The 60,948-nt window shown below is 38.2% G+C and overlaps 3 protein-coding genes across 12 annotated transcripts in view; all 3 read left to right on the plus strand.

The window, feature by feature from the left end:
• Window positions 1–3,035, plus strand: part of PAIP1 (poly(A) binding protein interacting protein 1) — a 31,019-nt gene extending 27,984 nt beyond the window's left edge. For all 4 annotated transcript variants that reach the window (XM_011286290.4, XM_023260866.2, XM_023260868.2 and 1 more), the window contains exon 11: window positions 1,827–3,035. In XM_011286290.4, the coding sequence (XP_011284592.1) occupies window positions 1,827–1,920 (94 nt within the window). In that variant the 3' untranslated portion in view covers window positions 1,921–3,035. The remainder of the gene's footprint in view (window positions 1–1,826) is intronic.
• A 3,705-nt stretch (window positions 3,036–6,740) lies between these two features.
• Window positions 6,741–40,425, plus strand: CA1H5orf34 (chromosome A1 C5orf34 homolog). Of its 4 annotated transcripts, XM_045037414.1 has the most exons (14): window positions 6,741–8,164; window positions 11,613–11,846; window positions 12,006–12,095; window positions 15,788–16,434; window positions 18,160–18,258; window positions 19,365–19,488; window positions 25,252–25,343; window positions 26,238–26,307; window positions 27,668–27,838; window positions 28,231–28,325; window positions 30,021–30,119; window positions 34,678–34,718; window positions 39,009–39,246; window positions 40,298–40,425. In XM_045037414.1, the coding sequence occupies exons 2-13, from the start codon at window positions 11,652–11,654 to the stop codon at window positions 39,200–39,202; spliced, it is 1,917 nt and encodes a 638-aa protein (XP_044893349.1). In that variant the 5' UTR covers window positions 6,741–8,164; window positions 11,613–11,651; the 3' UTR covers window positions 39,203–39,246; window positions 40,298–40,425. The 4 variants fall into 4 exon arrangements, with proteins under 4 accessions (XP_044893349.1, XP_044893352.1, XP_044893344.1 ...); XM_045037417.1 differs by lacking the exon at window positions 40,298–40,425 and having other exon boundaries at window positions 6,741–8,250; window positions 39,009–39,392; XM_045037409.1 differs by lacking the exon at window positions 40,298–40,425 and having other exon boundaries at window positions 6,742–8,164; window positions 39,009–39,392.
• Window positions 40,426–40,559: 134 nt separating this feature from the next.
• Window positions 40,560–60,679, plus strand: TMEM267 (transmembrane protein 267). Of its 4 annotated transcripts, none has more exons than XM_006928025.4 (3): window positions 40,560–41,740; window positions 53,398–53,786; window positions 58,565–60,679. In XM_006928025.4, exons 2-3 carry the CDS (start codon window positions 53,475–53,477, stop codon window positions 58,898–58,900), a joined length of 648 nt encoding a protein of 215 aa, XP_006928087.1. In that variant the 5' UTR covers window positions 40,560–41,740; window positions 53,398–53,474; the 3' UTR covers window positions 58,901–60,679. The 4 variants fall into 4 exon arrangements, with proteins under 4 accessions (XP_006928087.1, XP_003981477.1, XP_006928086.1 ...); XM_003981428.5 differs by having other exon boundaries at window positions 40,560–41,666; XM_006928024.5 differs by having other exon boundaries at window positions 40,560–41,253.
• The last annotated feature ends 269 nt before the right edge of the window (window positions 60,680–60,948 follow it).

The following is a 60,948-nucleotide window of genomic DNA, read 5'->3' on the forward strand; positions in this document are numbered from 1 at the left end:
AGAACCACCTCCTGGCACACAGTAAAAAGCTCAGATCTCAGCTGTTAAAGGATAAATTAAGATTAAGGAGAACACCGATAATGACATAATAGTGTTTGGACTAAAGGGAAGGTGTGAGATATTCACATATCTCTATCTCTCTCCCTGCTATTATTTGTAATAAAAGAAACTTTTGTCACACCCTTACCATCAGATTGCATTGTGTTTGGTTACAGAAGAACCAAGAACTTGAGAGGTTTAGTTCTAGCTCTTAATAGTTTATACGAATTTGGACAAGTTACTCAAGTTCTCTTCCTAAGTGGAGGAATGAATGAACTAAATCTGACTTAATTTTTCTTATCTCCTCTTTCATGTGTGCTGTAGGTTTTAAAGTGAACCACCTTTATTTTCTCTGCTATCTAGTGAAATCTTAAGTCCATTTGAGATCTTCTAATATTACCATACTTTTACATAGTAGTTCATTAAAAAAAATAATAATAATAACAGGGATGTAAGGACTCCAAAACCGTTAAGAAGGTTCACCCCTGCTGGGTATACCACTGTAAGTTCAAATTGTTCTTGGCCTTGAATTTCAGGTTGTCCTGTGAAGTTTTGCTTGGTCAGTATTACATGCTCTGACACTAACACACTGGTGGCCATTTCAGCACATGGCCTTGTACTGGAAATGGAGGAACAAAATGAAAAAGTTGATAGAACTGGCAAGATAGTTTCGTCACACATGTAGTGCAAGGGGTTTTTGCGAGGTGGGGAGACACATAGATAGCATGTTGTTGTAGAGGAAAAGTATAGAAAAGGGAAAATATTTCTGGCTGTGCCACACACTTACCCAAATCTTACAGTATTTACTTAACCTCCCAAAGTCTTTTTTCTTTTATCTCTAAAATGGAGATGGTAAGGGTGCCTGGCTGCTGAGTCCATAGAACATGTGACTCTTGATCTCGAGGTTGTGAGTTCAAGCCCCACATTGAGCATAGAGATTACTTTAAAAAAAAAAATGGAGATGAGAAATATGGAAATGATAGTAGTACCTGTCTTTTTAAGATGGCTGTGGGTTTTCAGTAAGAATGTATATTATTAAATCAATAATCATTTTAAACTTTCCACCCATACTTAACCATGGAAAGCTTTGTTTTCCATCATTTTAAACTACCTAATAGTTGAAAAAATTCTGAGATAGATGATCTCGAAAGTAGCTTATTATGAAAGTGATTCCAAATAAATGGGAACGTGACTAAATTATTTCAGGAATACCATTCTGATAAGTAGACATAAAATGTATCATTAGAGATAAATGGTACATCTGAAATTATGTTCTAATTATAGTGTGATTGTTAATAAGATAAATTTATGAAAATGCTAATCTTGAGCCCCCAAATTTATAGTTCAAGCATTTAAATTAACTTTTAGGTTAGGTTAAGAATTTAACATGTGTCACAGTGCCTGGCTGGCTCAGTCGGTAGTGCATGAGACTCTTGATCTCAGGGTTGTGAGTTCGAGCACCACTTGGGGTGTAGAGATTACTTAGGTTAAATTTTTAAGTTTTAATTTATGTCTAAAAGTATGACAGAAGCTTAACTTCAAACACAAGAGACTCAGAATCCGGTGTAAAATTGAATTTCCCAGATAAGGCATTTAGTTGTCTAAGGGCTGACATGTATGTGATTCAGGAAAGTACATGCATTCTCTAACAGTCTAAGATAGTTACAGTACCATACTGTGTGTGTGTGTGTGTGTGTGTGTGTGTGTGTGTGTGTGTGGTTTAGCATTTTAGATATTTCTGAATTGAAAAACATTAAACTTATGAATCATCTTTACTTCTTTCATAGATACTTGGATGATATTGATGATGAGATGGACCCAGAGATAGAAGAAGCTTATGAAAAGTTTTGTTTGGAATCAGAGCGTAAGCGAAAACAGTAAAGCTAAATTTCAACATATCAGTTTTATAAAGCAGTTTAGGTTATGGCGATTTAGCAGAACACAGGAAAGCAGGAAAATGTGTCACACTTATACCAAATTAAGGATGTTGAGTTATGTTACTAATGTATGCAACTTTAATTTTGTTTAACACTATCTGCCAAAATAAACTTTATTCCCTATAACTTAAAATGTGTATATATATATAATAGTTTATTATGTACAGTTAATTCCACTGTTTTGGCTGCAATAAAATCGATTTTGAAATAAATGAAATGTTGAAAGTAAATTTTGCTAGTTGGTTAGAAGCTTATCCTTTAAATTCTACTTTTCTTGAGGGAAAAAGTTTTAGGCTGGAAATACATATTATTGCAAAATGTAGCATCCTTTTTTAGATGAGTATATAGCTTTCATTTAGTTTTACATGGTCTCAATGAATGGGTTTCAGATATGAATCACAACCATGAAAATCTTTAGCACTAAAGTCTTAGAATATATCATTAAGCGATATACATATCCAAATGCTGTTTGATACCAAGGGCTTTTAACATGTCAAAAAAAACCCCACAAAAACTTAAAACTCCCAACTAAACAACCAGGATTCTTCATTGAGCATTTATTGCGATTCTAGAATTGAGTTTTTTTGTTGTTGTTGTTTTTTGTTTGTTTTCTAACTTCATTGCCCTAAAGCCAACAACATTCTGCTTTATTTATATGGCTTTCATTTTTATTTTGTAGCATGAGTTGCATTGACTTTTTTACTAGAGAATTTTACTAGATCTTTGTCATTCAGGTTTTCATCTGCTTTATAATTGATACACCTTGAGGATCACTTTTCTAATACTTTTACTATAATGTAGTACCACCTCAGCCCTATTTAAAAATATTTTTACCTAACGTCAAGTCTTTTTCCAACTAACTATAAAAGTAAAACTTCTGTACAAAAGGATTGCTTGTAAATAATGCATGTAAATAGTTCTGTTAATAACCCACTGTTTTACATTTGGTACATCTGTGTCTGCTAATACAGTTAGGTTTCTCACTTTTCTGCTTGTTTGTTCAGTCTGGATTAAAATTAGACTTTGAAAATAAAATTTAAATAGTTTTGTTTCCTCTAAGTTTTTGGAGTGATATCCTGATATTAAAGAATATCTGTTGAACTTTTATGTGACATTGTAAAAGGGTTTGAAATCAAACTATACTAGGAGAGGAGATATTCTGTTCAGTGTGTGTGTTATTTAGTTCAATAACAAGTCTGCTTGGGAAAATTAACAAATGTAAAATACTTTTTAGATTCCTTATTGTAAAAGGGAAGTATATACATAGTTGGGGTTTTTGGAACTTGTAGTAGGATTCTCTTTTTCAGAATGGCTGGCTCCTGCGACATGGTAGATAATTACCTTCATCTGCAGTTCTCCAAGGACTGTACTCAGTGTAAATCTTGGGGGTGGGGAAAAGGGTGTAAGGAAGGGGCAGTACATTAGACCAGGGACCAAGTACATCATAGCTGAGTATGCTATAAACTTCTAGCAGTTGCTCTGTGAATAACCGTCCAGCTTTGTCCACTAGCTCATTGTCACTCACCACTGCTATACTCAACAGGTACCAATAGGCCCTGGTTCACTTCCAGTGTGTTCCAGTTAACTAGTGCTGCCTAAAAAACCACCCAAACTTAGTGTCTTCAAACAATAAGCATCTTAGGAGTTCTTTGGTTCAGTGATTTGGATGGTGCACAATAGGGATAGTTGTGGGTTTGTGTCTTGTTTTTCTATTCTGCAATGTTTGAGGCCTCAACCAGGAAAACTGCTGGAGGCAGTTCCAACAGCCGGGGGCTGTAATCATCTTGAGTCTTCTTCACTCACATGGCTGATGACTGGGCTGAGATGAGTTGAAGATATTACTTGGCCAGACCCATCTACACATGGCCTGTCCATGTGGCCTGGACTTTTCACAAACATGGCAGCTGGATTTTGAGAGGGGGCATTGTAGAAGACCTAGGAAGAAGCTGCATCTGGAAGGTGCACACAGCATTTTTTCCATTAGAGTCTTGGTTCTAAGTGAGTCATTAAAGCCATATCAGATAGGAGGCCATTAAGAAATATGCGGACCTGTTTTAAACTGCAACAGTATATCATGAAGAGATGGCCAGTGCTGTAATTGTTGGCCTTTAGAATTGCTGTATCTTCAACAGAAATATGGGTCCTAAGATCTTGTAGGTCTCCAGTGAGCAAGGACACAAAAGTGCTAATGAATGTCCTAGGCTTCTGTTCTGGTAACAAAGCACAAGTATTGGTTTGTACCAGCAAAATCTGGCTCTTGTGTCGTCAACTCTGACCTTATGTCTTTGTTTTCAGTGCCCTTCCAGCCAAAGACTGCCAGGAACACACATGTATCTGAACAGGTTGGATTTAGTACTTTTGCAGTAAAGCAGAATACACACCAAGGGGAACTGTAGGGTGTGTCAGTGAGAGAGTGTTTAGAACCCATCATGGGGTTTGGGCTTTGGTTGAATAATTTGGGAGAGGGCCTAAGAAACTGGAGTTTCACTCTAGATTGGAGATGGTCAGAAAGGGGCAATTCAATGACTAGGTATTTCATGAACTATAGGACAGGTGGATATGGAGGAGGTTCTCATTTAAGAAAAAAAATCACACTTAGCAAGAGAAGATGATACTTAGTATGAAAGAGTAAAAAGTTGTTCAGGACTGAAGGACTGAAAATCTGCTCTCACTGAAATAAAAGTACCCTTGCTGTTAATCAGTCTGGGAGGACAGACACAGATAAAGCCAGCTGCAAAGTTAACAGGACACATTTTCCCCGAAGTCATGCAATTTTAACTGCCACCGTGACCCTTTGCATGGCCACTGCTTTGTTACCAATGCTGTCTTCAGACCTGCTTTGCTATCCCACCCATCTATTCCTGGGGACACCCAATTGCTAAATAGTCCTCCCCTCATGACAGCACCACATCCCTAATTAATCCCTGCTTCTAATCCTGCTTCAGAAACAACATCCAACACAGAACCAGTATCCCTTCCCTCAGAACTTGCTCAGAATCCTTCAGCAGGAGTCCACATCTTACCAGTCGGTGCCCTCTTCCCCCTGGTGTAGCACGCCGTTTGTTTTTTCTCTGGAGTTTGCTCCCTTGCTTACAAGTCCCTATTTTAAGAGCCTGCTGGCTTGAGCCTGGTGATCTTTGGCTGACTAGACTTTGGTATACGTAAATAATTTGAGGTCACGTATACTGCTACTGTGTTGTCAGCCTGGCAAAGCACCAACCCTGGATGGACCTGCTTCACCCAGGCAGCTGGAGGCCATGTTTTCTGGTAGGTTAGTGCCAGTGTAAATTCATAACCGCCACCTAGGCTGTCAGCACTGCCAGCGATCTGTGTTTATTACCTTGTTTATCTCAAATTCTCCACTCTATTTGCTCCTCATCCCCTAAGGACTTGCTTCACAGAAGAAATTGGGCAGATGTATACAAATGCATCTGCGTTCACTTCATTTTTCCTCTTGTACAGGATGTATCCCTCCTCTTAAAGGCCAAGTATTCCACATGTGCCCAAAACCTGTGCCCTCTGACTCATGAGCTCTCTTGTTACTTAGTCTGTATTTTTTCTTTTTTTTAACCTCTTTGCATGAGCTGTCAAACATGTCATTCTTCTTGAGAGAAATCTGGCCCTTAACATTTCTCTCCCAACTACAGTTCTATGCTTTCTAGTGAGATTTTTCAAATATCCCATTTTCTTCTACTTCCTATTTGCCCTTCAAACACATAGCTTCTGCTGCCACTACATACAACAGCCCTTGCTGATTACATTTATGCCACTAAAGTAGATACTTGATTCTTTAGCTTGTTCTCTAGGCAATATCCGACACAAGTGACACCAAAATTGAAAACCTCTAGGCACCTGGAATAGAATAGCCTTTCTGGCTTTATGTGGTTCCCCAGTGTTTGTGGGATTCTCTTCCCTTAGCTAATCTATTGAGTATTGGTGTTCCTCAAAGCCCACTCCTAAACATTTTCTTCTGTCACTGTATCTTTGGGCTATTTAATCCTCTCCTAAAGCTTCAGTTAGCAGCTATCAACACTGACTTCCGGATTGGTTTGTTTCTACACTTTTTGCTAACTTGCCATTTCCACTAGGATGACTCACAAACTTTAAGTCATGCTATTCCCTAAACTTTGTTTTCTTGCATCCCTCTTACTGATGGCACTGCTACCTATCCACTTGCTCCAACAGAACTGCTGGAACTGTTTTCAATGCCTGTTCAGTCATCCCCAAGACTATAGAATTGATCTAAGTATTTCTTGGAGCTGTGCTCTCCAGACTCACGGTCTAATCTTGAGTCTGAAATGCCATCTTTCCTGTTGCTTTTTCAGACTATTGGGCTCCCCACATCTGTTCCTACATCCTACAATCCATTCTCTACCCAGCTATTCCAGGTATCTTTCTAAAGTACAAATAGCATCATAAAAACCCCCTTGTAGTAGACGGTTAACAAATAGGAGGTTCTTAGTCATTAGAGGGGGAAAAAGGTGGGAACAGGATAGGACCTAAGTACTGTGTGATACAAATTGATGTTACTGGTCAATGAAAACATGGTATCTGAAGGTCCCCTTATTATACTTTACATAAGCTTGAAGTCAATTTGCTTATCAGACTTTCAAAAATGGAGATGAATGTAAGGAGTTAGATTTCTCCCCATTCCTTGCTGTTGCCACTTTTGCTTAAAGCCCTTGTAATAGTTTACCATTGCCTTTTTTTTTTTTTTTTTTTTTTTTAATGTCTATTTCTGAGAGGGAGAGAGAGAATCCCAAGCAGGCCCCACACTGCCAGTGCAGAGTCAGACTTGGGGCTCAAACCACAAACCATAAGAGTCGGACCCTTAACTAAGGCATTCAGGCACCCCTACCATTGCCTTTAAGATAGAATCCATAATTCATAAAACCATAATGATCTAGCCCTTACTTATCTCTATCACCCCCTTCAGGCTTTCTCTCCCCTAAAAGCCTCTCTCTATAACCGTTCTTAAACCAAACTAGCTTTTTAAGGGTCAAGATCTTTCCTTTGGACCTCAGGGTCCTGTGTTACCTCTGTTTGAAACAGTTTCACCCCCACAGTACCTGGCTAAACCTACCTACCCTTTGGATTTCATTGGAAATACTTCCTCAGCCTCAGGTCTGTCCACTACATGCTCTCACAGACCTCTGTATTCTATTTTAGGAACACTTACTACAACTGTGATCAAATTACTTTCTACTCCTTTCTTTCCAGTTCATCTCTGGTCCTCATCTTCTACCCTGGGTCTCACTCCCTGCCTTATTTCTAAGGTGCCCAGCACATAGTAGGTTCTCCATAAATACTTAATGACAATAAATTTATCGGACACATCTACTTGCTACTTAGGAAAAAAGCGCAGATACATAGTTGAAAGATATTTTCTGACACCAAATTAGAAAAAGAAGAGGTCTCTTTGACCCAAGTTTTTTCGGTTTTGTTTTTTGTTTTTTACAGCTTTATTAAGGTATCATTTTTGTTTAGATTAAACAAGCGTTAGTCCACTAAAATCCACCCATGTGGTTAGCTCTTGGCTGAGCTATCAGATGTTGGTCCTCACGGGAGGAGTCACAACCAGGTGGGGCGGGTACCAACCTTTGAGTATCGGAAGTAAAGATCAAAGAGGAAGCAACCACATTCAGGACTGGGAACGCCCACCTCCCCTACTTCCGGTCCCGTCCTTTGCTGGGCGCTCGACGGATTGGCCCCCGGAACAGAGGGCGTGCTTGGGCGGGACTTCCTGTCTTTTGGAGAGGAAAGACGCTTCCGCGGGTTGAGGGAAGATTTGAACTGCTGATTTCCTGTGTTTATTTTGCGGGGAGGTGGTTGGCGTTTCAGCTTCTCTCCCGCTACTGACTAGACGAACGTCTCGGCTAAAAATATTCTCCCTGTGGCCTTATTCCTCTGCGCTTGTCACTGTTTTCTCTCATCAAGAAACATAACTTGTTGGTAATTTGTCAGATTCATGAAATATCCATCGAGAAGCAGTCGTGGGCAGACTTCAAGCATTTTGGCAAATTAAAGCACAGGGGCCGTTGATTGGCCTTATTTCCGCGACTTTTCATCTCAGAATTGCCGTGTTGAATCCAAGACGTTGGTGGTTGTTTTGGTGAGGCTTTTTCTGTAACTACATATTGCCATTTTGAAAAATGAGGTCCAATTGATGTCAAGTACAGACTTGTCAAGTACGGAGATTGTTAAATATACTGTGACGTAATGTACTGGGTGGTGAAAACAAACAGGAATAAGATGGTAAAGATGAAGCTGAAATGTGGGTTGGAGCCGGATTATGTTTTTTTATGATAGGCTGGGAACTTTAAATATTCCACTGTTTCTTGTGTATGCTTGTTATTTAAGTAAATAACAACTATATCTCTAACTTTTTTTTTTTAATTAAAAACTTGGCCAAACAGAGATCTTTTCCCATTCGGCAATTTTTATTTTTTTCTGAAATAGCATCTGATATATATATATATATATATATATATATATATATATATATACACACACACACACACACACACACACACACATATATTTCTATTTTTTTCTTAAATAGCAAGTAGACATCTGAGATATATATTTCTATTTATATGTATTAACTATATTTCTCTATATATGTTTACATATATGCAGTATAAATACATGTATTGTTATGAATATTGCTCGCTAAACGAACAAGTATGTAATCAAGTGTTGTAAAATGGTTGGTATGGTCTGGATAGTGGAAAGTTTCCTATAACAGCAATACTGGAAATGGATTGGAGAGGGAAGAAACTGGAAGAAGGTTCCAGATAGTTGCAGAAATGAAGGGGAAAGTTGATGAACTGAAATGGAAAAGGAGCCGGGTTCATAAAAGAAACCTACCAAATCAACAAGACATGTTACAGGGCTGTGGAGAGAAATATTGCTAACATTGAGATGCCATTAACTTAAATTGCAAATTCAGGAGGAACAAGAATTTTGAAATTCACTTGCTTATTCTTTCATCATTAAATAAATATTTATTGCACCCTTAGTATTTGCCAACTATTGTTTTAAATGCCAGGGATACAATGGTGAGTAAGACAGATGAGGCCTGGTTTGATTGAGTTTATACCCTGGTGGGCAAAGTCAAAAAGCGATCAAATGAATAGAATCAGTTTTGATAGTGATAGATGCTATGAGTAAGAAAGATGAAATGGATAAAAAGTGATTGGGAGATGACTGGGAACAATAAAGTCAGGCCTTTGAGGAAGTGATATTTAAGCTTAAAAGACAAAGAGCCAGCCATGTGATAAGCCAGGGGAAGGACAGGCTAAGCCGAAAACAGTGCAAAGGTTCTGATATAGGAAACATCCTGTTTTAAAAACATTAAAAAGGCCAGTGTAGCTAAAGTGTCCTGAGCAAGGAGAGAGTTATGAGATGACATTTGGAGAGGAAGATGGGGCCACGTTATGTGGCTGTTATTGGCCATGGTTAGGAATGTCATGTAAGTGCAGAATGGTAGATTGTGAGCCAGCATGTGATAGATCTCATTTTTATTTTAAAAGATCTCTGTGGCTATTGTATGTAGCCTGGACTTGAGGGAGGTAAGAATGAAAGTGAAATTAGGGGACGTTGCAGAAGTTGCTTTGGTGGGAGTGATTATGTTCCATTTTGGTCATGTGGATTGAGTGGAACATGAAGAGAGGTCTATCAGGCAGCTGGAAGCACTGGGAGGGATCTGGTGGATTTGGAAGTTCTCTAGAGAGAAGAAATAAAATTGTGTGGCTCTCCTCAGGAGAGACCATATGGTTTAATGTTTACTTATATTCTGACATATTCTACAGAAGATTATAGGCCAGTCATATGTAGCCGATTACATACATTGAAAGGGGGTAAGACTCTTTTAAATAAAAATTTTTTTTAACGTTTATTTATTTTCGAGACAGAGAGAGAGCATGAATGGGGGAGGGTCAGAGAGAGAGGGAGACACAGAATCTGAAACAAGCTCCAGGCTCTGAGCTGTCAGCACAGAGCCCGACGCGGGGCTCGAACTCTTGGACCGCGAGATCATGACCTGAGCCGAAGTCGGCTGCTTAACCGACTGAGCCACCCAGGCGCCCCAAGACTCTTTTAAAAACCAAGGGTGGATGTAAAAGCAACACGGGTGTATATAGTAAGAAGAGATGAAATGGGAACTGAGGTCAGGTCTCGAATCCTTGATTTAAGAGAATGGTGAAAAGGAATGATTAAACTAAGAACAGAGGTAGGGGTGCCTGGTTGCCTCAGTCAGTAGAGCATGTGACTCTTGACCTCAGGATCATGAGTTCAAGCCCCACGTCAGGTGGGGAGCCTACTTAAAACAAAAAAAATCAAAAACAGGTAGATGTGGTGGGGTAAACCATGGCACTCCCCCCCCCCCCCGCTTTTTTTAAAAAAGTAAAAAGGCAGAGGAACACAATTCGGTGCAGAGAAAGGTAGATAACACTATCACAGTGACCAGTTTAGTAGGATGAAGACTGAAGTTACTGGGTGCAGGGAGACATCGGTGACAGTTCTGAATCAGTGCAACAATTCCAGCACGAAGGTGGAAGGAAACTGGATTGCAATGGATTGAAGATGGATGGGAGTGAAAGTAGATAATGAGTGGATACTTTACTTGAGTTTTTTGGTAGGAAAAAGGTAAACTGAGGAACGTTACTTTTTTCTGTCAGGTGAAAGCTGATCACCTGAGTGGCAAAAGATAATGTTCTAGAAGGGGTTGGGTTAGTGTTTAGAAAGGAAAGTCTTAAAAAGGATGATGTCCTAGAGGGAGGTGGGTAAGTGTCAGAGAGGATGGGGTTGGTGTTAGAAAGGAATCATAAGATTTATTGAACTCGACATTGCAATACTGGGACTGGCAAATGTGTTCCCTTGTTTAATCCTTGCAACAATCCTGTTACTGTCCCTCATGTTACAAATAAGGGAAACAGACAACTTGAGGCATTTAACTAGTCTAGTAAATTGTAGAGTATGAATGGAAGGAACCCAACCCTCTAATTCCCCTTCAGTCCTCCCTATATGGAAAGCATAGGTGATGACACATTCTAAAGGTAGGGAAAAAGAAATTGAATTCAGTGAAGTAAGAATGAGTCTAAGACACTCTATGATTAATTAACTTGCTCAGTAGTGACATGGAACTTCTTCCTTAATGTCAGACTAGGGACAAAAATCCAGGTATTGGGATTTCTTTTTCAGTACTCTTTTTTCTTAGGCCTGATAGTTTTGGCCTGCCTTTTGCATGCATTACAAATGATTTGCTGTATTCTTATGCAAAGGTGGAATTTCCTTTTATTTGAAATTATTACTGAGCATAGAATTTACAGAATTTAAGCTTCAGGAGAACTAAAGCTATTGAAATTGTAAAGGCAGTTATAACTAGGTGGGCTTTCTTCTCCCTCTAGGTTATCTTCCCACCCTGGAGTAAAGCTCTAGGGGGTAAGGCATTCTGTTAAGGTTGTTAATTTCAGATCATTTAAAAGTATGTAGTAAAGTAATCACTTTTCCCCCCCAAAAAATAAATGCAACGAAAATATGTTTTGTTTATGTTCTTAGAAAATGCATTCACTTTTTATGATAGAACTTTTGTACATTAAGGGAACAATTTGTGCTACCCTGTTTCCTATTCAGTCTTCTCCTTGGAAGGACATTTTATCCGTAGTCATAGTAATGGCAGCTGAAGTGCGAATGGTACTTTATGAAGATGATTCCGTGCAAGTGCAATATGCTGATGGTTCCAGACTACAGCTTTCTCCTTGTGGCTCTGAATTTTTATTTGAAAAGGCACCTCCTGTTTCAGCACATCCTTTAGAACGACCAGAAAGAATTCGTCAAAGGACACATTTTGTTATCAGCACTTACCGAGTAAGTAATGGCTTAAAAACAACTCTTTTTGGTACCAGAATATTGGTGAGGTAGCTAGAATATGGAAAGTAATTAGTATTCTAGATTACTGTCACTCTGAATTGATTTTCAAATTATTTTACATTTTTTGAAGGTTATGTTTTGTATTTCTTTCTGTAGGAGCAACTACAGCGAGCCCTAGATTTTCGAAATTCTTTTGCTACTTGCCCTTTTTTATCTGAAAGCATCATACCTTCTGAAAGAAAAAAGGTAATTTTTTAAAGCTTTTTTATAAGTAATATTTGAGGACAAGTAATTAGAAACAGGTAGTTTAATTTTTTTCTTCATGACACTTGGGAATACACACTGCTGTAGAATGCGTAGGCCTATATTGTTCACCAGACTACGATGTTCTGATATGATATATATATATATATATATATATATATATATATATATATATTCTTTTTTTTTTTTTTTTAAATAAAGTTTATTTACTTAGAGCATGAGTAGGAGAGGGGCAGAGAGAAAGGGAGAGAATCCCAAGCAGGCTTCATGTGTCAGCACAGAGCCTGATGCAGGGCTTGAATTCACGAACCGTGAGACCATGACCTGAGCCAAAATCAAGAGTCGGATGCCCAACCACTGAGCCACCCAGGCACCCTGATATGTTATGTACTGATTGAGACCCAGAAGATGCATAGTTCATCTTCCTGACCTTTTCTTTGTAGCCAAAGATTATACTCAGAATTTTTCAGATTAATGACTTTTTATTTTATATTCATATTTTTCTGTTACTAGCAAGGATTTTAGCCTTCTTCCTTTCACATCTGGGTATGAATTAATTTACCGGAACACTGGACGTTTTATTTTTATTTTTTATTTAAGGAAACTCTACACCCAGCATAGGGCTCAAACTCACAACCCCAAGCTCAAGAGTTGCATGCTCTACTGACTGAGCCAGCCAGACACCTCCAGGTTGATGACTTTTTGATTCTCAGAGGTGTCAAAATTAAGAAATTATGTGGCTGTTTTCAGTAGTTTATGTGCAGTTCATGTGTAATAGAGATGTGTATATTTGTAGGTATACATATTTTATTTTTTTGCTTATGTTCTATTTTGAACTTTTTTTAATGTTTATTTATTTTTGAGAGAGAGACAGAGAGACAGAGCTTGAGCAGGGGAGGGGCAGAGAGAGAGAGGTAGACACAGAATCTGAAGCGGGCTCCAGGCTCTGCGCTGTCAGCACAGAGCCCAACGTGGGGGTCAAACTCACAAATCACGAGATTGTGACCTGAGCCGAAGTTGGACACTTAACCAACTGAGCCACCCAGGTGCCCCTGAACTTTTACGAATAATAATAATGATAGCTGTCATTTATTGAGGATTTACTATGTGCAAAGAAATAGGAATGATGTTAAAAATATTTAATAACACCAGTATGGCATGGGTCTCTGATAAGCAAAGTGGGTATTTAGCCAGTCAGAATAGGTATATTGGCTGGATATTATCCCCTTTATATAGCTGAGGGAACTAAATCTCAGAGAGTTTACCTAACCTTGTTCATGGACATTTTCTAAGAGGTAGTCAGGATTTGAATCCAGTCTGTTTGAAGACTGTCTTCTTTTTTTTTTTTTTTTTTTAAGACTATATCTTTTAATTACTTTCCACTACTCGATAATGACAAAGGAGCCAAGAAAAATCGTAAGCTGTAATTTAGTGTATAAGGCTATTTTTCCACTATCTTTTGAGTAACTTTATTTGTTGAAACTGCAGTTTGCTGCTGATAGGGTTATTAGATAATCTAATTCTAGAAGAGAGAACTCTCTTAACTGACCACCCTTACAAGCCAGTTTTGCCATCAGTGAATACTGTACTAACATCTGTACATATAAATAGCACTGTAGGTTTAAGAGGCTTTCTTTTCTAAATTTAAAGTTTTATATAAATGAAAGCTGAAATGTTTACCTGTTCGCAAAATTAATTGGCTGAAAGACCGTTATGTGACACTGGCTGGTTTTATCTTATATGGAGAGATGCCATAGTTACTGGCACCTGTCATGAGTCTGTGCTATTGGTCAGGATCAGTTTACTTTTGAGTAATTCAGTTTTTTAAAATGTTGCTTTTTTTAGGGGCACCTGGCTCAGTTAAGCGTCTGACTTCAGCTCAGGTCGTGATCTCACAGTCCGTGGGTTTGAGTCCCGCGTCAGGCTCTTTGCTGACAGTTCAGAGCCTGGAGCCTGCTTTGGATTCTGTGTCTCCCCTCTCTCTGCCCCTCCCATGCTCATGCTCTCTCTCTGTCTCTCAATAATAAATAAACGTTAAAAAAAATGTTGCTTTTTAAACAACCTAGAATTTTTTATTTAACTTAATTATTATTATTTTTTTAATGTTTATTTATTTATTTTGAGAGATAACAAGCTGGAGAGAGGCAGAGAGAGGCAGAGTGAGAAGAATCCCAAGCAGGCTTCATGCTGTCAGCCCAGAGCCTGACATGGGGCTCTAACTCACAAACTATGAGATCATGACCTGAGCCAAAATCAAGAGTTAGACACTTAACCAACTGAGCCACCCATGTGCCCCACTACCTAGAATTTATTTTAGCGTATGGTATGCTAGGTGCTATCTAGGATAGATAGTCTTATTTAGTGTATTTGCTAACCCTTTGAGAGTACCATTTATTTTTGTTTTTTTAAGTTTATTTATTTGAGGGAGAGAGAGAAGGAGGGAGCTTGTGCATGCTTTGGGGAGAGGCAGAGAGAGAATCCCAGCAATCTTTGTGCTGTCAGAGCAGAGCCTGAAGTGGGGCTTGAACTTATGAACCATGAGATCATGACCTGAGCCGAAATTAAGAGTCAGACGCTTAACTGACTGAGCCACCCAGGTCCTCTCTAGTACCATTTATTAAATAAACCATTCTCCCTTTCCCTCCTTGTTCTGAAAGGTTATGTTATTACATGTAGCATCTTAAGATGTGGTTGATTCTGTTTCCATATTACCTGAGTTGCTCTGTCAGTGATTTCTATACTAGTTCCATACTAATCATTTAAGTTATGATTGCTTTTAATATAGTATCGTTTGTAGTGTTGTTTGTACATGGTAGTTAGTGCTGGTCTTCCCTCAGTATTCTTTTTCTGAGTAAGGCATTTGAGAAGGGTTGAAAATATTTTTATCTCTGATTCATTGAACATTTTAAACAAAAATGTCTAACGCTAAATATAGTCAGGATAACTTTTTTATTTTTCTTCTCATTCTTTTTAAAAAATATCGATCGATTGATTGATTGATTGATTGAGAGAAAGAGTGCACACACGTGAGCATGGGAGGGACAGAGAGGGAGAGAGAGAATCCCAAGCAGGCTCCGCAAACCCATTGTAGGGCTCTAGCTCACAAACTGTGAGATCATGACCTGAGCTGAAATCGAGAGTTAGATGCTTAACTGACCAAGCCACTGACAGGCACTCCTTTTCTCTCGCTCTCTCTCTGTTTTTTTAATATTTATTTTTAGAGAGAGAGAGAGAGAATGAGAGAGAGAGAGAGAGAATGAGTAGGGGAGAGGTAGAGAGAGGGAGACAGAATCCAAAGCAGGCTCCAGGCTCCAGGCTCTGAGCTATCAGCACAGAGCCTGACACTGGGCTCAAACCCATGAAGCGTGAGATATGACCTGAGCCGAAGTCAGACGCTTAACCAAATGAGCCACTCAGGCATCCCTTCTCTCTCATTCTTTGTGTGTGTGTGTTTTACATCTCTCTCTGTAAGAGAGAGAATCTTAATATCAAATATTCTTTAGAAAACCATATATATAGACCAACACCTGGCTCTCCATTTTCATTCTCTCTAGATAGTAAAACACAAACAAAACTTTTAAGAGCTTTCTTATACAATATGTAAGCATCGAATGTGTGGAAACACTGGACTGCTGACAAAATACTCCCCATCTCTCTTTGTCTCCTCAACTCAGCGTATCTTCATTGACTTCTCAGAAGTCAGATGGCCCAGTCCTGATACTGATGATGGCATGCTGTGTATGCAGAGCGGCACCGTGAAGATATCATCATTAGATGGGCATGCATACCTTTGTCTGCCGAGATCGCAGCTTGAATTTACAGTACATTTTTTGTGTAAAGTAAGCCAGAAGCCAGACTCATCTATAGTATTGTCAGAAAAGAAGATTCAAGCCAGAAAGGACAAACTAGATGAAACAGCAGGCAAAATCTGTACATATGGAAGTTTATCAAGACAGAGACTGAAGAATAAAGAAAACGAACTTTACTATCAGACCATGAAATCCAAGGAACCTTTAGAGAAAAAGAGCTGTGTAAATGGAGCCGAAGGGAGTGGCGAGCCACCTCTGCCTGGTACAAAACACACGTGTGTATACACGTGGGTGAAACAATGGTGGCCTGTGGCCTCCTGTCCAGAGGAATGGAAATATCCCTTGTCTTTAGCACTGCATTTGCATGATAAAATCAGCAGTGTGTCTAGAATTGATGCAGCCATCACCCAGAATAAAACTTTGACTTCTGATATTTCAGAGGAAAGAGGAAAAGAGGTTTCTGTTCTTCCCAGGGCCCTGTTACTCAGCTGTCCTGTCCCACACCTGCACAGGTAATGGAAGAACAGCTTATTTGTCATAAAGCCCTTGTCAGAGCCAGTCTTTATCTAAAGATATTTTTTCTTTTGTAATCATCTGCTACCATTCATAAGGAAAGTTCACTCAGTGAGCCAAAACTTTGCTAATAACCGATAGTAAAGAGTTTTCCTAGCCAATGTGTTCCTTATGTGTCTTACTCTGTGTCCACGCATTGAGTGGTTATGGAAGGCTGACTATACGCTATGTACTTTGTTAAGCACAGAGACTATAGAGATGTCTAAGCTATAGTCCCTGTTTAGGAGCTTAGACTCTATTAAGGTCACTGTCACTGACAAGATGGTTAAAGTGTGATAAGTAGTGGCACAGGGCTCTGGCAGTGAGCACAGAGAAGCCTCAGCTGCACCCAGTGAAGCCCGTTACCTTGTAGCTGGAGCATGGTTCCGACTCGCTGATGAGCATGGGTTCTTTCTTTCATACCTAGTCTCAGAGGCCACCCCTGTCTTTGGTTAGCTGACTATAAATCTATTTATTGAAATTTTTTGAAAAAAGGGGTAAACGTGGAGAAGCCTCTGAACACCAGATATAAACCTTTTCTCTCCCTAAGAGGTGAATAAACTAATGGTTACAGATTTGTAACATGAACTTCCATAAGTAGTAGAGTAATAATGGTAATAGCTAACACAAAGCGCTTACGTGCCGGGCACAGCTCTACTGTAGCTATTTGATTCTCATAGTAGCTCCATGAGGAAAACACTGTCATTGCCCCGTTTTGTTGAGGAATCTGAGACACAGGAAGGTGAAATAATCTGAGCAGGGTCACGTAGCTAGTGCTTGTAGAATTGGGGTTTGAGCCCAGGTAGTCTCCCAATACGTATTTGTTATTTAAATACGTATTTTAAATATGATTTTTCAGGCTGGTCATGATTATTTGGTTAAAATTGAAAGTTCTAGTATTATAAGTACACACTGAAAGAGATTTAGGCTTCTAAATTAACAATTTTCAGTAACTTGCCACTAACTTTGGATTAAAATCCATTATCTTTAAACATGGCTTAACAGGCCTTCCATTTTCTGGTCTCTTCCTACGTCTGTGATCCTCACCACGTTTGCCCTTGCTTTTTCTACTCTTGCTAAACTGGACTTTTTACAATCTCTAGAATGCCTGTTCAAGCTTGGTTTCACCATTGCACCTACTCTTTCCTCTGCGAGGAGCACTCCTTTATCTTTCTCAGTTCGCTGACTTGTGCACGTCTTCTGGTCCCAGCACAAGCCTTTCTTCCTTAGGGTGGTTATCCCCAAGTTCCTAGACAGGATTAGGTTCTTCTACGTGTCCATAGCATCCAGTAATTCTCTTTTCTTTGTGTTTAGTGTTTACTACTTAACATCCCTGCTTGATAGGAATCTTCCCTGAGGGCAGTGACCATGTCTGCTTTTTTGGGTGTTATATCTGCAGTGTGCATAGCATAGATATTGCAGGAAATATTTGTTGTTTGGATCCTTAATTTATGTAATTGTGCTGAGATTGAATAAGAAGATTGTTAAAAATACCGAAGGAAAAAAATCCATGGAAAAATAAGATTAGTTTTCAGTTCCTTCATACACTTTTGTATTAATTTTACTTTTCTTGGATCTAACAAGTTAAGCCAGAAATAAATGTTACAGTTGCCCTATGTGGTTGATTTCTAAAGGTAATTTTGTTGAGCAACCAGAATTAATAGCTTGTGTTTTGTCCTTCACAGGTGGAATTTTTGTGATTCACTTTCACAAGGACAGTTTGATGAAGAATATTCCTATCCTGAACTAGTGAAAGTAGTTTGGTACAAAGGTGTAACTTATCGGTAAGGCACCAGTGTTGGAAGTATTTAGTGATGTCTGAGGAGATGGGACTAACCTTGCAGACAGACTCCCACAAAAGGACACAGTTTGGCAAGGGCCATCATTCTTATGTTTGGTCCTACGTTTTATAGGTCTTAAAACTTAGTTTTATTAGTGCACACAGGAGTCTTGTGACTAATTCACATTAACCATATTCACAAGATTTTTGTGACAACTCCAGAGCCAGTGAGGCTTAGTTTTGCTACTGAATGAAATACTTAGGTCAGTTATTTAGGATACCCCTTCCAAGCATCGGGGGATCTAGTTGTCTGAATTAGTCACATCAAAATGTTGCCTATTGAGCATGGAATTAGAGAAGATTAGAGGCTCCTCTGTGTCTGCACTATTCCATTGAATTATCCCTACCCCACCACAAAGTACACCTCTCTAGTGACTAGAATACTAATGTTGGCTAGATTTAGGGTTTTACTTCTATAAATAATGCTAGAATAGCATTGTAAGATTTTGTTCTTAGGGCTTTCCTTTTCTTGCATGAAAGCCCATCCCCTTCTGACAATATATTCTTCATATATTTCTCAGTAAAAACTGACTTGGCTGAAGTTTTGTACATTATATATACCCAGTACCTTGATTATACTTGGCTACTTCAAATATGATTAGTCACCTTCTCTTAGGGATGGCTCCTTTTACACATGGCTAATCTCATTCATCAGGTATAGATTCAACTAGTTTGATTATTAAAGAATTATCTTATTTTCAGGCTCTGGTGTTGTCATATTTAACCCCTTTGCAATGGGCATTTCTTTGGTGACTAGTATATGCCAGCTACTATGATTGGCAGAAGGGACACCAGGATGATAAGATGCCTGAGCTCCAGAAACTAGGCTTAGCTGTTGAAATAGATACATTAACTGATTCTGTGTGTTCTGTTTATTGTTTGCAAAAAATTTAATTTAGCCAATTGGGTGCAAAGTATGAAATTATCTGTTTTGCTGGATAGGCAGAATTCCATATAGTACTTTGCTTTATTTTTTCTTTTTTGATTGCTCTCATTTATGTTTTAATCTTAATGAGAAAAAAAAATTTAATGATTACTTTTCTTCCTTAGACTTACCCATAAAAATGTGAACTCAATAGAGATTTATCCTGGAGATGGCTCTGTTTTCAAATCTGAGGGAGCTTATTTTGGGAGCTATTTTACTTATTATTCCATTCAGGAAGGATCAGAAGAGGTAAGCTGACAATGAGTTTTCAGCTCAAGAAGGCTTTTGTATATAGCTCTTTCTAAATAATTCTGAACATACATAGGACATTTGATCTTTATATAATACTGCTTGCCTACTACTATGCAGTCTGGAGAGTTAATACAACGTTACTGCCAGCTGTGGCACAGTGATTACTAACCACCTTATGTTTATTGCATTCTCCTCCTGTATTCTGCCAGTCATTTGCCTAAGTAATTTCCATTTATTTTTTTTTTTTAAGATTTTATTTTTAAGTAATATCTACACCCAAGGTGGGGCTTGCACTTACAACCCCGAGATCAAGAGTTGCACACTGTACTGACTGATCCAGCCAGGTGCCCCAATTTGTGTTTAAATCAGAAGTTAAATTTAAATTTCTTATGTCACAGAATTCATCAATACTAAAACCAGTAGCATATCTTTGAATTAATATATGCACATTAAAAGCACATTCTTTTTTCCCCACCATGTTATTATTTGCATGTTTAAAATACCTCTTAACTCCTGAATCTTTATATACAAGTAGAAAGTTGAACAAGGTTGTTCTCTGTTGTTGAAATAGTGAAATATAACGATATATTTAATATATCAGGCCGAAATGTAATCATATGGATATATTGTCAATAGTCTAAATTTGCTTGTTCCCAATCTGACATTTGACATCCACCCTTATGTATGGATCACCATGGTATCACATGGCTTTGCTTTGCAGAATGGAACATAATATGTATGTTTTCTTTTTATATTACAGTGTGGAATTTTGAGTGATAAATTGTTTATCACTTGTTCCATCTGTACTTCCCACTGCTCCCTCCACTCCCTATTTATTTTTAAGTAAATCCCAAATATCTGCATTCATTAAAATTTTAGAATGAATATTTCATTTTATATATATGTGGGGGGGGTATGTATGTGTGTGTGTGTGTGTGTGTGTGTGTGTACACACACATACATACATACATACATACATACATACATGTATGCAGATTCCCCACTGGGTCCATTTGCAAGAAAGTATTCATTTATTCAATCAATACATCTTAACTGAACCTTCCTAGGCAGGCACTCTGTCAAGCACTGGGTGAAGAGAAAGAACTCCTTCCCTCAAGGGTTCAAAGTTTAGTAGTCAGTCAGACAGGCCAAGAAGCACATGAAATGAAAGCATGACCACTGCTGTGTGTGCGTGTGCGTGTGCGTGTGCGTGTGTGTGTGTGTGTGTGTGTGTGTGTAGTACATGAGATCATCAAGTAAACAGGCAAATAGAGGGGTGTGTGCAGTTACACTGCTGACTGGTGTGTACTGAGAGTTTGAAAAAGTACAGGATAAATACTGTACATCTTCCTGGAGCTTCAGTTTTACTCAGAGGTGTCAGGGGGAGGATGATAATTTTCATACTGAAGCAAACATATCATGGAGGAGAACATGAGCTTTGGGATAAAACAGGACTTCCAGATGACCTGTGCCTTTGTGGTAGACTGCTGAGGGCTTCACTCTCAGACCTCTGTCCACTTGAGTAAGAGATTTAGAAACAATTGGCTATCTTTTCAGGATAGAATTATTTGCTTCTTACTTTAACCCATGCTCTAAAAATAAATTCCAGATGGGTTAAAGGGCTAAATGTAAGAAACCAAAGTTTATCATTGTTAGAAGAAAATCTAGAAGAACAATGTTTATAATCTTGGGGGAGGGGAGGTCTTCTTAAATACAGTACAAAACACCAGAAGGCACAAAATAAAAGTTTGGTAACCTTGGTAAACTTACGTTAAATTTTAAATATTTAATTTTTGTTAAATTAGATAAAGCCAAAAAGTCAAAGGTCTGGAAAAAACTATTCTGTACTATAAATCAGTAATAAAAAACCAAAAAAAAATAAAAACCTCTCATAGAAAAATGAATAAACAATAAGAATGGTTAAGCCATTAGAAAAGGCAATATAAATAACTTATAATATTTGGAAACCTGTCCAACTTTACTGCTTGCATCAAAGAAATGAAAATTAAAATAACAACAACATAACATTTTTCACTCATCAAATTATCGAAAGGTTGTTAATATCTATTGCTGGCAAGGGTGCGGGGAAAAGGGTGCTTTCGTAGTACTGGGTTGGAGTGTAAATTGATTTAGCCTTCGTGAAGGACAGTTTGATAATATCAAGTTAAATTGGCTAGAAATTCTGCCTCTAGGTATCTATCATAGAAGAATATTAACACATATATATACAAAGAAATACAGCCAAGGATATGGAGTGTGGCATTGTTTGTAGGAGCGAAACACTAGAACCAATCTAAATGTTCCTCAGTAGAGAGATGGTGAAATGAGAGATGGTCAGATTACAGGGTGCTTGTGTGGTGGCTTAAAAGAATGAGGAAGACATAGATGCATAGAGGGATGGAAAGATCTTCAAGGCACTGTGAAAAAAGAAAGTTGCAGAACATGTACAACAATATCTTCTGTATAAAAAACAAAAACAAACCCCAAACCCAAATATGTTACTGTGTATAATACACATGTAAATGCACAGGGAAAGATTTGGGCAGGTAAAAACCAAACTGAAGCAGTTACTTTTGGGCGGGAGGAGCAGGGAGTGTGGGATTTTGTGAGGGAGGAAAAGTAGGGAGGGACTTAAATGTTGTATTTTCCTAACTTTCTTTTTTTCCAAAAACATAAAATAGTAATGTACTGTTACTTGCATAATTAAAATTCTAAGTAGGAAAGATTGTCAAGGGCTCATGATGTAAGTGCTCTCATAGAGATAAGAATGTGGTGCTTTGGGACCACATAAGGGGAGGGGCACCTGACCCAATTTTGGAGAAAAGTCAACTGCAGGAAGACATGGCTGAGCTAGGAGATTTTCTTTTCCTTTCCTTTTTAAGTAATATCTACATCCTGTGTGGGTTTCAGACTCACAACCCTGAGATCAAGAGTCGGATGCTGTATCGACTAAGCCAGTCAGGTGTCCCTAGGACCTATACTTTTAAAGGAGTTATACAAAAGAGGGATGAAGGTTGGAGGAATATATAACTGAGGGAACTACTTGTCCAACTCTTTGCATGTTTGGCTTCCTATCATTAAAATTTCTATTTAAATGTCATCTCCTGGGGCACCTGGGTGGCTCAGTCGGTTAAGAGTCCGACTTTGGCTCAGGTTATGATCTCACAGTTCGTGAGTTCGAGCCCTGCATCGGGCTCTGTGCTGACAGCTTAGAGCCTGGAGCCTGCTTCAAATTCTACGTCTCCCTCTCTCTCTGCTCCTCCCCTGCTCATGCTCTGTCTCTCTCTCCTTCAAAAATAAATAAAAACATTAAAAATAAATAAATAAATACATGTCATCTCCCAACTATCCAAATTAAAGGAGCTACCTTTGACACTACCATGATACCCTCCTCTTTTCTTCTTCATAGCAATTAGTGCTATGTGACATTTTCTTACTGATCAATGTTTGTTTGCTAACCCACTCTAGAAGTAAGCACTGTCTTGTTCAACGCAGTATTATTGCTAGAGCATAGAACAGGTAGATAAACTCACCTAACTGGAGGCTAGAGCCTGGGGCAAGGATGGAGTGTTGAAGGAAAAGAAAATGCTATAGATAGAGAATGCTGTAAAGAGAGTATTGAGGGGAATTTCCAGGGAAGAGACTAAACCACTAAGTTGAGCCAGCTCATAAATGGGGCATGAGAAACCATACTGCTTTTGCACAAGTGCTGAAGGATTAAAATACGGAAGTGACATCATATTTTTGTTAGGTCATTTCAGAGGAAGATAAACTGGAGTGGGAAAGAGATAGTAGACCAGTTAGAGGACATTGATAGCAGTTCAGGGAAGAAAGTATGAGGAACCAGGCAGTGGTAATGAGAATGAAAAGCTAGGAATGGACACGAATATTAAGGAAACAGAACTGATGACTGACTGGATATTGGGGATGAGGAAGGAGTTGAAAATGATGGCAAATTGTTGAATAAATCAATGAGTGGTGGTGCCAGGCTCTGTGTTAAACCAAAATTTTATCAAATCTAAATTGTTTTGATAACGGTTGCTTTTGATCTTACCAGGAGGTGTCAATAAAACATTTAAATTCTGTTATATCTCAAACTCACCTACCTGAAAGTAAGATACTCTTAAGATGCATCCAGATTTCAGAGAGGCTAAATTAGGAAAACTGAGTATCTTAGAATTGAAATAGGGTAGTGGAAAAGACAAGAACTCTCAAGGAACTCAGTATCCAATGAAGAAAGATGTAAATAGTTAAAATGCATTAGTTTGAGTGCCTATCATGTACTAAGGCACATTGCTAACAAATGCTAGGGATTCAGACAGAGGTCAGAAGAACAGATACAGCCCCTACCTTCATGAAGCCCCATTCTAGCAGGGAAGACAGACACTTAATAAAAAAAACTATGAAATTGCAATTATGATGAAAACCAAAAAGCAAGAGTGGTGGGTGTGGTGCTTGTGGACGTAAGTAGGGGATTTCACCTATTCTGGGTAATGGCTTCCTGAGAGCAAAGAAACGCAGGAGTTAGACAAAGGAAGATGATGGAGGAGAGAGCAGAGATCCAGGTAGAGAGAACACACCACAGGTAGATCTGAAGTAGAGAAGGAGAAAATGCAGATTTTGAAATGAAGGTAGTTCCATTTTTGACACGTTGAAGTTGAGATGTCTTTGTGATATTCAGTGGAGAAGCCTCATAGAGATTTAGATATTCAAGTCTATAGTCCAGGATAAAAGAGGAGGGACTATTTTTTGGGTAACTACTCTATACTGAATTCTGGCCTGGGTGCTTTATATATGTGTTACATCATTAATGCTCAAAACAATCTAGATGGTAGGTAGTATCCCCATTTCACAGGTTATAGGCACTGAGGTTTACAAAAAGTTGCATAAACCTGTCCGTCATTATAGTTAGTAAGAGGCACCTGTGATTTGAATCCAGCTTTGTCTTCAAAGCCTGTCTTCTCTCACTGATGGTAAAGTATATATGGGGACTATGTTCTCTTGTGGTTCAAATTAGATCTGTACAAGCCCTCAAGCCTTAAAGGCTTAAAAAAAAAAAAAAAAGTCTGAGAAAGGATACTCAAAAGGAATAACAAAAAATTTTTTTTAATTCAGAAAGCTGAGCTTGTAAATAATGTTGTCTTCTATAAACTGTAGTGATAGTTCTTCCATTAATAAAATATGGCAAAATTGTATATTTGTTCAATTAAAATTGTGTTTTTGTTTTTTAAAGTTTATTTATTTTGAGAGAGCGAGAGCAGGGAAGGGGCAGAGAGATAGAGAGAGGGCGAGAGAATCCCAACCAGGCTTTGCACTATCAGCACAGAGGTTAACATGGGGCTCAAATTCATGAAATGTGAGATCATAACCTGAGCCAAAATCAAGAGTTGGACACTTAACCTAATGAGCCACCTAGACGCCCCTGTTTTTGTTTTGATCTAAAGGGGAAAGGGGGCTTATAAGTTTTCTGCTAATGTGTAGGAAAATTAGTTCTGTTGCTATATTAATTTAAATATAGCCAAAACTTAAATTGGACAGTATGTTATAGGGTATTAGAATATAACTTTTGTAACTATCCATAAGGAATGCTAGACTTAAAAAAAATGGGACAATGGAAAAGCATAAAATACCTTTAAAAATATTATGGGCTTTTGGTTAAGTTAAAATAACTGCTTGCCTTGTCACAATGTAAGTACATATTTCAAGAAAAAATAATAATGGCCAACATTTATTATTGAGATATTTTAAATTAATTTTCAGAAAGAAGAGAAAACTTATTCAGTAAATAACCTTCCTCCTGATAGACCAGGAAGTCTGTTCTCTGTGTGTTCTCTAATTAAACAGGCAACCAGGTAAGTTTTTCACATTCACCTGACTGAAGTGTTGTGTCTGAGAACCCTGATACATTTTCTAGTGGTTAGGGTAAGAGTAAGAAATGGTAGGTACAGTGGAAATATGTGTCTTTGGTAAAGTCTGTCAGCTTTTCTGGTCTCTTCATCCACAAAATAAGGTAATCACATCATTGTAAGAGTACTTCTGGCTTTGAAATTTAAAGTTAAATGTGGAGAAGTATCCATATATAGCAAGCATGCACAGTTAGGAAGTAAGTGCCTTTTTTCTGGGTGAGTGCATGCTTATGGTGTCTTGGAATCAAGTTAAGGATTTGATGATACATTTAAAATTTTCATATACTTTATTATCCTCAGAGTAATAAAGATTCTGAGAGTATACAGAAGATGAAGTGCAGTTCAGTTCTTCGGTTCATATGTTTTTTTTTTAATTCTAATTAATCTGTGGCAGTCAGAAGCATGAAAGTGTATTCCTGAATTAAATTATTAATTTTTGCAAACTTATGTCTAAGCAACTTCCAAAGTAGATTTGAAGGAACAGAATTGGTAATTTGATTTTTTATGGATAGTTGATTCACCTCCCCAGCACTCTTAGACTACACTAAACCTTTCAGGTGCTGTGAAACCATCACCTCCTAGAAAGGAGCACCTGAAAATTGTCTCCATTTGGAGTCATTTCATTACTAAAAATGAGAGGAGTAACCTATGTAAGATTAACACAAAGAGAAGCAATCACCTTCTAGGGGATTAAAGACTTCTGGAAGAAAGGAGTTCCAAATGTATTTTAGTGGAAATGAATTACTTGCCTAACATGTTGTATAGCAGTAAGAATGCATTGCTAGAATTGGAAAATGTGATTATTTGCAAATGTTTAAGCAATGTTTTTCATGTTCACAGAATTCTTCAGCACTGTGCGAAGACAAGGCTTTCTTTAAGCCATAACTATCGTATATGCTGCTGGAAAATGGTATCTTAAAATTATTATTTATTTATTTATTATTTTTGAGAGAGAGAGAGTGTACATACGCAAATGCACACGGGGGAGGGGCAGAGAGAGAGGAGACAGAAGGTCCAAAGCGGGATCTGCACTGATAGCAGAAAGCCCTATGCAGGGCTCGAACTCACAAACCGCGAGATCACGAACTGAGCTGAAGTCGGACATTTACCTGACTGAGCCACCCAGGTGCTCCAAAATTATTTTTATTTATTTATTTATTTATTTGTTTGTTTGTTTGTTTGTTTGTTTATTTGTTTATTTATTTATTTTTGAGAGAGAGAGCACTCATGTGAGTGGGAGAGAGGCATAGGGAGAGGGAGACAGAATCTCAGATAGGTTCTACACCCACCGCAGGAGCCCAGCGCCAGGCTAGGTCTCATGTCCTTGAGACCATGACCTGAGCTGCAATCAAGAGTCAGATGCTCAACCAGCTGAGCTACTCAGGAATCGCCCCCCCCCCACTTTTTCTTTTTAATTTTTTTTAATGTTTATTTATTTTTGAGAAAGACAGATCGTGAGTGGTAGAGGGGCAGGGAGAGAGAGAGGGAGACACAATCTGAAGCAGGCTCCAGGCTCTGAGCTGTCAGCACAGAGCCCAATGTGGGGCTTGAACTCACAAACTGCAAGATCATGACCTGAGCTGAAGACGGATACTTAACCGACTGAGCCACCCAAGCATCCCTATTAAAATTATTTTAAAAGCAAGATTTTTAAAATAGTTTTATTGTTTACATACATACCTCTAAGTTCAAGTTACTTTCATTGAAGTCATGTGAGAAATTCTTTGTAACATTAATATTGGTTTATTCAGAGAAATATCCACTTACTAGATAAACACTGCAAAATCTGGCTCTTATATTATACTTTGCCTATAATTTGTTTTGTTTCTTTTTTCTCAGTGGAGGGGGAAAGGCAGGGAAATTGATAAGATTTGAAGTATGTCAAAATGTGGTTATTATAAACTATGATAGTACAGTATTCTACTCTATTTCTATAACTGTAAAAGTAATTTCTTTAATGTGGACTTAAAGGAAGTGATTCTCAAACTTTGAATTCTGTATCTGTACTAATTTAATTATAAACCTATATGTTGCTGTACTTCCTAAGTTTTGTCTGTGTTCTAAAATTCAGAACGTGGACTTTTCAAAGACTAGAACTTAATCTGCTTGTAATAGACTAATTTGGCTATCCACTTCTGGAAAAGTTAAGACATATATAAGGATTCTACAATATTCAACTTCTGAATAAAGTTGCCTCAGAGTTTATTAATCATTTAAGTCTTATCAATGGATAACTCTCTTTCCTGCTGTTTTTGTTTACTTGGTTTTAGGTACCTGGGATAAATGATAGCAATATACTGCCTTTACTTTTGAGAGAATCGCTCATACCCAGCGTGGGAAGATTTCTTGCATACTCTGATGACAAAGTACATGCTCTCTTTTTAAATGGCATTACTCTAACCCTAAATTGGAATTTCAGCTCTTTTACTGAAAAGAGACAGGTGATTATATTTCATACTGAAATCTACTTTTTTATCGTTTCAGTGGAAATAGAACAAAGAAAATCAAGTACCACACTATCTCAATTTTATTTTTTGAGATATAAAATCTGTCAAGAGGCTTTAGTGATCTCATTGGATTTCCTAGCAAAAATCAGAAAGGTGTGACAAATAATCATTTTTATAAAGGCAACTGATTATATAGAGAAGGACCAGAGTGGTGGTTAAACAATACCCATAATCCATGTAAAATATAATTTTTAAATTAGTCAAAATAAAGTTTTAATGATTCATCTACATATTTTTTAAATTGATGATGTAAAAGAGGCTTTTGTTGTGAGTTCTGTCTCAGTTTTAGAACGATAAAACTTGTTTTTCCCTCTTTTCTGCTTAAGGTAAATCAAGGTCTCAACTTAGCTTGGTGTAAGTTAACTTTTCCTGATGGGCAAGATCAGTTAATTCAGATTGAACACCCTGGACCATATGAAAGGTACTGAAAAGCAGTTTTAAAAACTATTTTTATGATGGTAAACAGTTTTTTGACAGAGGGGAAGCATATAAACCTATTTAAATGTTACATTTTTAGTTTTTTCAGGTAGATATTGTGCATGTATCATTTCAACAGGTTTCAGAGTTTACAGAAGTATTGGCATCTTGCATAACTAAATAAATCAGATCAGCTTTAATCATTTCCATTTGTATTCAAGTGGTTTTTCAAAATGAGTATTTTTGATACACTTGTCTTGCTGTGGAAGTTGGACTGTGGTCAGCTGTGTTAACTGATTAACTAATTAATCCCCTAATGTTTTGAAATAAGGTTTGCACAAATAACTAAAGTTATGTATATTTCTGTGACGTGGAATAAAATTAATTCAGTGATGCTTTTTCTTAAGATGGAGAAGATTCTTAAAATCCATTTTTATGAACATGCTTTTTCTCTTTTGGTTTTATGTAATTTGTTGTAATCAGTCTACTTGTGATGTTCTCAGCATGTTAGTGATTTTATTTGAGAATGTTCATGAAAGAATTACTTTTTTACCTCATGAATTTATTTTCCTGTTGGGATTTATTGCATTTTGGTGTAAATGCTCCAACATTCATTGCTAGTTTGAATAATTTGCCTCAAAAATACAGAGCATCTGGGTGGCTCAGTCAGGTAAGGGGCTGACTCTTGATCTCGGTTCAGGTCATGCCTGATCTCACAGTTTGTGAGATTGAGCCCTGCATTGGGCTGTGCACTGATGGCATGGAGCCTGCTTCGGGTCCTTTCTCTCCCCGTCTCTCTCTGCCCTTTCCCCACTCATATTCTTTCTCTCTCTCTCTCTCTCTCTCTCTCTCTCTCTCTCAACATAAATAAATAAATAAATAAATAAATAAATAAATAAATAAATAGGAAAAAATGCAGTGTCTTTGACAAACATTACTATTTGTTTCAGGCCATCACTTGAGATCATTTGTTTTATTGAACTTGGTACTTGTTTTGTATATTGAATGAATTATATATAATTATACATTTGTGTATATGTGTAGGAATTAATGGGTGTGTTCTGGTTTAAATTTTAGAAAGCAAATGCTCACTTAGTCTTAATGTGTAAAGGCATTTTCATTATAAAACATAATGAAATTTATTTCACTTTGGAGAATTTAGACATTTGAATTTGAATTTTGAATGAAATCCAAGTATCACTTTGTTCTGATTCTTAAAGCCTGTCTTTATTGGGGCACCTGGGTGGCTCAGGCTGTTAAGCATCCGGCTCTTGATTTCAGCTCAGGTCATGATCTCATGGTTGGTGAGATCGAGCCCTGTGTTGGGCTCTGTGCTAACAGTGCAAAGCCTGCTTGGGATTATTTCTCTTTCTCTCTCTCTCTCTCTCTGCCCCATCCCTACTCATGTTCTCTCTCCCTCTCAAAAATAAATTAATTTTTAAAAAGAACTTATAGAAATATCTTTACTAATCATGAATATGAGTAAATCATTTTATTCTTGATGAATAATGAAAACTTAACTTTTCCATTTGCTTTGAAAAAGACTCAAAAAATTTACCAGTAAATGCCTCACTTTGGAATTTTTTTCTTTATCATTTTTCCCCAAATTGTCTTAATGATTTTTCCTTTTTAAAAAATGTTTTTAAAAATACTATACAACTTCATTTTTCAAATATTTATTTTAATGTTTTCAATCTAGATATGTGACAGCAGTCATATCATGGTGCAGAAGCCTGACCCAGACTAATCAGAGAGAGATGCCCACACATTCTTCATCTTCTATTCTTGAAGAAAATTGGTATTTATATTTCTTTTAAACTTTATCTGTGTAAAAGAGTCACAAAAATTAAAAATGTCAAATGGTAAGCTCTGAGACTCTTTTCTGATAGCTTAAGCTTGAAAATAATTTATCTTTAATCAGATATCCAATTTATTACATTACATCATATTTCATTTTATCTGAAGTTCAGAAAACTGCATTGAAAACTTCTTACCAAAATGGGTGATTCTTTTAATATGATAAATTCATCCTGAAAACTTCATGGAAAAATTTAAAGGAGAATTTTAAAACTTTTAGTAATATTAAAAGAAGTAAAATGTTGACTAACTTTCAGAAAAAGTTGATTTTGAAATCATTTTTATCATATTAATTACCTCCCCCAAATCAACTGGCAAATCAACAAATAAAGTTTTTTAGTCCATCCTACGTGCCCTTCAGTGTGCAAGGGGACTAGAACTGGGCTTCAAAGGAATATTTAGGGAAATGAATAAGATATTTTAGGGAGGGAGCAAGGGTAGAGGTAAAAAGTATATTTTGTCCTGTGGAGACAGTGAAAAAATGTTTTTATGGAGCAGATGCTATCTGTCAGGGTGTATTGTGGGTTTTGAAGACTAAGAATAGATCTTGTGATCAATAGAAAAGCTCACACTTGATGGAATTACGAGTTCCTAGGTGGAAAAAATGACAGGAAGAAAGGCCCTTAGGAAGGTTAGTATCACTGAGAGCATACTCTGAGTATACAGGTATCCCCTACTTTTTGGAAGTTTGCACTATGCCACTTCACTTACATGAAAGACCTACATCAGCATGTCCCCATTTTTCTACAGCCATACCACCCTGGATGTGCCTGATCTTGTCTGACCTCGAAAGCTAAGCAGTGTTGGGCCTGGTTAGTTCTTGGGAGTATGTTCCTGTCTTTGCTAACCAAAAACAATTCGAGAATTATTTTCGCTTTCAAGGAAAAAGGCAAAAAGTGAAAATAGCATTCTGCATTTGTTTAGCAGCGAGCTCTTACACGGAGGCAGCTTGCACCCCCAGCAGGGAGCATGGTAGCTCTGAGCTCCTTACCTGAGAACTACACTCAGCATCTCAGCTTCAGTCTGCCATAGCTTTGAACTGTGTCTGTGAGCCTTTGTGCTTTATCCCAGTTTATTTTGTGCATCCATTAGCAAGATGGATCCTTAGGTGTCAGAAAAAGCATTAAGAGAGGTTATGTTTTGGGTGTGGGAATGATCAAAACATTTTCCATAAAAATGAATGGCAATTGTTTTTTCACTTTGTGCCATTTAAGTTTATGAAAGTTTTCATAGAACACTCTACCATTGGATAGTGGAAGAAACTGTATTGGAAAAGAGGGATACCAGGAACAATTTAGGAAGCTTTAAAGTGGTTTGTAAGTGTCTTAGCATAGCATGGTGAAAAAATACAAACATTAAGCCTAATTCTCAACACCTTTTCCTAAGTTACTTAGAGAAAGAGGTGGAAATCAAATCAGTAGATGTTATTTGAATATGTTAGGTATCCTAAGGGTTCAGCTTTCCAGATCCTCCATTCCTCAGCTACAGTCTGTTTGGGAGCAGAAAAATTGCCCGAGTAGCTAGCAAAAAACATAGTGGGATGAAAGGGAAATTATGTATGACGATAAAATTGGTCACTTCATTGCTCAGCTGACAAAGTTTGTAAGATGCTAGCCTTTTTACATGAAGACTTTGAAAAGGATAACTGTAAAGACAACTAAAAAGTGAGGGCATGAGAGAAGTGCATACTGGTGAGAGCAGCCATGGGTGGAAGCAAAAAGGAGCAGCCGAAAGACAAAGGAATTGAGGAAGAGTAGGGAGAGGAGACGCAGTCCAGTCGCAGTCGCTTACAATAGCTCCATTTCCCTTGCAAAGCCTAACACATTGATTTGTTTTCTTGTCAGAGAAGGGTTGAAGGAAGAGAAATGACTGCACAGTCAATAGCTACCTAAATTGTATTTCAGTATTTTTTTTCCCAGCTCACCTTCTATTATTAATTTACTTATTCAACTTCTTAATAGGGATGCTAGTCAAAAATAGTACAGAAGAGAGTTCATAAGAAGTTGGGTCGTCATATGAGCAACAGCACTAAAGGTAGTTTGTATTGTTGCTTACAGCCAGAAAAATGTCGTATGTGGAAAAAAAAGATGTTTTTCAGTGATGAATAATCAGCAGGCCTTGGAATAAGTCATATCGAAGTCTTTACCACAGATGCTTAAAATGTTGAAAGATCTCTTTCATCCTTCATCCATAGACTAGAGTACAACGAAAGAGTACAAATTGACAAGGAGGTGAATACATTCCACTGTAGTAAGGCCAGTAAAGCAGACAAGTTCCATGAACTGTGAAGACTTTTCTAGTGACTTGAATAGAGAGATGTTTTAGATATTAAAGTCTTCATTAATTTTACAGTGAGCTAGTTAAGTGACACTATTGTCTAGTTGTGTGCCACTGCTCACATTTCATTCTAGCTTAATGAGGAAAAAGAGAAAGGATACGCATGTCAGAGATTCTGCCCTCTACCCATTACCATTTGTCCCAGTGTCTGTTTCTGTGGAACATGGTAAGAGTTAATGTTCATAATGTTAACCCTTCTATTCAAGGAGAAGAGAATATGTAATATACTGTGTTTAAGAAAACAATGAAATGAGTAAGTAGTCTATCCCAGAAGAAACTTAATAGAAAATACTTATATTTTGACACCTAATTCAACTGTAAAAACTTGGCCCCCCAAAACCATCTGTTTCTGAAGGGTTCCATATAAATGAGGCCTTACTTATATGTGCAAAGTACAGAAGAAAAAGAAAAAAAATCCTTTCTCCTGAAAAAGACAATCTAGGTATGAAAATCAGAAGGTTAAAGAGTTCAAGAGATTACAATGAGTATATGATTAGTTCACAGTGCTATAGAAATTCAAGGAAGAAGAGAACACTTCTTTCAGAGAAGTGATAGGATTTTAGTAGGTTTTTAACTTTGACTAAACTTGGAGGAGGAAAGAAGAGGGTATACCAGGTGAGTATTAAAAAAGTTGCAGCAGGCGGGATCTGTGGTTAGATAGGTGGACAGAGGAGTGGGGCCTGGAACTCCAGCAGGATATGGCAGAGGGAGAGAAGAGTAGGAAAGAGCTTTCCAACAGAAAGCCCCGATTTTAGATGTGATATCTAGATTTTCATTCCAGTTTGTTTTTGTCTTTTCTTGTTTAGATATCAATCTTTAAACAAAATTTTTTTAATGTTTTTTTGAGAGAGAGAGCAAGCGAGCATGGGGGAAGGGGCAGAGAGAGAGAGGGAGACACAAAATTGAGGCAGGCTCCAGGCTCGTCAGCACGGAGCCCGATGTGGGGTCTTGAACTCATGAACTATGAGATCATGACCTGAGCCTAACCGACTGAGCCACCCAGGCACCCCTCGATTACCAATCTTTTAAATTCTTGCATTTCAGTAAGAAAGCTACCTTTTTATGGATGTTATAGTTTATTGACCTAATATTTGCAAATGATCTGTTTGGGCAGATAAAATTATGTAATAGTGCAGTTTCATATGAGAATTTTTTTTTCTTTTTATTTCCTTTTTTTTTTTAACTTTATAATGTCTCTCAAGTTATGGCCATGTACCTTGTGCCACTGAATTTCCAGAGTGTAGCATTTGTTTTTTATTGTACTTCAAATAGAAAAAATAGTTATATAAAAAAACTTCAAATAAATAGAAAAAATAGTTATATAAAAAAAAAGTTGGGGCGCCTGGGTGGCTCAGTTGATTAAGCATTCGACTTCAGCTCAGGTCATGATCTTATATTTCACAAGTTCGAGCCCCGTGTTGGGTTCTGTGCTGACAGCTCAGAGCCTGGAGCCTGCTTCAGACTCTATGTCTCCCTCTCTCTCTGCCCCTCCCCCGCTCGTACTCTGTTTCTCTCTCTCAAAAATAAATCAAACATCAAAAAAAAATTTGTTTTCAAGTTGTGGCAGGAATGCCCGTTACCTTCAAACATTAATACCTGATTCAAAAGTCCTTGAGGTGAGGACTTCCATTCACTTACATTATTCATTAAAAGCACTCAATAGCAGGGAGCCTGGGTGGCTCAGTCAATTGAGCGTACGACTTGGGCTCAGGTCATGATCTCATGGCTCTTGAGTTCGTGCCCTGCATCAGGCTCTGTGCTGACGGCTTGGAGCCTGGAGCCTGCTTTGGATTCTGTGTCTTCCTCTCTCTCTCTGCCCCTCCCCCGCTCATGCTCGCGCTCTCTCTCTCTCTCTCTCTCTCTCTCTCTCTCTCTCAAAAATAAATAAACATTCAAAAAAATTTTTTAATTTAAAAGTACTCAGTAGCTATCAGTTGAATTAAGTTGATTTGTTGCTAAATAAAGCCAATATAGAGAGAATTCATATGCTCTACTGGCAGAACCAGACAGGCACCCATATAAAGAGAATTCTTAACTTCTGGGTACTTCTAAAATTCAAAACTTTATGAAAAAAAAAAATCAAGTATGCTTACTTGAAATATTGTGGATATAAAAGAATCAGACAACTATCATTAACTTACTTTTTTTTTCTTTTTGCACAGGTCTGTGGCCTCTGAACTTGAAAAGATAAAGAAGTTTAACTGTATCCTTTAAACAGAATGTACTGTCCTGTATAATTACTCCCTTTAGGTTCTAGGCTTAATTCATGACTCTGTACTTTATATTAATCCATACTTACGTATTCTGGAGCTTTACTGAATAACATTTAAGATATATCTTGTCTAGGGGCACCAGGGTGGCTCAGTTGGTTAAGCATTCAACTCCTATTTTTAGCTCAGGTTATGATCTCACAGTTTCATGAGTTCAAGCCCCACGTCGGGCTGTGTGCTGACCCTGCAGAGCCTGCTTGAGATTCATTCTCTCTCTCTCTCTCTCTCTCTTTCTCTCTCTTTGCCCCTCCCCTGCTCACCCTCTGTCTCTCAAAATAAATAAACTTAAAAAACAAAGATATATCTTGTCTATAGAAGGTATATCATGTCAACATTTATACTTTTGAGTGAGTTTAAATAGGGCAGGGGACAGTGAACTAGGGTTAGGGTCTCCTATGGAGACTTTTTCACTTATATAATTCTATTCTAAATTATAACAGACCTATGTCTGACTTTTCCTTTCTTTTTTCTTAGGATATTTATTATTAAAAATTCTTTTATTTTTAATTTCTGCTTTATTGAGGTATAACTGACAAAATTGTAAGAGATTTAAGGTGTACGTTGTGGTGACTTGATACACACATACTGTGAAAGGATTACCCTGTCTTGTTAATAATGAACACCCATGTCACCTCACATATCTATATCTATATGCCCTATATCTATTCCTTCCTCTCCCCACCCTTTTTTTTGGTAAGAACCTCTGAGTTTCATTCTTCTAGCAAACCTCAACCATACAACACAAGGTTATCTACTATAGTCACCATGTTATACATTAGATCCTCAGACCTTATACAATTTAGAGCTGGAAGTTTGTCTTCTTTTACCAATCTCTATTTTATCCACCCCCACCCCCTGGAAACCATTTTTACTGTTTCTATCAGTTTGACTTTTTAAAAAAATTCCACATATAAATGACACTGCAGTATTTGTGTTTCTGTCTGGCTTATTTCATTTAGCATAATACCCTCAGAATCCTTCTGTGTTTTAAATGGCAGGATTTCCTTATTTCTCATGGCTGAGTAGTATTCCATTGTATACATATACCATCTCTCTTTTTTTTTTAATTTTTTATTTTATATTAGAGAAAGGAGAGAGACACGTGAACAGGGAAGGGGCAGAGAGACGGAGACAAAATCTGAAGCAGACTCCAAGCTCTGAGCTGTCAGCACAGAGCCCAATGCGGGGCTTGAACTCCCAAGTAGTGAGATCATGACCTGAGCTGAAGTCGGACGCTTAACCGACTGAGCCACCCAGGTGCCCCTATACCATATCTTCTTTATCCGTTCATTTGTTACTGGACACTTGGTTTGTTTCCATATCTTGGCTATTGTGAATAATGCTGCAATGAACATGGGAATGCAGATATCTCTTTGAGATCCTGATGTCATTTCCTTTGGATATATCTGCAGAATTTGAATTGCTGAATGGTATGATAGTTCTTTTTTTAATTTTTTGAGGAGCTTCCATACTGTTTTCCATAGTGTCTACACCAATTTACACTGACACCAAGGTACACAAGGGTTCTCTTTTCTCCACATCCTTACCAGCACTTGTTAACTATTGTCTTTTTGATGATAGCCATTGAAATACATATGAGGTGAGACCTTATTGTGGTTTTGATTTGCATTTCCCTGATGATTTGCGATGTTGAGCACTTTTCCATATACCTATTGACCATTTGTATGTCTTTGAAAAAGTATCTATTCAGTTTCTCTGCCCATTTTTTTATCAGATTTTTTTTTTTTTTTTTTTTTTTTTTTTTTTTTTTTTGCTATTTAGTTGTATGAGCTCTTTATGTATTTTGGATATTAACCTCTTATCAAATATATGATTTGCAAATACATTCTCTGATTTCATAGATTGTCTTTTCATTTTGTTGATGGTGCCCTTTGCTGTGCAGAAGCTTTTAAGTTTGATGTACTTCCATTTGTTTATTTTTGCTTTTGTTGCCTTTGCTTTGTTATCAAATCCAAAAAAATCACTGCCAAGACTGATGTCAAGGACCTTACCCCGTGGTTTCTTCTAGGGGTTTTATGGTTTCAGGTCTTATATTCAAGTTTTCAGCCCATTTTGAGTTGATATTTGTGTAGGGTGTAAGATAAGAGTCCAGTTTTTCCAGCACCATTTATTGAAGAGACCATCTTTTCCCCCATTGTATATTCTTGGCTCCTTGGTTGTAAATTAATTGACCATGTATTACGTGGGTTTATTTCTGGGCTCTCTATTCTGTTCCATTGATCTATGTGTCTATCCTTATCCCCATGCTATACTGTTTTGATTACTATAACTTTGTAATATAGTTTGAGATCAGGAAGCATTATGCCTCCAGCTTTGTTCTTAAGATTCGGCTCTTTGGGTTCTTTTGTGGTTCTGTGCAAATTTTAGGATTGTTTATTATGTTTCTTTGAAAAATGCTTTTGGAATTTGATAGAGATTGAATTGTATTTGTACATTGTTTTGGGTGGCATGGACATTTTAACAATTTTAATTCTTCCAATTTAGGAGTACAAAATAGCTTTCCATTTATTTGTGTCTTCTTCAGTTTCCATCATGAATGCCTTAGTATATAGATCTTTCACTTTCTTGCTTAAATATATTCCTAGGCATTTTATTCTTTTTGATATAATTATAAATGGGATTGTTTTCTTAATTTCTGATAGTTTGTTATTAGTGTATTTAATTGATTTTTTTGTACATTGATTTTACATCATGAAACTTTACTGAATTTATTGGTTCTAACAGTTTTTGGGTGGAGTCTTTAGGATCTTCTATATATAATGTCATATCATCTGCAAATAGAAACAGTTTTACTTTTTCTGACTTGAATTCCTTTTCTTTTTTGCCTAATTGCTCTGGCTAGGACATTATGTTGAATAACACTGGCGAGAGTGGGCATCCTTGTCTTATTCCTGATCTTAGAGGAAAAGCTTTCAGTTTTTCACCATTGAGTATGATGTTAGCTGTGGGCTAGTCATATGTGACCTTTATTATAATGAGGTACATTCCTTCTATACCCAGTTTGTTGACAGTTTTTCTACATCTATTGAGATAATCAGGTAATTTTTATCCTTCATTTTGTTAATGTGGTGTATCACATTGACTGATTTTCATATGTTGAAACATCCATGCATTTCTGGAATAAATCTCAGTTGATTGTGGTATATGATCATTTTAAGGTATTGTTGATTCCATTTGCTAATCTTTTGAGGATTTTTTTGCATTTATATTCATCAGGGATATTGTCCTGTAATTTTTTTTAACATTTTTTTTTCATTTATTTATTCAAAAGCAATCTCTTCACCCAATATGTGGCTTGAATCTGTGACCCTGAGATGAAGAGTCATATACTCTTCTGACTGAGCCAGCCAGGCACCCCGATAATTTTTTCTGACCAGTGTTCTTGTCTGGTTTTGGTTGTCAGGGTAATGCTGGACTTAAAGATGAGTTTGGACATACTCCCTCCACTTCTATTTTTTGGAAGAGTTTGAGAAGGATTGGTATTAATTCTTTTTCAGTGCTTGGAGGAATTCACCAGTGAAACCATCTGGCCCTGGGCTCTTATTTATTTGGAGGCTCTGGATTACTGATTCAACCTCCTTATTAGTGATTGATCTATTCAGATTCTCTCTTTCATGATTCAGTCTTGGTAGGTTGTATGTTTCTAGGAATTACCTGTTTCTTCTAGGTTGTCCAATTTGTTGACATATAACTGGGCTCATTTTCTTAAGAAACTTTTTGTTCTGTAAGTTCCCACCTCATTCATTTAAATTTATCTAATGATTTTTCTGTAATCCTATTCAAATAATAAAGTAGCTCTGCAACAGAGGACAGGTTTCTTTTCATTCTAGATCTTTTTTAAATTAAAAAATACAATGCATAGATTATTTATATTCCTGTCACTCTTTTGTTCTTTTAGTCCCATATCACTTCTTCACTTAAAGGAATGTTGAGATTTTAATTCTTTCATCTCCTATCACCAAATTTCCATCCAAATACACACACATACCTACTCTTTCCTTTCTTCTTCTCTTCTACTCTAACTAGTTTCTTTATCAATAAGGGGTAGACTTGATAAGTTCTAAAGTACCAAATCTATTATGAATCCAAGAGACCTTCCTAACAGAGAAATAATATTCTAATATGAAGACCAGGCTTTCTGAAATTAAAAGTACTTATATAATGAAAAATTTGGGGAAAAACTCCTTAACTAAGCAACTTAGTGTTACTGGAGAATAGTGGTATCCTAAACCAGATTTCCAACAAAGAAAATGAACAGTCATCTGATCATTATGAACCAAAACCTTCAGAAACCTTGCTGGAAGAAGTTAATGAAAAGAGAGTATCAGTGGCATTGAAAAAAACCTCTGAAATCCTTCAGGATATTGACTATCTTCTATTAAATTCTAAAAAGTGAATCACAAACCTTAAGGATGTTGTTTCAAGTGACTAGTATTACTAGTAAGCCAAGAAATTACATATATTACTTCTGTGCAATGATTATATGAAAAAATGACAGTTAACTTTGGGGGTTACCTAACTTGTAAATTTTAAGATATATATTTATAATGTACGTTATTAATAAAGAACTATTTTAGAATTTTGAACAATTATTTCATATTTATGAAAAAAATTTATAAAATCATAGTTGTTACTGTTTTATCTTGCAGAGAATTTACTATTAATCCTCAAAGTTGTTTTTTTTTTTTTCCTTTTTAAATATGCAGAATTTTGTGCATTTGGTCATTTGCTATTTGGTGTCTCCAAATATTTTTCAACAGAACTGCCCAAAGAGAATTAGATCTTTAAATCATACAGGCAATATTGCTTCAAGCTAAGAATTGAGCACTTCATCAGAGACCAATTTTATCTGAATTGGCTTATTAATTTCTTTTGAACATCTGAAAAAAACTGATGCTATACAAGTGTGTGCAACTAAAATGACCTCATCAAAAGCGCTGTTTATTGGAACCTTGCCAATTGGGAAATAACAAAACTACACACTAAAGAGACTTCAAGATTTGACAAATATAGCAAAAATATTCTGATTAACTTCTGATTTCTAGAAAAGACCAGCTTCTTGACATGGAAGAAAGAACATAGGAAACAAGGAGAAAAAGGAAATGAAGCAGAGCATAGATTAGGAGTGATAATGTCAGTGACCTGAATGGGCACAGTGTTCTCTTGATAGCTTCTCTCTGGACTCCTTGCCACCTTTAAATCTCAGCACCAATTATTACTTCTTCAGAAGGGCCTCCCCCATTAGTCTCTATTACATCATCCTAGTTATTTCCTTTATAGCACATACTGTAGTTGTACAACTTTTGTTTCTTTGTAGTCTAGATCCTTCACTAGAACTTGAGCTCCATAAAGTCATTCTATAGTCTGTTACTAAGCATGGTGTTCAGCATACAGAGAATTCAGTATGTATTGTAGAAATGAATCAGTGCCTTCGGGCTGTAGGCTGACTGCACAGAAAAGAACTAACCCTTTCTCTTTGTTTTGGTTGCAGGAAACCTTCCATGTTGTTCTTCTATAGCTCTAGAAAGCCTGGAGTATAAGATGTACAATGCTGCCCTAAGGGCAATGTGAAATTGTTACTACAATTGAGACAAATTGTCCTTATCATGACTAAAAGCACCCCATATTGTGGTTAATGTGTTCTTTTTGATTAGCTTTTAAACTATGTGAGTTAAATTGTGTATCGTTTTCCTCAGTTGAATCTTTTCCACTGGCTAAGGACCAAGAGTGTGGCAAGCAATGAAAAGTTCTATCACTGAGAAACTGAGTCACACTTCAGGGTTTTGTGAGAGGCCTAGGAGTTTGCTTGATATTGAAGATCTCACTTTCTACTACAGAATTCTCTTTCAGCTCTATGATTAATATAATCCCACTACTACCCTTGCTTTCCATCTGACACTTGTTCTGAGAAACTGTAGGTAGAAGAAGAAAGCAATGCCCCTCTTTGAGCCTATTCTTTTGGGCCAGTGCCTCCTAGAGCCAGTGCCAAGCTAGACATCTCGGTGCTCACTCAGGCAAAAGACAGGCTGGGACCTGACCACAGTCCCATTAAAAAGCTGCATCTTGTGAGTTTGGTTAATTAGGGTCAAGCTACGTTTTACGCAGTTTTTTCAACTCCTGTGCGTTTAGCAGTCACGATTAAGCCAGGCCTGCCACTGCTGCTACAATAAAGTGTAGCACCCACCGTCCGCCCACAAAGTGGCGAAGTATAATTATCAAGAATTCCCCAAGGGGGCGTTGGAGCGCTATGGAGGAGCGGCCGACCCGCAAAGCCGCGTGGTGTCACCGTCTCCTGAAAAACTCTCCGACGCCGCGTGGTGTCACCGTCCCCTGAAAAACTCTCCGACGCCCAACTTGAAAGCCATTTCTCTACCTCTTCGGGACCCAAGACGGCCTGTGGCTCCTAGCTCAAGCGTCTAAGCGTATGGCCTGTGCCTCCGACATTCGGTGAGGCCACTTCTGCTTTCTTAGCTTTCTGGCCGCCAGGGAGGGTGCATTATGGGTATATCGGCTAAGTCTGGGGCACGGAGCCGGCACAGCCAAGAACGAATGCTCAGGTTTGACATAGGAAACCAACAAGGCACTTTGCACTTATCCCCCCACTATCCCAAAGGTCTCCTTATGTGGTACGGCGGGAGAAAACTGCAGGAAGCCACCACCTCCACCAGCGGACCCCAGAGCTATCCGTTCCGGTCCGTTATGCATGGGGCCAGTATCCCGGCGTCCTCTCGGCGGACGTTTGGCGGGTGCTGGGGCCGCTCTGGCCGGCGTCCGGCGTCTCTATGGTGCCGGCCTAGGGGAGGGAAGAGAGGCGGGGCCGCCGTTTGTGCTGCGAAGGACTTCAACCTGAAGAGCTGAGGGTGGGTGCGGCTGAGCTCCGCGAGGGACTGGGCGGGAAGGGGACGGAATGGACGCCGCGAAACTGCGTCCTGAGGTGGGAGGCCGAAGCTCCAGAGTCTGGATGGGGTGGGCGTGCAGGGGCGGCGAGCGCGCGGGACGCGAGAGCAAGCGGGGTGTGCTGAACCCGTGGGCCGTCACTGTCTGATGGTCCCGGGATCTGCGCGAAGCCCCGGCGTCTCCCTCAGGCTTCGTCGCGCCTTCGAGATTCCATAAGCACCGGGTCCTCCCCTAGGCTTTGTACCCCGGCGTTTCCCTGGCCGAGGGCGGCGTGGCGGGGGTCTTGCCGGAGTTGCCCATTGCCCTCTTTACCAGGCACGACAGTCCTGCCCGCTCCGGATCCCTGGAGGCGTGACTGTTAAAAGTGTGACACGGTCTCTTCCGTGCACATGGAATATTTGGTAACGTTGACGCCAGGCCTTCCTGCCCCATTTTCTTAATCGGCATTTTAAGATTATTGCATCACACCAGCCTTAGGAAAGAACGCTTTGGGAATTTGCCGAGATTTGAAATATACTGAGATTTAGAATTGTATGTTTTGTTACTAATAGTGTAGGAATTAAACATTTTATGTTCAGGCTATAAAAAGTTTCTGTGAAAGTGAGGATTTGTGTTTCCTTCCTTTGCAGTTAGCTGCATTAGACTGGGCATCTGCTCTAGGTATTGTAGCATTAAAAATATATATGTATTTGGGGCGTCTGGCTGGCACACTGGGCGGAGCCTGCTACTTGATCTCTGGTTTGAGTTGGAGCCCCACCTTGGGTGTAGAGATGACTTAAAGAAATTAAAATTAAAAAAATATATATATGAACTTTTGCAGCACCAACAGTGAAAAAGACTTCTTTGTAAAACAATACTAAAGGTAGTTGTTGGATTTGGGACTACGTTTACCTCAGGTTTTTATAAATATTTGTGTGATGAGAGAGGGAAGTAGGTGACATTTACATGGGGAATTTGTTAGCTCTTTGTTTTGGCAGAAATATTTGTCCAAGATTATTAATGCATCATAGTGTATAATTAAAGTAACTGACTATGTTTGTGAGTTAAGGAAAGATTACTACTATGTATACTTTTTTTTTTCCTTCAACTTTTTTTAAATTTATTTTTGGGACAGAGAGAGACAGAGCATGAACGGGGGAGGGTCAGAGAGAGAGGGAGACACAGAATCGGAAACAGGCTCCAGGCTGTGAGCCATCAGCCCAGAGCCCGACACGGGGCTCGAACTCACGGACCGCGAGATCGTGACCTGGCTGAAGTCGGACGCTTAACCGACTGCGCCACCCAGGCGCCCCTACTACTATGTATACTTTAAAAAAAAAATGTTTTTAAAGTTTATTTTTGAGAGACAGACAACATGAGCAGAGGAGGGGCAGAGAGAGAGGGAGACATAAAATCCAAAGCAGGCTCCAGGCTCTGAGTTGTCAGCACAGAGCCCGATGCGGGGCTCGAACTCACAAGCGGTGAGATCATGACCTGAGCCCAAGTGGGACGCTTAACGGACTGAGCCACCCAGGCGCCCTACTACTATGTATGTATACTTTAAAGGCCCCATAGTTGATGACATTTTACTGTAATGGGATGGGGAATGGGGTGGGATGGGGTGTGGCAGTATTCGACAAATACTGAAATATTTGTCGAATACCTGGTGCACATTAGGTTTTATGCATGACAGGTTTAAGAGAAAATTATAGTTACTAGTCTTTTTTTTTTTTAATGTTTATTTATTTTTGAGACAGAGAGAGAGCATGAATGGGGGAGGGGCAGAGAGAGAGGGAGACACAGAATCCGAAGCAGGCTCCAGGCTCTGAGCCGGCAGCACAGAGCCTGACGCGGGGCTCGAACTCGCGGACCGCGAGATAGTGACCTGGGTTGAAGTCGGACACTTAACCGACTGAGCCACCCAGGCGCCCCTATAGTTACTACTCTTAACAGAACTGCCTAACAAAAGTGACTATGTAGAATAAATCGTTATTTTACGGTTTTTGAGGTCCATTCTACTTATAGGGAAGGGGTAGGAAGTAGAAAAAGGTATGATGAAAAATGGATACACTTGGGTGTCCTAGTCAGAGACAATAAATAAAAGGACTACATTCATTAAATTTCTTTTTCCAAAAGAAAAAAATTCTCTTTCTCATACTCAGAATCTAAGCCAGAGATGTTAAATATCTGCACTAATAATTGGAGTGGAATAGATGTCAGAATTGTATTTCTAGGACCATAATTATACTTTTAACTTTTTTTAATGTTTATTTTTGGAGAGAATGCACGACAGAGCCAGAGCATGAGTGAGAGAGGGGCAGAGAGAGAGGGAGACACAAAAGCTGAAGCAGGCTTCAGGCTCTGAGCTGTCAGCACAGAGCCTGACGCAGGTATTGAATTCATGAATCATGAGATCATGACCTGAGCCAAAGTTGGACACTCAACGGACTGAGCCACCCAGGCACTCCCATATTATACCTTTTTTAAAAAAAGGAAACAGGTCCTTGGGTGGCTCAGTCATTAAGCATCTGACTTGGGCTCAGGTCATGATCTCAGGGTTCAGGAGTTCGAATCCCACATCAGATGAGCTCAAGCCCTGCTTCCAGGCGAGCTCCTGCCCCACTTCGGGTGAGCTGAGCCCTGCTTCAGGTGAACACCAGCCCCGCTTCTCTTTCTCTCTTTCCCCCCTGCCTCTGCCCCTGGTGGGATCCCTCTCTCTCTCTCTCTCTCTCTCTCTCTCTCTCTCTGCCCTTTGCTCACTTGTGCCCTCTCTGAATGAATGAATGAATGAAACAGTATTGTGTTAGATACCTATTACTGTATAACAAATTACCCCGAAACTTAGAGGCTTAAAACATTTAACAAGTATTATCTCACTGTGTCTGTGGGTCTCGGAAAAGGCTTAGCTGGGTGATTCTGGCTCAGGGGCCCATGTACTTGCAGTCCAGAAGTTTGCAGAGCTGCAGGCATCTAAAAAACTTGACGGGCTAAGGGATCTACTTCCCTCATTAGTCTTTTGTTGTTCTCTCATCAAGCAAACTGTTTTATACTTTCCATTTATAAAATGTATTTCATGCTGCCCCGTTTTGTGTATGTGTTCCTAGTCAAACAACGATATAGTTATAAACAATAAGGTCTTCTTTTTCGGGTCACTTTAAATTTGAATCATCATTTAAATACTTGAAGTGATCTTTTGATGTTTCACTTTGCTCTTAACACTTCATTAGCTACCCTGTCTTTTTAGAATCTGAACTTATGTAAAACACAAGGTTAATAACATTTAAATATATTTTGGGATGTTAAAAATTGTTTCAAGAGTAAAAGAAGATGGGGGTACCCGGCTGGCTCAGTTAGTGGAATGTGTGACTCTTGGTCTTGGGGTTGTGAGTTCGAGCTCCATGTTGGGTGTAGAGATTACTTAAAAGTAAAATCTTAAAAAAAGAGTAAAAGAGTTTGGATGTAATGCAATTTGCAATTAAGTGGATAATGACCTTTTTTTTGTCTCCTTTCTGAGATAAGATTTGAAAATAAATTTGTAATAAATGCATATACAGTAAAACCTTGTGTTGTGAGTAACTTGTTCTGCGACTGAGTAGTACATGATGCCTAATGTCACATGATCACAAATGAGCCAATCGTTCTTTTCTCTCTCTCTCTCTCTCTCTCTCTCTCTGCGGGATGGTGGGTGATCGTCTCCCTTGCTCAGATGCTGGGCCTCATGCTGTGGTGTTTGGCAGAAATCAGTGATTTTTCAGAACATTGGAAGGTACCCAAAACTGGCGATAGTGTATTTTTTGTCACTTCAGCAGTCCTTTGCTTTTCCATACATGAGTAAGCTTAGGAATGCTTTGCTTCATTCTAGGTCAGGTTGCCTGCAGATAGAGACCCTCTCCTCTGCTGCATTATTGCCAGTTACATTAAATACAGTATATGACAAGAGTTTATTAATAATGTAGTATAGTTGACATCCATGCAAGTGTATACAATGGCCCCCATGCAGAAAAGGATTCCATTGAGCCAGTAGATAGCAGTGATTTCATTAGTGCTAGTGAAAGTCATCCTACACAATAACCCTCTCTCTTGTCTCCCTCACACCAGCCACGAAGGTTTTCAAAGGTAAGTACAGGTTAATTTATTTGTCTTTATATTTTGTATTTTCTTTATTGTTGTGTGTTCTGTTACAGTATTGTAATGATTTTTATGTGAATATTTTTGGGATGTGGAACAAGTCATCTGAGTTTCCAGTATTTCTTCCGCTTTGACATACAAGTGCTTTGGATTACAAGCATGTTTCCGGAATGAGTTATGCTCGCAAACCAAGGTTTTCCTGAATAAGCATAGTTTCAGTGGCAGCAGAACTTTTCTGTTAGGCTTTTGTGTGAGTGTGCACAGCCTTCCCTCTCACACTCATCTGCCTGAGTGGCCTTTCTCCTTCGGGCTAATTTGCAGGCCACTGCTTACTGAAGGAGGGGAATATTGCTGCCAGTGCAGCACCTCTCTGACTTGGTCATTAATTCAAATTTGTGTGTCCCAATTCCCATCTGGCTAAGTGGATACTGGCATCTAGCTTTGGTTCAAAGGGATATTTTATAAACTTTAGAATTATGTGCACTGAACCTTTAAATATGTTGACTTCTTTATCCATGCAAGTGTCAAGAGTTTATTTGTAAAGTAGAAACAAATGATTCATTTATGGGACTGTAAATCCTCGGGTTTAATTAAAGGATTCATGACCTTGGAGGTATCTTTTGCATTCTTACATTTTGGTCATATCTCTTGCTTGAAACTACTTTGAAATCATTATTTCCTCATCCTGGAAGAATCTGTAGACTCAAACCCAATCTTAGTGCTTTTCAGAACAGATTTCATTATTGCAAATGACAAGAATTTGAGGATTGTCGTAGACTCCATTATCATTTGCACAGTTGGTCTGTGCAAAGCAAGTCTTCTTCACAATATGAAAGAATTAAAGGAATCTCTATAAGTTTATTTCACCTGGAGACAGAGAAATCTTTTGTAGTGTTTGCATGTGTCAACTAATACATAAATAGGAGCAAATAATTTTTATAGTATAAATTTGGCTTATAAGAATTGTATAAAATTTTATTAAGGTTTATTTTAATTTTAATTTTTTTTTTTCTTTATTTTTGAAAGAGAGAGCAGGTGGGGTAGGGGTAGAGAGTGAGGGGAGAGAACGAATCCCAAGCAGGCTCCGCACCGTGAGTGCAGAGCCCGATGCAGGCCTTGAACTCACAAACTGTGAGATCATGACCTGAGCCAAAATCAAGAGTTGGGTGCTTAACCTGAGCCACCCAGGCACCTCTATTAATGTTTATTAATGTTATATATTCTCATATTTTTATTAATACATATTTATGATGTTATAAATATACTTCTACTTTTTAAAAATTATACTTTGAAGAGGCTGACAAGCATCATGGTCTGAGTTGTTTAATGACTTCTGACTAACTTTTCAGAGTAGCTTTAATGGTTTTGTGGTCATAATATTAAGGCATTGAAAATGTTTAGGGAATCAAACAAGGGAAAAAAAGTAATGATCATATGTAAGACCATGAGTGAGATAGGAGCCAAATGAACAGTCTTCTCTATTTTTAAGTGTATAGTATAAGTACATATTTTTAATAAAAAGTAATATTTTACATATTATCTTACAGGCTGCCTTTTAAATGTTAATATTTTGAACATCTTTTCATATCAGTAAAAATAGGAATAAGTGTTTTTTAGTGGCTGCTTAATTGTTTGAAATTAATTTCACTAGTCTTGTATTTAGGACCTTTAATTTCTAATTTTTCCTTATTATAAACAATGCCATACTGAATATCCATATATACCTCTTTGTATTTAAATCTACTTATTTTCTGTGGATAAATTTGTAGAGTTGGAAATGCTGAGTCAAAAATATTTGTTCATTTTTAAATGGTTTTTGATACATTTATTGTCAAATTGTCCCCTAAAAATTATACCAACTTACACTCCTGCTAATACTCAGTATGAGTGATCATTTCTCTACCACTACTAACAGAAAGTATTAGCAATTTTTTTGTCAATCTTACATTGAAATCTCATTGTTTTAATTAATTTATTAATGCTTATTTATTTTTGAGAGAGAGAGAGCGCATGAGCAGGGATGGGGCAGAGAGAGAGGGAGACAGAGGATCCGAAGCAGGCTCCCCACTGACAGCAGCAAGCCTGATGCAGGGCTCGAACTCATGGACAGTGAGATCATGATGTGAGCCAAAGTTGGATGCTTAACCAACTGAGCCACCCAGGCACCCCTTATTGTTTTAATTTAAATTCAATTGATTACTAATAAAGTTGAAATCTTCTAGTAATTTTTGATATTTGTATTTCTTCCTTTTCAAAATTGCCTTTCCATAGACATTGCCCACTTTATTACTGGGGTACTTGTTTTTCCTTCTTAATTTTAAGTGCCCTTAATAAAGTAAAACTTTAAATCTTTCTCCATCATAAAGGTTCTAAATTTCCTCCATTTGTCTTTAACTTTGCCATGCACAAGTTTTACATTCTTATGTAGTCATGTCTATCAATATTTTTAAAATAATTTTGAGCTCCCCTCTAAAAGTCTACCTGGCTGAACTATGTAGAAGTCTGTTTACAAATTCATGTAAATACCCCAAACTTGATAATCAAACTGATTACAAAAGCTATCTAATCATAGAAATTTTCCAAGCAGCTAGTCAACAAAACAGATTCCCTTTCTTAATTTAACCAGGGAAATGGTCTATTATATTGCAAAACTGTAATCCATTTGAATGTTGTTTGATTTAACAGCTTTAAAACCTAGAGTTGATTTCACAGCTTTACTGTGTAGAACTGTGCATTGCACAGATTGAAAGCAGATGACCCAGTCTCAGGTTTCGTCTGATGATTGACTCTCTCCAGTACTACTTAGCACTTAACAGACTGACAACCAGTGTGGACTGCTCACTTCCTGTCCAGATAGTATATTTGTCAGATTGCTCTTCTAATGCAACTGGAAGAAACAAAGAGCACTCTTTCTACAATACATGCTGAAAAGGCTAAGTACTGTCTTTTCCAACCTCCCTTGCAGCAAAGGTCTGGTCATGTAACGTAGAGCCAGCCAATCAGACACATACCCTGCCCTACTCCAAATTTTGTATTGAGATTAAAAAAAACAAACAAATACTGCCAAGAATCTTTCATGGCCGCAGCAGACAGTGCAGCTTTGACACCAATGCCAGTGGTAACATCTGGTGACAGGGGTTGGGCAGTGTAAGCTGGGGTCAGTGGTAGGGAGATCATCACCAGACCAGTTGTCTGGTGTCATTTTCACTGAGGTACTTGAGGCATAGATTTGAGGCCTGGTTCTTAAAACCTGGCAAGTCTGTGATTTCCAATATCCTTTTAATAAGTTTTGTGTTTTGCATTTACTTCTTTTCTTTTCCATGCACTTAGGAACCCTAACTGATACAGGATCTGAGTTAAATAATAAGTGTTTAGAATTATACACACATTCCCCACTCCCCCATACACACACTTAATCTGTTTCTGGACTTTGTATTCACCTTTTAGTACTTATGATACTCTGCTTTTTCAAGTTTACTCCTTTATTTTACCTGAAGCAGAGCCCGTGTTCACCCAAAGCAGGGCTCGAGCTCACCCGAAGCGGGGCACAAACTCACCCAAAGTGGGATTCGAATTCATGAACTGTGAAATCATGACCTGAGTCGAAGTCAGATGCTTAACAAGTAAGCCACCCAGGCACCCAGTATTTGCTCTTCTAAATGAAATTTAGAAACATTTCATGAAGTTCCTAAAAGAAAATCCCTTTTGATTAGGAGTATTATTAGGAGTAATCCCTTTTGATTAATTAGGAGTATATTAAATTTATAGATACCATTGGAAGGGAATAACACCATCAATGTTGTCTTCTTACTCAACAAAATGGTCTGGATCTTGTATTAGTTAAGTTCCATCAAAGAAGAAGAACTACTTGCCTGCTAAATAATGTGGGATTTATGACAGGGGTTAGACCTTCTGTAATAGTGGGGGCTGGGAGAGCATTCTGGGCAGACGCTTGCCTCTGAGTCTATTGTTGAGCCTGACGCTGCTGCAGATCAGCTAGGCAGACAGTCAAGAAGGGAAACTGAATGTGGAGGAGAGCAAGGACAGAATGGAATCTGCATAGGCTTCTCACCAACTCCAGTTTTGATGCTGTGGGTGATCTGCAGGAGAAGCTAGCATTCTTGACCTTGATTCATTTTGATGTATACATGAAACTATGAACCATGAAAGTATTACCATAATCAAGATAGTGAACATAACTCTTCCCCCAAAGTTTCCTTATGTTCCTTTTTAATCCTTCTAAGTCCCTCCCTTCCCCAGGCAACCACTGATCTGCTTTCTGTCACTTAAGTTGATTTGCATTTTCTAGGATTTTATATAAATGGAATCATTATGTATTCTTTAAAAAATTTCCAAATGAAAAATTTAAATATATAGAAAAGTGGAGGATAGAATAATGAACTACAGGGTATCCATTACTGATATTGAACAATTATAAAATTTCCCATATTTCCTTCATTTATGTCATTTTTAAAAATTAAGACTTTATTTTTGAGAGCAGTCTTAGGTTTACAGAAAAATTGAGCAGATAGTACAGAGTGTTCCATGTGTTACCTCTCCCTCCATACATATTTCTCCCTATTATTAACATTTTGTGTTAGTGTGGCACACTTGTTACAATTAATAAACCAACATTGGTGCATTGATTGGAGTCCATAGTTGACATTAAGGCTCATTCTTTGTTTTTTTGTTTTGTTTTGTTTTGTTTTAAATTTTTTTTAAATGTTTATTTATTTTTGAGACAGAGAGAGACAGAGCATGAATGGGGGAGGGTCAGAGAGAGAGGGAGACACAGAATCCGAAGCAGGCTCCAGGCTCTGAGCTGTCAGCACAGAGCCCGACGCGGGGCTCGAACTCACGGACAGGGAGATCATGACCTGAGCCGAAGTCGGACGCTCAACCGACTGAGCCACCCAGGCGCCCCAAGGCTCATTCTTTGTGTTGTCTAGTTACATGGGTTTTGACTATTACTCCATTTTTCTTTTCTTTTTGGTTTGGTTTATTTCACTAAGTATTTGAGGTGCATCAATGTTTTCGTATGTATTACTTTTTTATTTCTTTTTATTCCATGTTTTGTTTAGCCAGTTGGGCTGTTTCCAGTTGGGAGCTAATGTAGATAAAGCTGCTGTGAACATTCATGTACAAGTCTTTGTATGTCTGTATGCTTGCATTTCTTTCCAGTAAATACCTGGGAGGAGAATGACTATGATCGAAGTATGTTTAACTTTGGAGAAACTGAAAAGTGGTTTACCATTTTATATTTCCACCAGCCGTGTGTGAGGGTTCTGGTTGCTCCACATCTCTTCAACATTTGGGATGATAAGTCTTTGATTTTAGCCATTCCAATAGGTATATCTGGTATCTCATTGTGGCCTTAATTTGCATTTCCCTGATAATTGATGACGTTGAGCATATTTCATGTGCTTGTTGACCACTATATATTATCTTTGTAATGGACCTTTTCAGATCTTTAGCCCATTTTTGTATTCGTTTATTTTTCTGTTACTGTGTTTTGAGAATTCTTTGTTCTGGGTAGAAATCCTTTATCAAATACGAGATACGCAAATATTTTATCCCAAATCTGTGGCTTGTTGTTTCATTCTCTTAATGTTTTTCAAAGAGCAGAGCTTCTTAATTTTGACAAAGTTCAGTGTATCAATTTTTAAAAAACAGATTGGCCTTTTGATGTTGCTTCTAAGAACTCTTTACATAATCCAAGGACACAAAAATATTCTATGCTTTCTTCCAGAAGTTTTACAGTTTTATATCTTACTTTTAGGTCTGTAATCCATTTTGGCTTAATTTTTGTATATGGAGTAAAGTATGGACCGAGGTTCATTATTTTTACGTATGGATATCCTGTTGTTCCAGCAGTGTTTGGTGAAAGGACTGTCTTTTCTCCGTTTACTTGCTTTTGCACGTTTGTTAAAAATCAATTGACCGTATATGGGTGGATCTATTTCTGATCCCGCTTTCTATTCTGTTTCATCAATCTATTTGTCTATCTTTATATCGGTACCACACTGTCTTAATTACTGCGGTTTTATAAAACTTGTAATCAGATGGTGTAAGGCCTTCAACTTAGTTCATCTTTTTCCAAGTTGTTTTCTGATTCAAGGAATGTTTCCTTATAAATTCCGGAATATATATTATGAGCTATGTATAGTTTTTATGACAGAATGGAAGTTGAATCGTTCTTAATACGTCATTTAGTTATTCTTTAGCCTCAGAATTAAAACAGAACAATATAAAACAAAAACTGCAGGTATCACATAATGTTGATAACTTTAACTGTATAAATGATTTCAGTATCCTATGCCAGGTAAGAACTAAGCACAGAATTATGATTGCCTTTTTATATCAATTAAAGTTCTTCGGTTAGAGGCAACAGAAAGGAAAAAGGGATTTATTGGAAGAATGCTATTCTAGGGTAGCTCCTAGAAGTAAAAGGTAAGCTGCAGGAAGGAGGCCAGCTCTGAGAAACTTAAAAGACTGGACCTGTGGACTTGATGTCCTTATGGTTCTTTGTTTTTAGGGTGCTCCGTATAGTGAAGCCCTTGGTCTGTAAGAAGAAGAGTAACTTTCCCCTACCAGCTCCACTTAGGAAAATTCTAGAAGGGAGTCTGATTGGCCCAGCCTGGGTCACCTTAATCACTAGAGTATTCACCACTAGTCCAATCACTACTGGAAAATGATGACTAATTACTACTTACTAATTAATTACTACTACTAAGAGAGACAGGGAATTCTAACTGGTCAGCTCCAGAGTGGGTCTTGCGATGAGCAGTTTTCCTAAAAGGAGATGCTGTTTTCAGAAGTATGGAAAATAGATGCTGGGTACACAGACACGGATGCCCACTACCAGGTAGCACACATTGCTGAGAGAGAGAACTGATGGATGACCTCAAAGTAATAGATTACAGTTGGTGGGCTTTCTTAAATTCACCTTGATACATACTAACATGTAAACTGGTGTTCCTATTCTCTTTGTGCTACATGGCATATTGTATATAACATGTAAGAAATACGATTTTCTTACACTTGAAAACTACTAACAGAGTAGTCTTAAATGTTCTCGCCACACGCACAAAAAGGTAACTATGCGAGGTGACGGAGATGTTAACCACACTGTGGTAATCATGTCACAATATATGCGTATATGAAATCATCACATTATACACCTTAACCTTATACAGTGTTATATATCAGTTATATCTCAATAAAGCTGGGAAAAATAAAATGAAATTACTGATAACAGTTTAAAAAAAAAAAAAAGAAATACCAGGGGTGCCTGGGTGGCGTAGTCAGTTAAGCATCTGACTTCAACTCATGTTATGATCTCACGGTTCATGGGTTCGAGCCCCACATTGGGCTCTGTGCTGACAGCTCAGAGCCTGGAGCCTGCTTCGGATTCTGTGTCTCCCTCTCTCTCTGCCCCTCCCCCTCTCACATCCTGTCTCTTAAAAATAAACAAAACATTAAAAAAATTTTTGTTTCTACAATTTGATTTTGTATTTGTGAAATCATTGCTGATTTTGTTTTTAAATGCTATGTGGCATTAATATTTTTCTTTGCTTTCTATTTTAGGGTGACTGGGGAATGTAAACAAGAATAAGCTGTTTGTCCCCTGATGGCTTTTGCTGTATACTGACGTATTATTTGTGATGGCATCTGAGGCTGAGAAGACCCATGCTTTACTCCAGTCTTGTAGCACTGAATCTCTTTTTTCCAGCCTCGGTCTGGGAATATTTTGCCTAGTAGCCGACAGACTTCTTCAGTTTTCAATCATTCAGCAAAATGACTGGCTTCGAGCCCTCTCAGATAATGCAGTACATTGCGTGATTGGCATGTGGTTGTGGGCAATTGTCATTGGAGTCAAGAAGACAACTGACTTTGGAGAAATCATGTTAGCTGGATTTTTAGCCTCTGTTATTGATGTAGACCACTTTTTTCTAGCTGGATCTTTATCTTTAAAGGTAAGAGGCATCCATGTTTAATTTTTCTGGTCTTTAATAACACCATTATATTGACCTTCACAGCATCATTTTAGAGCTAGGGGTTATCTTTATTTTAAAGTAAGAAAGCTCATTCATCCCATTTTTTTGAGCACTCAGTACTTTCCTGAAGATGAATACAGACATGTTGCTAATCAAGTTACTTGGCCTCACAAAGTGCCAAGGATGCATACAGAGCAAGGACTCACTAAATGTACCTGGAGAGTTCTGTGCTGGCTTTACCGAGGACGGTGCTTAGCCAAGTCTTGAAGGAAGCATCAGCCCACTGGTTTAAAATAATGGGGGTCATTCTCGGAGCTAACCTGGTTCTTTTTTCTGTGTTCTTTCTTCAGGGCCACAGTTAGGATTTTCCCCCTTACGCTTCATGTTTTACAGTTAGTATGCAGCTCCTACGTGCTCTGTAACAGTGAAGCAGCTTTAAGATGATTCCGAGTCCCGGGGAGTGACTTCAGTAGATTCATTCCCCAGCCCCTCTTGGAACCAAAGGTGTGCATTTCAAGGGACTCCTTAGGACACCGTCGCTGGTGGCGAAATTTGAGGAATTTCATTGAGGCTTCAGATGTTTAGCTATACAGTGACCTACTAGCTTTGCAAATGAGCTATGCTTAAAATGACAGTTCAGATAATATTTTCTTTTTGCTTTTTTTTTTTTTTTTTTCGTTTTAGAGAGAGAGAGCGTGCACACGAGCAGGAGAGAGGGTCAGAGGAGAAGGGGAGAGAGAGAGAGAGAGAGAGAGAGAGAGAGAGTGAGAATCTCAAGCAGGCTCCACGCTCACCATGGAACCCACCCAGGGCTTGATCCCATGACCCTGGGGTCATGACCTAAGCCAAAATCAAGAGGCACCCAGACACCCCTGTTCAGATAATATTTTCTAAGTGTCAACAGATTTGCCTACCTTTTACATGTTTATGACCTGTAAATATTTCAGGAAAGAAATACAGACCCACAGAGCAAGGACTTTTCTTGCTCACCACTGCCTGGAACGCAGCCTGGCTCACCTAGTAGGTGTTCGGTAGATATTTGTTGAATGAATGAGAAATGATCACTTTTTCCTTTATGTGTCACACACCAGGTACTTCTCAGAGATTGTCTCACTTATGAAAACACTTAATCAGTTAGGAATCACTAATTCCTGATTAAAGACACAGTGTAACTTTTTGGCTATAAATGGAGGCAGAATAACACTGCGTTTGAGATTGGCATCAGAAGACCTGAGTTTGAATCCCGGTATGTGGTGGCGTTAGCAGAGCCGCTTCCTTCTTTAAGCCTCGGTGCCCTCATCTGTAAAATGTGGATTCTGTCTTTACTGATCTCGTTGGGTTGTCTTGAGTGTTAAGAGAGCATGTCACAGGATGCACCGTGGTAAATAGTTCACAATAAATGTTAGTAGAGATTTGGGTAAGCTAAACCACAGAAAGTGTGGTTCATAAGTGCGTTCACCTAGAATTTAACTATCGTAATTTTTAAAAACGTTTAGGCTACCTACTATATTTATTCTTTGACTCACTTAGAAGCGGTAGTGTTGAGAATATGAGCCAAAGAGTCAGACAGACTCAGTGTTTGTACAACGTGGGGAAGCTACTTGTTCTCTGTAAGCCTCGGCTCCCCGCTCTGTAAAACCATCTCTAACTCATCCAGTTGTTGTAAGGATTAAAGGAGGTAGTGCATAGAAAGTATAGCATAGTGCTGGTACTGATCCTTTTTTAAAAATGAAATATGAACGTTTTTAACCATAAAACTGTTTGTGATCGGGGCGCCTGGGTGGCGCAGTCGGTTAAGCGTCCAACTTCAGCCAGGTCACGATCTCGCGGTCCGTGAGTTCGAGCCCCGCGTCAGGCTCTGGGCTGATGGCTCAGAGCCTGGAGCCTGTTTCTGATTCTGTGTCTCCCTCTCTCTCTGCCCCTTCCCCGTTCATGCTCTGTCTCTCTCCGTCCCAAAAATAAATAAACGTTGAAAAAAAAAAATTTAAAAAAAAAAAAAAAACTGTTTGTGATCATCAGTAATAAGTACCAAAACTAAGTACTTATGATACTAGTTAAAAAAATTTTTTTAACATTTATTGATTTTTTTAGAAACAGTGACAGAGTGCAAGCAGGGGAGGGGCAGAGAGAGAGAGCGAGAGCGAGACACAGAATCTGAGGCAGGCCCCAGGCTCCTGGCTGTCAGCACAGAGCCCGACACGGGGCTCAGACTCATGAACTGTGAGATCATGACCTGAGCCGAAGTCCAACGCTTAACCCACTGAGCCACCCAGGCACCCCATTATGATACTATTTTTTAAATGTCTGTTGTTACTTCTTTTTTTAAGTGATCTATTTTTACTTCTGTAATTTTATGATAATGTCCTTTTATTCTTTATTATTTTTCTTTTTTTTTAATGTTTATTTATTTTTGAGAGAGAAAGAGAGCGTGAGCAGGGGAGGGGCAGAGAGAGAAGGAGACACAGAATCCGAAGCAGGCTCCAGGCTCTGAGCTGTCAGCATGGAGCCCAATGTGAGGCTCAAACCCACAGACGACGAGATCATGACCTGAGCCAAAGTCGGACGCTTAATCAACTGAGCCACCCAGGCGCCCCCATTATTCATTATTTTTCTATGAAGGAAAAGTCTCGATTGAAGTTTTAGAAGTAAGCCAAGCAACAGAAATTTCTTTAGCATCTATTAATATAAATAGACTTCACAAATGAATGCGTAAAGAGTCAGACATATCCAGAGCATAACTGCTAATCACGTCAACTTCAGGCTATTGCTTTCTTCCAAGTCGGGACTACCACAGGCCCCCTTGTCCCACCCTGCTGTTAAGGAGCACGATACAGCGTGGGTATGGAACCAAAAAACAAAGGTAGAGACAAGAATTGAGTAACAATACAGAAATGTCACATGTGCCGGCAAAGTAGAAATAAAACAACTAAAAATGTAGAGAAGGGAGAAGGAAGGGGAATGTAGCATAAATGCCTTGATTGATGTTTAGTCAGTTGGTGGGAGTAGAGAACCCTGGTTTAAGTAGTGCGTTTAAGAGACCCCCCAGCCGTGTGACTTCACAGGGTGGCAAGGTATAGTGTCTGTCTCTCTCTCTTTTTTAAGTTTATTTATTTATTTTGAGAGAGAAAGAGAGAGCGAGCAGGGGAAGGGCAGAGAGAGAGGGAGACAGAATCCCAAGTAGGCTCCACACTGTCAGCACAGAGCCTAATGTGGAGTTCGAAGCCACAGAACTGGGAGACCATGACCCGAGCCGAAATCAAGAGTCAGATGCTTAACCGACTGAGCCTCGCAGGCACCCCCAAGGTACAGTTTTTTTAACAGATGTCTTGTATTTTAGTGTGGTGGGAAGGTTATGCCTCCTAATTTTTTTTTTTTATAGGTACCTAAGTTGTTTTTTTCACTACTCCTTTTCCTCTTGACCGTCCCCAAAGGGTTCCTCTCCCTTCCTCTTTATCATCTTCTCCCCCAGAACCAGTGCCTTGTAATGCCTTGAATCATGCACACTTTGAAGTTTTTGCTTTGTAGCCGGTGCTCTGATCTATGAGGGCCCTTTTCAGTGTTTCTCTTTCTAGTAATTTTAGATCAATCTTAGGTCTCTTCGTCCTTCTTGGCTTGCGGTGGAGGTGTGCAAGAGAGCATGCTGATGTGGTGTTTATCTTAATGCTTTAGAGTATTTGAAGTTTTAGGTGCTCTCTGACGTCTGTCTAATGCCGAGTGGGATTTGGTATAGTTTTATTTGTCCTTGTCTGTAGTGTTTTTGAGGATGTGTGGGGAGATTCAGATTTAGGCAATTTTCACTATCCTCGGCTTCCTTTTCATTCGAAGTTATCTAATTGAGAGGAGCCTGGGTGGCTCAGGCAGTGAAGCATCTGACTCTTGATTTCAGCTCAGGTCATGATCTCTCTGCCCTTCCCCAGCTAGCGCATGCACTCATGGTCGGTCTCTCTCTCTCTCTCTCTCTCTCTCTCTCTCTCTCTCAAAATAAATAAACTTAATAAAATAAAATAATACAGTCTTTCTAAATGTTGTTGTAAGTGCATTCTGAAAATATTCAAGGCCAATATAAACCAGTTACAACAAAATATGTTTTTCTTGCCTTTATTGATAGAAGAATATTTTCTTTGGTTGTGAGATTTTTTTTCAATGCTGTTAGAGGCCCCAGATAATTCTCTAAAACTCCAAATTTACACAAACCATACATTTGATATATAAATTATGTTCATATTGTGACTTTTCTAAGCAAATAATAGAAAACTTTAAAAAATTGATGGCCAGGTTCTTGAGATCTTGATTCCATTTTTAATGCAAAGAAATATCCTACTCACACCTAAATCTTCTTTGCTTTACACATACCAGATTGAATATGTGTATTCACAGGTGACATAGAAAATGTTTCCATTGTGGGGGCGCCTGGGTGGCGCAGTCGGTTAAGCGTCAGACTTCAGCCAGGTCACGATCTCGCGGTCCGTGAGTTCGAGCCCCGCATCAGGCTCTGGGCTGACGGCTCGGAGCCTGGAGCCTGTTTCCGATTCTGTGTCTCCCTCTCTCTCTGCCCCTCCCCCGTTCATGCTCTGTTTCTCTCTGTCCCAAAAATAAATAAACGTTGAAAAAAAAAATTAAAAAAAAAAAAAAGAAAAAAAGAAAATGTTTCCATTGCATTTCTAATAGACTCCTGGAAAATATTTTAGAATATTAAGAAGCATCTACAAAATTTTGTTTGCCAAGAGGGAAATGATACCAGCTACTTTCCCCTGCAGGCTGCTTTGACTCTTCCACGAAGACCTTTTCTTCACTGTTCTACCGTGATACCTGTCGTGGCTCTGACCTTGAAGTTTACTATGCACCTTTTCAAGCTCAAAGACTCATGGTGCTTTCTCCCCTGGATGTTATTTATATCCTGGACCTCACATCATATCCGAGATGGAATTCGTCACGGCTTGTGGATATGCCCATTTGGAAAAACTTCTCCTTTGCCATTCTGGCTTTATGTCATAATCACATCCTCTTTACCTCATATCTGTTCATTTGTTATGTATTTAACAGGGACCAGACAAATGATGTCTGCAAAACATGGAATTCAGATTGACGTCTGAAGTAACTGTATGCCACTCTGAGAGAAGGAAATGGTTCAGACGATAATTAAGGGTAGCTGACATTATAAATTAAAAAATATATATTAATTATTATAATTCCTGAATCCTCTTGCTCGGGAGGCATGCACCCTTTTTTAAATATATATATATATATATATATATATATATATATATATATATTTGTTATAATTTTACTTCTCTCTTCTATAATACACTAGTACAATATTAGAGTTTCATTTATTCCGTGACATATTTTTATTGTGTCTTCTGTTTATCTGGCTTTACCAATAGCTCTAGTAGACTAACATCCAGTTACATTTTCTGGAGGTGCACATTTAAGGCAGTCCACTTCAGGATGAAAAACAGATCAAATTGTAGGGTGCCTAATTTGAAGGCATTTGTGTCCACATTTTCCTGAGATACTGAAACAGTGAAAGAGCCAGAATAAATGAGATCCTGAATAAGACGTATGGTGACCACTAAGATTTCTTCATTTTCCTCTATGTCGAACCTGAGTGAAGTTTGATTTGCCAGGTACTTTAGTGAGTTGTGATTACCGGCGGAATCTGTGCCAGTACACTTGTAAGAAATCATCATATTCATAAAAGATAGTAACTAATATTAGATCTAGATTATTGTTTCAGGAATCACTTTAGGAAATAATTATTGTAATATGTTGCCTGTAGTAACATTGCTCAAGTATTATTTTTTTTAAAGTTCATCTATTTATTTTGAGAGAGAGAGTGTGTTCATGAATGGGGGAGGGGGAGGGAGAGAGAGAGTCCCAAGCAGGCTCTGCTCTGTTGCACAGAGCCTCATGTGGGGCTTGAACTCACAAATCGAGAGATCATGACCTGAGCCAAAATCAAGAGTCAGACTCTCAACCGACTGAGCCACCCAGGCGCCCCAGTATTATTTTTTTTAGTATCTTTGCCCCCGAATCCCATGTGTTAAGGTTTTAACTGTTCTGAAAAAACATAATTAAATTAACAAAATATTAATACATGGCTTATAACCATGGAATTTGAATTCACACAAAAAAAGGACTTAACCAGTAATGTTATTTCAGATGTAAACTCCTAAGGTGTCATTAAAATTGTTTTAGTTGCTATCAGTTTGTTTACACACTATTTAAAAATATTATACCAGTTAAATAATTTTTAAAACATTTGCCTGATGCAGAGAGACAAAACATACGTTTTTCAAAATGAAGGAGTTTCAGGAAATTTGCCTTTTCCTTTGTCCTTTCAGGTTAACCTGTCAAAAATGATTAACCTTTATTAGAGAAGGAAAATTTGGTTGCTATAAAATTTTACATTTTCACAGTTTAATGTCACTTTGATATAAACGTCAGTGCCCTAAAGACACTTGCTTTGTTTTTTTGTATCCTATGTGCCATCTGCTGTCTTTAGATTTTCTCACACATTTGTGATTTGTAATGCTAGTGATTGTGTGCCTTATTCTCTGAGAAGTGCTGAAGCAACGCCTTATCCAAAGCATATTCGTCTTATTTATTAAGTTAAACAGAGCTCTGTAAACTGTCACAAGTGTTCATTTTACTTTGGTTTTCTTTTTGTTGTTAACCAATTGGTTGCAATCTATTATATCTTAGAATCTATTAGATTTTACAATCTATTATCTTTTGAGAGCAATGATTGTGTCACTTTGGTGGGTATAATAAATATTATATAGTGGGGGGAAATTTGAATAAGGTAGGGATTTTTTTTTAAGTATATGATGTCAGAAATCCATGGAAATAAAGCATATATCTTCTATCGCTTTTTCTGACTAAATTATAAAACTACTTTTTCTTTCTCCAGATAAAACGAAGGAATGCTATTAAAATATAGGGCCTTATTTAGGAATGTCACACTGGCATTTTAGGGGTGGTTTTTGTATTAGAATGGGAATTGACTTTGACCATGACTCATTGCTTAACCAGTAACTGCACATTTTAAATGTGGGTTTATCTTCTTTCCTACCTCTACCATCAGAAATGATCCTTATCTTCTAAATGGTCTGTGACAGCTGTGGTTGTAACCTCTGGA

This window comes from Felis catus, chromosome A1 (genome assembly GCF_018350175.1).
Source record: "Felis catus isolate Fca126 chromosome A1, F.catus_Fca126_mat1.0, whole genome shotgun sequence".
In the NCBI taxonomy this organism is placed as follows: Eukaryota; Metazoa; Chordata; class Mammalia; order Carnivora; family Felidae; genus Felis; species Felis catus.

Coding starts and splice junctions, on each gene's coding strand:
- CA1H5orf34 (XM_045037414.1), top strand. CDS start 11,652: ATGGCAGCTGAAGTGCGAATGGTACTTTATGAAGATGATTCCGTGCAA. Junction 12,096..15,787: donor TACCTTCTGAAAGAAAAAAG/GTAATTTTTTAA, acceptor TCCTCAACTCAG/CGTATCTTCATTGACTTCTC. Junction 16,435..18,159: donor CCTGTCCCACACCTGCACAG/GTAATGGAAGAA, acceptor TGTCCTTCACAG/GTGGAATTTTTGTGATTCAC.
- TMEM267 (XM_006928025.4), top strand. CDS start 53,475: ATGGCATCTGAGGCTGAGAAGACCCATGCTTTACTCCAGTCTTGTAGC. Junction 53,787..58,564: donor CTGGATCTTTATCTTTAAAG/GTAAGAGGCATC, acceptor TTTCCCCTGCAG/GCTGCTTTGACTCTTCCACG.